The sequence below is a fragment of the Muscardinus avellanarius genome, assembly GCF_963383645.1.
Source record: "Muscardinus avellanarius genome assembly, chromosome: 5".
NCBI classification, from domain to species: domain Eukaryota; kingdom Metazoa; phylum Chordata; class Mammalia; order Rodentia; family Gliridae; genus Muscardinus; species Muscardinus avellanarius.
Window position 1 is genome coordinate 129,858,646 of NC_137790.1, and position 72,089 is coordinate 129,930,734.

Here is a 72,089-nt window from a genome sequence, read left to right on the forward strand (position 1 = left end):
CTGATACAGGAAGATCACATGTTCAAGATCAGTGTGGCAACTTAGGAAAATACTATTTCAAAATAAAAAAATTAAGCCAGGCATGGTGGTCCACACATGTAATTCCAGCATTTGGGAGGCTGAGACAGGAGGATTGTGCAGGTTTGAAGGCAGCCTCAGTTACTTAAGTGAGGCTCTCAGCAACATAGACCCTGTTTCTAAATAAAGTATAAAATAGGTCTGGGAGTGTAGACCAAAGCCTCTGGGTTTCATCCCCAGCACCACACACAAACAAAAATAAATAAATAAATAGCCAGGCGTGGTGACACATGCTTGTAATCCCAGTACTTGGGACACTGAGACAGGAGGATCACGCAGGTTCGAAGCCAGTCTCAGCTAGTGAGGCTCTTGGCTACTTAGTGAGACCATTTCCAAATATTATAGAAAATAGGTCTAGGAGTGTATCCTGAAGGTAGAAAGCCTCTGGGTTCCATCCCCAGCACCAAAAAAAAAAAAAAAAAAAAAAAAGAAAGAAAGAAAAAAAATAAATAAAAAATAGGGCTGGGTGGGTAGCTTAGAAGTAGAACAGCCCTAGGTTCAATTCCCATTACCAAACAAACAAAAATCCCCAAGAGTCCCTGACACAAGAATCCTCTCCATCCACTGTCACACGGGTGCTGGACTCCAATGGCTGGGGACGTAGAGGCTGGCTGTCCCTAGCACTCGGGTCTGCTGGTCAGCCGAGCCCGGCACCCCACGGCACTCCCGAGGGGGCTGGACCCAAGATCAGAACCTGCCTGCTACCAAGACGCGCAGGCGACCGCGTGCACGTCCTGGACCTAGACGAGCCGACTCCCACTGAGCCAGGCTCCCCAGCCTCGGGTCCAACTCTTCTCAAGGCGCTCCTGGCCGCCTGAGTCACACAGCAGTCGGGGCTGAGCCGATCTCCAGTGCTGAACCCGGGAGCAAGGCCAACGTGGCCTCCATCACTCCCACGTACGTCCGGCTCTGTAAAACCCACCTGCCCCCTTGGATGACATTTCTATTATTCTTTCACGTTGGAGACCCAGTCTGCTTTTGTTTAAGCACGTCCATGAAAACAGAAACCCTATCCATATGACATTCCAAAACTACAACATGAATTTAATGAAATGCCGAGTTGTGCAGGGCCAAGGCTGGCTGCGGGGGGGGGGCGGGGGGCTGCTCCCCCAGGGCCAGCGCAGACCAGGCATTCTGCAGGCCCGGCCTTCTTCTTTAGACTCCTACAGGCAGCCTGAGGAAGAAAAACAAAGTCCAGAAGAGGCTCACTTTAAATTTTCTTCAGTTGCAAAGAAGCTGGGTAATCCCAGTACTTGGGAGGCTGAGGCAGGGGGATCGCAGGTTCGCAGCCAACCTCAGCAACCTAATAAGACCCTGTTTCAAAATAAGTATAAACCGGGCGTGGTGGTGCACGCTTGTAATCCCAGGGCTTGGGAGTCTGAGACAGGAGGATCGCAGGTTTGAAGCCAGCCTCAGCAGCTTAGTGAGGCTGTTTCCAAATAAATTATAAAATAGGTCTGGAGGTGAGCACAAAGGTAGAAGGCCCCTGGGTTCCATCCCCAGACAACACACACACACACACACACACACACACACACACACACACACACACACACACACACACACACACAGTATAAAATAGGGCAGGGAGAGGCGTGGTAGCTCACACTTGTACTCCCAGCATTTGGGAAGCTGAGACAGGAGAATCATGGTTCGTGGCCAGCCTTAGCTACTCCCTAGTGAGGCCCTTTGCAACGTAGTGAGACCCTGTCTCAAAACAAAGAATAAAAAATAGGGCCGGAGGTGTAGCTTGGAGGTAGAATGCCCCTGGGTTCTATCCCCAGTACCACAAAGAAAATAAAAATAAAATAAAAATAGCCGGGTGTTGGGGTGCACACTTGTAATCCCAGCATTTGGGAAGCTGAGACAGGAGGACCATGCAGGTTTTCAAAGCCGGCTTCAGGTACTTAGTGAGGCTCTTGGCAACTTATCGAGAATAGAATGGGTCTGGGAGTGTAGCCTGGTGGCAGAAAGCCCCTGGGTTCCATCCCAGTACCACAATAAATTAATTGTGGGCTGAATGCCCCACTGCCAAAGTGTGAGCACGGGCTGGACCCACCAGGCCTGAGGCACCCGCGTCCTCGGGCTCTTCAGACAGCCCGACCCAAGCCAGCTGGGCAGCGTCCCAGCCGTCCGTCCTGGCTTGCAGCAACACAGACCGCCCAGGAATGTTGCTTTGCCATTTTTTCCAACAGGAGAAGAACGAGGCTTTTAAAAACCCACAGATCATGCTGGAAGCACACCTCTCTCCAGAGCCGATCAGTTATGACCTCACACCAAGAACTCACCTAAGGCGAAGACGGATTATTCCATAATAACCAAAGAATGTGCAGTAGAACTCTTAGTTTCAGGCTTTAAATAAGTTCCAAATTTTTATATTTCACAATTTATATCTTTTATTAAGAGTCCACAGTCTGCTAAAATAAAAGCAGTAACAAGATATTTCACAAACTATTGTACAATTTAAGACTTAAGAATTTATTTCCATAAAAAATTAGGTGTATTTCATCCTGGTTAACCTAAAAATGCTATTTCTTTCACCTATGGTCTAAAATACATTAATCTCTAGTAGACTTAGTTCTGGTGCTAATAACAACCCCGTCAGTATTTATACATGGTTTACAACAAAAAGTTTGTGCTCACTCAAAATCCACAGACTAATTCAGCATGTAAAAAAATAATTTTACAAAAAACCCGAGATAAAACTTTCAGAACACTTTTATTTTGTTTCCTCCTCATATACAGAACTTCTCCACACACATTTCTTGCAGTTATAGTCACTCGGTATGGGCCAGGTACCATTTCATCCCCCAAACTTGGTTGGCATCAAAATGAGTTAACCAGTGTTATATCCACAAAATATTTACACAGCACAGCACATGAAGCTTTAGACACTTGGCAATTAAACCACAGAGAGGACGGGACCCCCATTCTGCACGTCGGAGCGGGCGTCCCGGTCCCTGGCTGGCGACGGCGCCCGGTTCAAGGGCAGCAGAGGCAACAGGCAGTGACTTGAGGACACTCGACGCTGCGGCCTGGCAGCTCGCCACGATGTCACCACGTCTTGTACCGCGCCACCTTTCCCGAGGCGGCCTCACAACTCTAGAATGGCAGGTCCAGCTGACACAAATGAGGACAGACAACACAACATTTATTCTGTGGAGAATCTACTCAGACTACGCACGTGCTGTGATCTTGAACACGACTCGCCCCAAGAACTTGTCGCGGTCGTCCTGGTTCTTCAGGTTGGGCGACCCGTCGATCTTGCACTCCACCGTCACCTCTCTCTTGGTGCTGTTGGATGCGAACGTGACCTGCGCGGCCACCAACGGCTGCCGGTACCCCACCTGCGAGAGCGGAACACACGAGCCTCGTCTGTGGCCGCCGCATCCATGGCCACCAGCGCTCACAGCACGGAGATGAGATCTGTTCACCAGACCTGCTACTCACCTCCTCTTTCCTTACTTGAGAAATTAGTGTGGCACCAGGGACTCAACCCAGGAGCCATCTGCCCTCCGAGCTCCGCCCCAATCCCTATTTTACTTTTTTTTTTTTTTTTTTTTGGTGGTACTAAGGTTCCTGGAAACTCTTCTACCTCCGGGCTACACTCCCAGACCTATTTTATATTTTTATTTGGAAACAGGGTCTCTTAAGCCAGCGCAGCTGGCTTCGAACCTGCGCGATCCTCCTGTCTCCGCCTCCCAAGTGCGGGGATTACAAGCGTGCGCCACCACGCCCAGCTATTTTACTTTTGGTTTTGCAACAGGGCCTCACGAAGTTGCTGAGGGCCGGGATCCTTCTTTCTTGGCTTCCAAGTACTGAGATTAGAGTACGGAACCACCACACCTAGCTCCTTGCTTACTCTTCTGAAATTGATGAAAATGTCTGAGACTATACATGTTCCTTTAAGCACTACTTTATTATATATCCCATAGATGACAATTATGTTGTGCTTCCTCATTATTATTTAGATATTCTCTATTTTTTTTTTTTGCTTGCAGGTCTGGGGTTGGAACCCAGGGGCATTCGACCTCCGAGCTACAGCCCCTGCCCTCTTTTTTATTCTTTGTTTTGAAACCGGATCTCAGTGACTTGCAGAGGGCCTAAGTAGCTGAGGCTGTCCGCGAACCAAGATTCTCCGGTCTCAGCCTTCTACTGTGTGTGTGTGTGTGTGTGTGTGTGTGTGTGTGTGTGTGTGTGTGTACTGGGGATGGAACCCAGGGGCTTTCTAGGTCTGGGCTACACTCCCAGACCTATTTTATACTTTATTGGAAAGGGTCTCACTTAGTTGCTGAGAGCCTCACTCAGTAGCTGAGGCTGGCTTCAAATATGCGCAATCCTCCTGTCTCAGCCTCCCAAGTGCGGGGATTACAAGCGTGCACTACCACGCCTAGCTCAGATATTCTATAATCTTGGTTTAAATTTCCTTTCTTTCATTCTTTTTTTTTTGGTGTTACTGGGGATTGAACCCAGGGGCCTTCTACCTCCGAGTTATAACCCCCATCCCTATTTTTTATTCTTTATTTTGAAACAAGGTCTAAGTTGCAGAGGGCCTCACTAAGTAGCCGAGGCTGGCTGCGAACCTGTGATACTCCTGTCTCAGCCTCCCTCCCCTGGGAAACAAGCATGCACCACCATGTCCAGCTTAAATTTCCTTTCTTATTCAAGAGTTGTTTAATAATCCTTTGTCTGCTTGGATTTTAGGTTGTGAATTGTAGACACAAAACTATCCCTACTTGCCTTTTCCATTTGTTTTGAAAAGTCAAGAGGCATCACACAAATGACACAGGGCCTGAGCCCTCCGCCCCCAGCCCTCCGCCCCCTGCCCCCAGCCCCCTGCCCTCTGCCCCCAGACGGGTGACATTCCATACGAATGTTTCAATTTTCCAAAGGAGTCATTAAGTGCCTCGTAAGAACTTCAAAATACTTACATGCAGTTTTTTCCCATAATATGGAAAATATTTTAAGTCTATAATTCCATGATTAGGGTAAGTTTCTACAGTTGCTGTTTTCTCATCCTAGAATTGGAAACAAAAGAGGCTCATTTTAGGTCACAAAAAAGAATTATTTAAATGTGTTTACAATGAAAGTAGTTATCAATTATGAGCCCTTTAGGGAAAGTACAACGCTGCTCCCTTTACATGAATTATAAATGTACTTTTGAGGAGAACTGCTCATCTGGATTGTAAATATATAACACAAAGACCAAAATAACCGCCATGCTAATGTTTTCCTGCAATAACTGCCTTTTGGTACTAAGGATCAGACCCAGGGGCGTTCTACTTCCCAGCTCCTCTCCACGCCCTATTTTCTAAATTTTGAAATAGGGCCTAAATTTGCTGAGGCTGGCTGGAACCTGTGAGTTTGTCTCGGCCTCTCAAGTACGGCTTACATCGACACACCCTGTCACTAAGTGCTTTTCTAGAATCTCTTTCACTCCAATATGTAACGCTGTGTTCACAGATACTCCCCGCATGAGGAAGGTGTTTACTGTGCGTTTCCTGCCAGAAACACACTTAACTTATATATACCTGGTTCAGACCTAACCACCCTGCAGGGGCAGGATCAATTACAGATGGGAACAGGGTTAAGGACAAGTGTTTAAGGTCACCCAGGGGTGACGAGAGCTTTCCTTAAGCTTACGTTATACTTTTGTGAAAATACACCTTTTATGAAATACTCAAATATCTGAATGAACTACTTATGGTGAAGTATAAGTGTTCTAATTTTCTAAGTATTCACTGGAAACAATGAGCAACTAACCAGAATGTTCCACAGTCACTAAATCCCACTGAGACCAGATAAAGCTATAAGAACTAATGTGTTGATTCTTTCGCAGCCAGCACAGTGAAGACCCTGAAGTCTCTGCATGCACCAAACATTCTAAAGCAGCGGCTATTGTGGGATAGTGTTTGCTTTGTTCCCTTCTGCACTTTTTTTTTCTTTTTTTGGAGGTACTGGGGATGGAACCCAGGGCCATTCAACCTCTGAGCTACACCTCCAGCCCTATTTTTTTGTTCTTTATTTTGAAACAGGGCCTCACTGAGTTGCAGAGGGCCTCACTAAGTAGCCGAGGCTGTCTGCAAACCGCGATCCTCCTGTCTCAGCCTCCCGGATGCTGGGATGACAAGTGTGCGCCACCACGCCTGGCTGTCTTCTGCATTTTTCTGAATTTTTTAAAATACAAAATCCTTGAAGAAAGGCCACGTCACATGGCTCATTCTGTCACCAATGATTCTCTATTTTCAGGACCTTTAACTTGTTCAGAAACATTGAAAGTAGATTAGGTTTAAGAAGACAACACAAAAGACAGGCAGTACATAAAAGATCGATACATCAACTAAGGAATTTAAACACTTGAGAGAGACGGGAATTAACAGAAAGCAGCATTCAGAACACACAGCAATGTTTCCACCTGTCCTGGCCGCGCCTCCAAGACGGGCTGCAACAAAGAGGAAAACAAAAGCCCAAAACTAAATAGGAAGCTGGGCGCAGGCGCACGCTTGTCATCCCAGCATCCGGGAGGCTGAGACCCGAGGATCGCGGTTCGCGGCCAGCCTCAGCTACTTAGTGAGGCCCTCTGCAACTCAGTGAGACCCGGTTTCAAAATAAAGAATAAAAAATAGGGCAGGGGGTGTAGCTTGGAGGTCAAATGGCCCTGGGTTCTATTCCGAGACCCGCAAAAAAAAAAAAAAAAAAAAAAAAAAAAAAAAAAAAAAAAAAAAAGGCAAAAACTTGCATATTTCATCATTTTATGTACTACACACATCTCTTCAAAGCAAAAGAACAGAATTCCAATCATTTGCTCCAAAGCAGAAACCTGAAATTCTACTAATTACATCTGGGAATTTCATTACCATCTATTCTAGAAGGAAAGGATACATAAACAGAAAGAAGAAACATGCACTTATTTTATTTTTTCAGTGGGCATCTACCTCTGGGCTACAACCCCAGCCAGTGTGCCACCCAGGCTGGACTAGAAAAATGAATTTAGAGCCTCAAGGGCAGAGCACACAGAATCGTTTATAATGGTCAAAGGTTCACAAAATTAAAACCTTAGAAGCCGGGCATGGTGGTGCACACTTGTACCTGGAAGGCTGAGACAGGAGGATCGCAGGTTCACACAGCCTCAGCAACTGGGGAAGCCCTCCAGGACTTAGGGAGACCCTGTTTCAAAATAAAGAATAAAAATCGGGCTGGGGATGGAGCAGAGAGGTAGAATGAACCCCTGGGCTCAATCTTCAGCACCACAAAAACACACCAAAAAACTAAACCCTAGTGTAAGAGCTTAAAGCCTCTGCCGAGAGCCCCAAGCTTCCTCTCAGCACTCTGGCTGCAGAGGACCCGCCATTCCGCTCAGCCATGGAGTCTGCTCAGGAGCCAAGACAAAGCAGCGTGCGGGAGGAAGCGAGCGCTCCACCTGGCCGGAGCCTTGCACTCAATGTATCCTATACGCCATAATGCTTCTTACTGGGGTGGGGATGGAACCCAGGGGCATTCTACCTCTGAGCTTCACCCCAGCCCTGCTTTTTTATTCTTTATTTTGAAATAGGGTCCCACTGAGTTGCAAAGGGCCTCATTAAGTAGCTGAGGCTGGCTGTGAATCACAATCCTGCTGTCTCAGCCTCCCAAATGCCGGGATTACAGGCGTGCGCCACAATGCCCGGCAGCCATAATGCTTTTTTCTCTTCAGGAAACATTTATCATGAAAAGCTCGGCTTTAGCTATGGCGTGTAGTTATTAAGTGGTATTCTGGCTCTCCTCTTTCTTTCTTGGTGCTGGGGATGGAGCCCAGGGCCTCAGGAATGAGATTCTGGCATTTCCTCCAATGTCCCTGCAGAAGCAACTGGCATATGGAGGTAAAGTGGCGTGCTATGGTCACACAGACATATCTATCCAGATGAGAAGCCACACTGCCCTGTCTTTTAATCTCCTCTAAACAGTGAATAAATACTCTAAAAAACTGCCAAAGGATTCGCTAAGCTGGGCGTGGTGGCTCACGCCTGTTATCCAGTACTCAGGGGGCTGAGACAGGAGGATCACAGGTTCGACAGTCTCAGCAAATAGTAACACTTCCATCAACCTAGCGAAATAAGAATAAAAAAATAGGGTTGGGGGTGTTGCTCAGGCGTAGAATGCCCCTGGGTTCCATCCCCAGCACCAAGAAAAACAAAGATAACTAATGTAGGTGCCTCCAAGTGTTGGCCCTGACCCCCGGCATCAGCACCTGGGATTCCGATGGACGACCAGGGTGGTGAACTAGTGTGCAAGTGGCTACTGACACATAAGAAAACCGAGCCATGATTAAAGGTGGATTTTCCCTCACAACCTTAAAAGTGACTTCAAAGCAGCATTTTAGGTAAAACACTCTGACGACCAACTGGAGGTGAATGCTGATGATGACCACAACGATGGAATTAAGTGTACAACTTAACTTCTCCTCAGAGCTCTTACCCATCCTTTACATATTTGTCTTAGTTGCATTTGCAGCATGGAGAGAAAACAAAATAAGTTATGAGATGAAAACCGCACAGCACTCTAGAAAATAATAAAGTGGGGATGGGGAGAACACGATGTCTCGACCTGCAGGAAAAACGAACTAGAGTTCAGCAACTCTCAGACGGCACAGAGGGTGAGCACACTCATTCATGCATACAGAGCAAGGAAAAGGATTCGGGAGTAAGACGCGGAGTAAGACGCTGCGACTATCCTCCCAAATTCAGTATTAATAAGCCAGACAAACCTTACAACTGATGAAATACAATGTTATTACTATTAGGAAAGAGAAAGAAAAGCTACTTCCAAAGAGTTTGGTGGTATTTTTAAAATGGCATCAGAAAAGGCTTACAGAATACAACAGGGAAGAAAAAGAACCATTACTCTGAGCATTTTATTATCATTATTATTTTGGGGCAGTACTGGGGATGGAACCCAGGGGCACTGTGCCTCCAAGCTACATCCCTAGCTCCAATTTTTGTCTTACTTTATTTTTGAAACATTGTCTCACTGAGTTGGAAGTAGCTGAGGCTGTGAACCTTGATCTCCGATCTCAGCCTCCTGAATGCTGAGATTACAAGCTTGTGCCACCACACCCAGCTTACTCTGAGTGTTTTAAAATATATCTTAGGGTTAGGGTTAAAAAGAAAAAAGAAAACACCAAAACTTTGTAACAGAGGCCAAGTTTCATTTTTTTAATACTAACCTTTGAAGTACAGTCTATCCTTGGTTCTCCTTCAGGCTTTAATCCAATTATCTAGGATTGAGAGACACTGATTAATTTTTGCTTGTAAAAAGAACCATTTTTGACACTGATTAATTTAAACATCGTGTGAAAGTGAGAGGCCTTCTCCTCCTCCTCTGCTGCCGCTGGGGGCAGAGGAGCTGAGATGAGTAACTCAGGAGATGTGTATAAGCCCTTTTACACTTGTCTTAATTTTACTTTAGGACATTAAAATGAACTTCCCAACATGCTAATCTTACCAACTAAATTGTCTTACTGCTGTACTGGAGCAATTGAGAAATAAGTCAATTATCAAAGGGCTGACTAAAACAATCACTCACTCTGCTCCCCAAGAAGCAAGGAACAAAAATCCTTAGTGCAAATAACTGCAGAGGCAGAATATAATAAACTATTCCTTGCTTATTATTTGCTACTATGGAATGAACCCAGGGCATTCTACCTCTGAGCTATACCCCCAGCCCTATTTTTATTTCTTGGTGATACCGGGGATAACGCCCCCAATCCTAATTTTTATTTTTAAATAGGATCTCACTAAGTTGCAGAGGGCCTCACTAAGTTTCTGAGGCTGGCCTTGAACCTGCCTCCTGTCTCATCATCCCAAGTCCAGGAATGACAAGTGTGTGTCACACCCACTCCAGTTTTATTTTGGTGGCACTGGATTGAACCCAGGGGCATTCTATGTCTGAGCTATACCCCAGCTTTACATATAGTCTTTGTTTTGAAAGAGGGCCTCACAGTCTGGCTGTGGACCTGCTATCCTCTTGTCTCAGCCTCCCAAGTACTGAAATTCTAGATGTGCGCCACCATGCTTGGCACAGACTATTCTTTTTGAAGTACGGGGGGGGGGGGGGTTAAACCTAGGGCCTCACACATGCTAAGTAAGCACTTTACCGCTGGGCAGCTGGGCATAGTGGAGCGTAACTATAATCCTGGTACTTGGGAGGCTGAGACGGGGACTGCAGATTGAAGGACAGCTTTGGCAATGTAGTGGGATTCTCAGCAACCTAACGAGCCAGTTTCAAAACTCCCCTCAACAGGCGTGGTGGTGCATGCTTGTAATCCCTGCGCTTGGGAGGCTGAGACACTGGGATCACACAGGTTCCAAGCCAGCCTCAGCAACTTAGTGAGACTGTGTTTCCAAATAAAATATAAAACCGGTCTGGGAGTATAGCCCAGAGGTAGAAAAGCCCCTGGGTTCTACCCCCAGTACCACCAAAACAACAACAAAAAAACCCCAACCAACCAACCAAAACTGCTCCCCTACCCTACATTTTATTTTGAGATAGGGTTTCAATAAATTGCCCAGGTGGCCCAGAACGTGTGATCCTTCTGCCTGAGGCTCTGAGCAGCTGGGCTCACACATGTGCGACTCCACGCCCTAGTAAACTATTCTTTATTAGATTAGGCCACGGTCCCCAAAACGTGTGTCTACAGGGCTCCCAGAACTTCACCATATTTCAGTTATCTGGTTCCACAAAAGCACACACTGGGAAGAACTCTATTGTAAGACCCTCACAGCACTATTGGTTCTGTAAAACGAGGCTACTTTCATTAATGTAGCTGTCATATCTCTGAATGGTAACAGGTATTTCTTTTGTGAGAGGATTTTTAACATTCTAAGTTTACATGAGAATCTTTGGAAAATAAATATTCCTCTCAAAAGACAAGTACTGTTGCAACCTATACAGTAAGTCCAACTAGCCTCGCCCATGCAAACTTTAGAACTATACAACTAAGGCGTGGTGGCGCACACTTGTAATCCCAGCATTTGGGAGGCTGAGACAGGAGGATCGTGGTTCAAGGACAGCCTAGCTACTATTTAGTGAGGTTCTTTGCAAGTCCCCATGTTTAAAAATAAAAGAAAACCGGGTGTGGTGGCGCACGCTTGTAATCCCCACGCTTGGGAGGCAGAGACAGGAGGATCATGCAGGTTTGAAGCCAGCCACATGCGCTGGCTTAGGAGACCCTGTTTCCAAATAAAAATGTAAAAGTAGGTCTGGGAGTGTAGCCTGGAGGTAGAAGGGCTTCCAGGAACCCCAGTACCACCAAAAGAAAAAAAAAATAATAATAATAATAATAAAAAATAAAAAGAATAAAAAATAGGGCTGGGAGTGTAACTCAGAGGTAGAAATGCTCCTGGGTTCCATCCCCAGTACCGCAAAAAAACAAAAACCAAAACCAAAACCCCTGGGAGGCAGAGACAGGAGGATCGCGCAGGTTCGAAGCCAGCCTCACTGGCCTGAGAGACCCTGTTTCCAAATAAAAAAATAGAAAATAGGTCTGGGACTGGAGCCCGGAGGTGGAAGGGCTTCCAGGAACCCCAATACCACCAAATAAAAACCCTATACAACTAAAACGGCTACACTGGAAATGCGCAGTCGGTGCTGATCCTGTGATGCAGTCCTGCCATGCCCTGTCACACGCCAGATTCCCAACATGCAGAAGGGGCATTAAAAAAAAAAACTCGACCTGGGCGTGGGGGCGCACGCTTGTAATCCTTGCGTTTGGGAGGCTGAGACGGGAGGATTGCGCAGGTTCGCGGCCAGTCTCAACTACTCAGTGAGGCTCTCAGCAACTTAGCGAGACCCGGTTTCCAAATAAAATATAAAATGGGTCTGGGAGTGTAGCCCGGATGTAGAAAGCCCCTGGGTTTCATCCCCAGTACTGCAAACAACAACAACAACAACAACAACAACAACAACAAAAAAAAACCTCAAAAAGCTGGTCCTGTGGACAGGGACTCTGCCTCTTGACTTTGTATTGGGAATAGATTTTCAGCTATTCAAATGTTGTAAGGACACTTGTAACAGGCTGGAATTACAAAAATCTCCTAAGATGAATAAAATAGCTTAAGCAGATCATCAAGTTTCACTTTGCGTTTGGTTTACTTTGTTAACCTTAATACTTTGTGTGGTTTGTTTTGTTGCTGGGGATTGAAACCAGAAGCATCCTACCTCTGAGCTACACCACCAGCCTTTTTTTTTTTCCCCCAGTACTGGGGCTAGAACCCAGAGGGATTCTACTTTTATTCTTTATTTTGGAACGGGGTCTCACTGCGTTGCAGAGAGCCTCACTAAGTAGCTGAGGCTGTCCTCGAACCTCAATTCTCCTGTCTCAGCCCCCCACATGCTAGGATTACAAGCATGCGCCACCACGCCCCGCCCAGCTAACATTAATTCTTAATTATGTCCTGCTGAAACATTCCACAAATGACTTATCTACTATGTTGTCAGCATTGTTTCTGGGCTGTCTAGAGTGTGATGGGACAACTGAAAACTGTCATTGTCCGCGGTCTCTCAAAGGGACGCTGGGAGAGGCTGGGGACCTCGAGTCCGTCTGGGCACTATGAAATCCAGCTGGTCCTCCCTGCGGGCATTGTATTACATGGCAAAGACAACTCGAGAAGATACCCAGGTTCTAGCCGGGCATGGTGGCACATGCTTGTAATCCCAGCATCTGGGAGGCTGAGACAGGAGGATGAGTTCTTGGACAGCCTCAGCTACTTAGTGAGACCCTATTTTAAAATGAAGAATAAAAAATAGGAAATAGTGCTGGGGGTACAGCTTGGAGGTAGAATGCCCCTGGGATCCATCCGCAGTACTGCAAAAAAATTTAAAAAAAGAAATAGATACTCACGTTCTACTTTTACTAGCACTGTGCTTACCAGTGGTGACTTCAGTGACACATAAACTCTTTTTTTGAGAAGCCTATACCTACACTTAAGAAACTGCCCTTTCCTGACCAGGGATGATGTTACCCTTCAAGGGAGACTTAGAAAGGCCACCAAAAATAACTCCACAGCCCAACATTCATCCATTCATTCACCTCCAAGCTATACCCGCAGGCCTCTCATTTTATTCTGAAACTGGGTTGTGCTAAATTGCTGAGCTGGCCTCGAACCTGCGCTCCTCCTGTGTCAGATTCCCCAGGTGTGCACCCCCATGCCTAGCTTGCAGCACAGTATTAAAGAGCAGCGAGACACCAGAATAGGCGTCACTTCGCGACACAAGGGCAGTGTCCACACATCTAGCCTTTTAAGCAAGCTGCCCTCGATGAGATAACAGTTACTAAGGAGGTACTGATGCAGACAAAATGACCCACAGCGTCGCCAGCTTCTTAACTGGATGTCAGACATCAGCAGCAGCAGAGGCAACATACGTACGTACTCTGTTCATCTTCACAAGAACACAAGGTTGTCCTTTGGAATAGCCAAACTCAGGGTCATACAGACCACTGCAGTTCTGAAGTAAGAAAAGAGGAAACCGACAAGCAACGTAGACTGGGCCCTTCTGCTCCGTTAATGACCCATCAGGGCAGTCTGTGAGATTCTTCTGTTCTCCTTCAGAATATGCTAAAAAGGAAACATATGTGCTGGATCAGGCCACAAAAGAGTAAACACGACCTGGAACACATCATCCCTGGGACGTAAGACAAACAGCAAAGTTAATTACCAGGTAACATGAGGGAAAGAATGTTAGGTCTGACCTTCTAATAAGAATCTAGTATTTTCTGGTTTACTGCATTCCGTGTCACCCTCAGGTATACTGGAAGCCTTTTATGTGCCTGACTCAAAAAATACAATGGCAGGAATATGAAAAGGCAGCCGGGCGTGGTGGTGGTGGTGCTGGCCTGCAGTCCCAGTTCTTGGGAAGGTGAGACAGAGGATTGCGCAGGTTCAAAGCCAGCCTCAGCTACTGAGTGAGGCTCTCAGCAACTTAGACCTTGTTTCCAAATAAAATAGTTCTGGGTCAGAGAAAGTGGTAAAGACGGCACCATCATATTTATGGTATGAAAATAGTTATGCCACGTCTGACGGTAATATGGGGACCATCCAGAAGGCAAAATAAAAGAACCCTGGAAACTGTAGACAGAAGACTATTAATAGCAGCCCAGGCAGAAGATATTAGCTTAGAAGTGAGTTTTAGCCGGGCGTGGTGGCACACGCTTGTAATCCCCGCGCTTGGGAGGCAGAGACAGGAGGATCGCGCAGGTTCGAAGCCAGCCGCGCGTGCTGGCTTAGGAGACCCTGTTTCCAAATAAAAATGGAAAAATAGGTCTGGGAGTGTAGCCCGGAGGTAGAAGGGCTTCCAGGAACCCCAGTACCACCAAAAAAAAAAAAAAAAAAAAAAAAAAAAAAAAAAAGAAGTGAGTTTTAGTTAAAAAGAAAAATGCTGCCAGATGGATTCTAAAGTAAGCCAAGTGTGGTAGCACACACATCCCAGTACTTGGGAGGCTGAGACAGGAGGATCTCAAGTTCCAGACCAGCTTTAGCAATTAAGTGAAGCATTGTTTCAACACAAAAAATAAAAATGGGGCCAGGGGTACAGCCCAGAGGTAGCATGCCCTGGTTTTAATCCCCAGGCGTGCCCCTTAGACACAAAGTATAAAGAGGAACAATGGTTAGGACTTGGAAATAGGAAGGAAAGGAGGAGAAAGAGAACGCAGGACGGTATCTGCTCTGCCCAGGCACGCGGACAGGCACGGCAAGCCACTCAAAGTCCAAGGTGGCCCAGGCCCTCGTGAGAGAGACTGATCTTTGGTGTGACAGGCCTTACTTCTAACTACTGGTGCGTGGATGTAAGCAGCACATAAGACCACCTTAAAAGACTTCAACTAAACCTAAAGCCAGGATCTTAAAGGAAATGCTTTTTAAAGAAGGTGGAGATCTTTTTACCTCAAAGGTAATTTGCTGTCAAACTTTATTTTTGGTCATATCATATAAAAAATTAAGTTACTGTGAGAACTACTGATTTATCTGGAAGGGGGTGCCAGGATTGAAACCAGGATTTCACACATGCTACGTCTATGTTCTTACCCCCAGTCATATGTACTTTTTTGGTACTAGGGATTGACCCCAGGGGCATTCTACCTCCAAATCATACTCCCAGCCCTATTTTATTTTTGTTTTGCTAGGTTGCTGAGAGTGTCATAAAGTTGCTGCAGCTGGTCTTAAATCTGCAATCCTGTCTCAGCCTCCCAAGTACTGAAATTAGAGGCACGTACCAGCATGCCTGGGTCCATATACTCATCTAAAAGCAAAGAATAATTTGGATATTTGAGGTGTAGGGTAAGTGACTTCCACTACTTTTTTTTTTTTTTTTGCGGGTCTGGGGATGGAACCCAGTGGCATTCTACCTCTGAGCGACACCTCCGCCCCTATTTTTTTTTTTTTTAATTCTTTATTTTTAAACAGGGTCTCACTGAGTTGCAAAGGCCTCACTAAGTAGCTAAGGCTGTCTGTGAACCGCAATCCTCTGGTCTCAGCCTCCCAAATGCTGGGATTACAAGTGTGTGTCACCACACCCAGCTCAACTACTTTCTGTTTGTAACCCCCGTGGTTTCTACTGCATGTGCCCTGCTGGCACAAGCCAGTGCATCACTGCCTGACTCATACTGTGGTGACTTCCACTTCCATACAAAATCAGTAAACCAAGGAGGAGCTGGAAGCCAGGCGTGGTGGCGCACGCTTGTAATCCCCGTGCTTGGGAGGCTGAGACAGGAGGATCGTGCAGGTTCCAGGCCAGCCTCAGCTACTTAGAGAGGCACTCAGCAACTTACTGAGACCCTGTGTCCAAATAAAGTATAAAATAGGTCTGGGAGTGTAGCCCCGGAAGTAGAAAAGCCTCTGGATTACACCCCCAGTACCACAAAATATAGAAAAAAACTAAGTAAATGGGAGTGGTGGCGCCCGTATGTAATCCCAATACTTGGGAGTCTGAGACAGAAGGATCACAGGTTTGAGGACAGACTCTGCAAGTCCGAGACTCCTATCAACCTAGCAAGATCCAATTTCAAAGTAAAAAAAAAAATTGAAGCCAAGCGTGGTGGCACATGCTTGTAATCCCAGCATTTGGGAGGCGGAGACAGGAAGATCGCAGTTGGAGGCCAGCCTCAGCTACTTAGTCAAGCCCTCTGCAACTCAGTGAGACCCTGTTTCAAAAATAAAGAATAAAAAATCGGGCTGGGAGTGTAGTTCTAAGGTAGAATGCCTCTGGTGTCCATCCCCAGTGCGCGCACACACACACACACACCCAAAAAGTGTGTGTGTGTGTGTGTGTGTGTGTGTGTGTGTATTTTGGTGGTACTGGGGTTCCTGAAAACCCTTCTACCTCCGGGCAACACTCCCAGACCTATTTTATACTATTTTATACTTTTTTATTTGGAAACATGGTCTCTTAAGCCAGTGTGGCTGGCTTCGAAACTGCATGATCCTCCTGTGTCCGCCTCCTTAGCGCAGGGATTACAAGCGTGCGCCACCACGCCCGGCAGAAATAAGTATATATTTAACTATCAAGGCAAAGAGAATTAGGGAGATAACATGGACTCAAAAAGAGGTTCTAGTTTAGACAGGAGGAAGCAGGGGGTTTCTGCAAGTTGACAGGAAGAATCCAATACAGAAAGAAGCTATCTATTCATGAAGAGGGAGAGCTAGTCGTATGAGGGACAGGAGCCGAGGCAGGACCCGTACAGTGCAATGTCTCCAAGGAGGGCCGCAGCCACAGGTTTTACTGGTAACAGGGAATCAGAGTTCCCACCTGAGTACTTGTATGGTCTCTTAAATCAAGAAATCAGGTTCTGTAAAGAAACTGAGTCAAAGGAAAAAATGTTCTGAGTACAGGTCAGCAATTACAGCTTCAGAGCATCCCAGACGAGTCATGTGGTCCCAGGCACCCGTATCCCTGTGAGGAAGTGGTCTGGTACCACAGTCACACGCTCTATCCTCAGCAGCACACTGCTGGCAGGTCAGAGGAGCCTCACTCAAGAATTCTGCCCTAAGTGATCGACAGACCAAGACACTACGGATTAGAGCACTGGCAAAAGGAAAAATGAAAAAGCATGAAATTAATGAGAAGGTACATGAGGATTTGGTGAAAGCAGAGGAAAAGCAAAAGAATCAGCAAACTGAAGTTCCAGAGACAGAATAATGCTAGAAGAACACTGAACAAGCAAGAAAGACAGAAGGCGGTGCCAGGAAGCCTTGCCACACGAGTGTTTTTTTTTTTTTGTGTGTGTGTGTGGTACTAGGGATGGAACCCGGGGACATTCTTCCTTGGAGCTACACCCCCAGCCCTATTTTTTTTTATTCTTTATTTTGAAACAGGGTGTCACTGAGTTGCAGAGGGCCTCACTAAGTAGCTGAGGCTGTCCACGAACCGCGATCCTCCCGTCTCAGCCTCCCAGATGCAGGGATTAACAAGTGTGCGCCACCCCGTCCGGCTCATGAGTGATTTTAACAGCAAAACCCTCCCGTGTTCTAGGGAGCAACTCCAAGTGTCTGTGGCCAAGGAGACAGGGTGCTCAAGAGCCAAGAAGCCAGAGCTTTTGATGACTGTTCATGATACTATCATTCACATGAATAATCAGGCCAGGCAAAGGAAAAGTGGGCCGGGATGGCTGCTAATGAGCATCACAAACGAGTGACTCTGACAGACTCTGCATAACTCCCCATTCCCCGCACAAACACTGTATTGGATGCACAAGTTCAAACCCGGGGCTGGGATGCAGGTCACTGTTACATCACTGACATATGGGTTCTTGGCTTCAGTAACAGCACAACAAATATTCACAAGCATTACTTTACATAATATGGGTTTGCTCTATTAATCAGATACTTTTAGCTTTAATACAGACATAAATGCTGTATCTCAACAAACTCATTAGGCTTAGATCCCTATGTTTTCCCAAGGTCTGGAATATTCTTACAACTAACTACAAAATCTACTTGTAAGTGCTCTCCACTATCTGAATTTAAAAGAAGGGCAGAGCTGGAGTGGTGGCACATGCCTGCAGTCCTAGTACTTGGAAGGCTGAGGCAGCACGATTGTAGGTTCATGGCCAGCCTCAGCAACTGTGCAAAACCCTCTACAACTTAGTGAGACCCTGCTTCAAAATTAAAAAAAATAAGATAAAATAGGACTGGGGTTGTAGCTCAGAAGCAGAATGCCCCTGGGTTCAATTCCCAGCACACAAAAAAAAAAAAAAAGAAAAGAAAAGAAAAAGAAAAGAAAAGAAAAGAAAAGTAAATAAAAGGGGAGCCATGCGTGGTGGCGCACGTCTGTAATCCCTGCGCTTGGGAGGCGGAGATAAGAGGATCTCGCAGGTTTGAAGCCAGCTGTGCTGGCTTAAGAGACCCTGTTTCCAAATAAAATATAAAATAGGTCTGGGAATGTAGCCTGAAGGTAAAAGGGTTTCATTCCCAGTACCACAAAAAAGCAATAAAATAAAAGGGGAATGTCAGGTTGCATCCACCTATTATCACAATGCTTGGGAGGCTGTGACAGGAAGAGCACAGGTTTGAGGTCAACCTCAGCAACTTAGTGAGACTGTTTAAAAATAAAAATTAAGCCGGGCATGGTGGCACATGCTTGCAATCCCACCATTGGGGAGGCTGAAACAGGAGGATTGCAGTTTGAGGACAGCCTCAGCTACTACTTAGTGAGGCCCTTTGCAACTCAGTGAGACCCTTTTTCAAAATAAAGAATAAAAAATAGGGCTGGAGCCAGGCGTGGTGGCGCACGCTTGTAATCCCAGCATTCAGGAGGCTTAGACCAGAGGATTGTGGTTCGCGGACAGCCTCAGCTAAAAAAAAAAAAAAAGGGCTGGGGGTGTAGCTAGGAGGTAGAATGCTCCTGGGTTCCACCCCCAGTACCATTTAAAAAAATATAAAAAAAAGGATGGAGGCATAGTTTGGAAAATGTCCCTAGGTTCAATCACCAGTATCACGAGAGGGGGGAGGGGGGGAAGAAAGGTAAAATAAACTTTCAAGAAGAATTATGTTTCTGAGCTGGGCATTGTGACGCTCAACCCTAGCACTTGGGAGGTTGATAGGAGGATCACAGGATTGAGGACAGCCCCAGCAAGTCAAGAGACTCTCATTAACCTCGCGATGACCCTGTTTCAAAATAAAAATAAAATGGGGGTAGGGGTGTAAGCCTGGAGGTAGAATGCCTCTGGGGTCAATACCCAGGATCACACACACATAAAGAATTATGGTTTTAAGACAGGCACAGTGGCACACATCTGTAATCCCAGTACATGGAGAATCACAGGTTCAAGGACAGTCTTAGCAACTTAGGAAGACTCTTAGCAAAACGGTTTAGAATTTTTTTTTTTTTTTTTTTTTGGTGGTACTGGGGTTCCTGGAAGCCCGTCTACCTCTGGGCTACACTCCCAGACCTATTTTCTGTATTTTTGAAACAGGGTCTCTTAAATCAGCGCAGCTGGCCTCGATCCTCCTGCCTCTGCCTCCCAAGCGCAGGGATTACAAGCGTGCGCCACCACGCCCGGCTAGAATTTTTTTTTTTTTTTAAAGAACTGGGGGTGTAGCTCAAGAGGTACAATGACCCTGTGTTCAATCCCTAGTACTACACACACACACACACACACACACACACACACACACACCTCACAAAAGTTTCTAAAAGCAATCATAATTTGGCACTAGATTCTTAAAAATCTTTTCTCTTACTCTAAGAAACATACTTACATTTTAGGAAGTTGTGAAGGTCATTAGTGTACCTTTGATAGGTAGCTGGATCAGATGCACTAAAGGTATATTCCAAAGCAGTCACTGGTTTCGGATAAACCATAAGTCCTAAAATGGTATAACAGAGGAAAACTTAGCAATATTAAATTTCCCTTTCTCCTTCTTACTGATCCCTAAAAAGATCTCGGTAAATCACATGGAAAACTTGTGTCTTAAAATTTCAACAATGAGCTGAACGTGGTGCACATGTTTGTATCTCAGTACTTGGGAAGCAGAGACAGAAGGATCTCAGGTTTTAGAACAGTCTCAGTGCTGGGCGTGGTGGCGCACGCTTGTAATCCCAGCATTCTAGAGGCTGAGACCGGAGGATTGTGGTTTGCGGACGGCCTAAGCTACTTAGTGAGGCCTTCCGCAACTTAGTGAGACGCTGGTTTCAAAAATAAAGAATAAAAAATAGGGCTGAGAGTATAGTTCTAAGGTAGAATGCCCCTGGGTCGTATTCCCAGTACTGGGAAGAAAAAAAAGAAGAAAAAAAGAAGAGTCTCAGCAAGTAGTCAAACTCCCATCAACCTAAAGAGACTGTTTCAAAATAAAATAGGGCTAGGGGTGTGTAACTTGGAGGCAGAATGCCCTTGAGTTCAGTATCTTCAATAACACACACACACACACACACACACACTCTCTCTCTCTCTCTCTCTCTCTCTCTCTCTCTCTCTCTCCCAACAACCACTTATTTATATCAAATTATGAAAGTAACGATATCTGAGACAGGCATGGTGGCACAAGCCTGTAATTCTGGTACGTGGGAGGCTGAGAAAGGAGTACCGTGCAAGTTCAAAGCCAGCCTCAGCTACTTAGTGAGACCTTGTTTCCTAATAAAATATAAAATAGGTCTGGGAGTATAACCCAGAAGTAGAAAGCCCTTGGACTCCAACCCAGTACCACAAAAAGAAAGAAAGAAAAAATCTAAGATTAAAGAAAATTCAAATTTTCAAACCACCTCAGACAGGAGGATTATCCTTTAAATTTGATTATTTTTAGTTAATTATCTCTATTAGTTATTTTTAAAGATTTAATTTAGCCAGAAGCAGTGGCACATGTCTGTTATCCCAAAACTTGGGAGGCAGAAACTGGAGGAGGGCAGGGGTTTGAGTACGGCTTCGACAACTTAGCAAGACCCTGTTTCAAAATAAAAACTAGGGCTGAGGGTGTAGCTCAAAGGTAGATTCCGAGGTGGGTTCAATTCTCAGTACTAACACTACAACAACAAAACAAAAAAAAGAGAGAAAAGATGTGATTTTAGTTTGATTTTCAAATATTTTTAATGCAAAAATCTATTTAGGTTTTGCCAACTTGCCATTCATATACACAGAAATTGTGTGGGTGGGTGGGGAGGGGTATTGGGGGTGGAACCCTGGGGCTTTTCTACCTCTGGACTATACTCCCAAACCTATTTTTTACTTTATTTGGAAATAGGGTCTCAGTAAGTTGCTGAGAGCCTCACTAAGTAGCTGAGGCTGGCTTTGAACCTGTGCAATCCTCCTGTCTCAGCCTCCCAAGCACTGGGATTACAAGTGTGCGCCACCATGCCTGACTTATACACAGAAAATTTTTAGCAAACCAGTCTAAGCCGGGCGTGGTGGCGCACGCTTGTAATCCCAGCATTCAGGAGGCTGAGACAGGAGGATCACGGTTCGCGGACAGCCTCAGCTACTCAGGCCCTCTGCAACTTAGTGAGACCCAGTTTCAAATGAAAGAATAAAAAAATTAGGGCAGGGGGTATAGCTTGGAGGTCAAATGCCCCTGGGTTCCATACCCAGACCCGCAAAAAAAAAAAAAAAAAGTCTTAGCAGTTTTATCATTAAATTATAACTATGGAAGCCTGTCATGGTGGCGGCACAGGCCTGTCATCCCAGTATTGAGGAAGCTGATACAGGAAGACTGCAGGTTCGAGGATGGCCTCTGCAACTTAGCAAGGTCCTCAGCAACTTGGTGATATGTTTCCAAACAAAAAAATAAATAGGGCTGGGATGTAGCTTACAGATATTAGTGACCCTGTGTGCAATCTTTAGTATCACACACAAAATGTGTTTTTCACCTACTGAGTTTGGAGAATAACCATCAAAATTTCATATCAGGAGCTGATACCTGTGTACACAGAACATGCTAATAAATGCAAACGTACTTATCTGTAAGAAGTAATCAGGCTTCCAACTTAAATATAACCATTCTTTATCTGTAATAACTTTATACTACATATATTTATTTATACTATATAAGTACTATAATAATAAATACCTAAGTAACTCAATTTAAAACTTTATTTAAGCCAAGCTTGTGATCCCAGTAGTGGGGAGGCTGATTCCAAGTTCTCCAATTCCTGATCAAATTAACTGAGAGAAAAGATTTATTCAGGATACTTAGACAAATATTACCTATAAACAAAGCAAACTATTAGAAGAAACTGTTCTAGGAGGAGTGAATGGTGGGGAGCTGGTTCAGCTTGGCTACTGATATGGCTGGAGTCAGGCAGTGAGCAGGGATCTGGACTGGGGTTCCTAGGGCCCGGCACAGGAGGGTCTGGGCTGTGATTCCCTGTGGTGGAGGGCTGCCCTGTGGGCCACAGGACGTTTAGTGACATCCCTGGCCTCTACTCACACTGCATCTCTCCTGGAAGACAGATGACTACTGACTATAAGACCAGTAAATGCTCTGGAGAAAGAAGCTTTCTGGCAGACCCTCAGCCTCCTGGCCTGCTGGCCTACCCACTCGCCTGCTATCCAAATCCCACTCTGCTAGGTAGAACCTTGTGATCCACACCACAGATTAAGGGTGTGGTGGCATACGCCCATAATCCCTGTACCTGGAGGCTGATACAGGAGGCTCACAGGTTTGAGGAAAACCTCAGCAAGTAGTGAGACTCTCATCAATCTAGCAAGACCCTGTTTCCAAATAAAAATAAAATAGGGCTGAGGCTGTAGCTCAGAGGTAGAATGACCAAAGGGAGGGGGCAGAGAAAGCGGGGCCTGGTAGTACATGCTTCTAATCTAGTACTTGGGAGTCTGAGACAGGAGAATCATATGCTTGAGGACAGCCTAGTGAGACTCTGTTTCAAAGCAAAAACTAAAGAGGGCTGGGAATAGAGCCTGGAAGTAGAATGCCCTTGGGCTCAATCCCAAGTACTACAAAAAAAAGCATAGAAGAATTAAATGTATAAAGGGTTTGTTTTATTCACTAATGTCATTACTTAATTTTTGGTGGTACTGGGGTTCCTGGAAGCCCTTCTACCTCCGGGCTACACTCCAAACCTATTTTTTATCTATTTATTTTATTTGGAAACAGGGTCTTTCAAGCCAGCGTGGCTGACTTCGAACCTGCGTGATCCTCCTGTCTCTGCCTCCCAAGCGCGGGGATTACAAGTGTGTGCCACCATGGCCAGCGCATTACTTACCATTTTTAACACTCTAATGCAAAACATGTATTCTGTAAGATCAAAGGTCTATACAAGCCAGAGCTGAATGTTCTTTGTATGTAAATTTCCCAAGGCAAAGTGAAACTCCTATACAACATTCATAAAGACCATCCATTATTCTCAATAATATCTGCTCATCCTTGGTAAAGGACTCAAGATTTATCAGTAAATGAATGTGAAGATCTTTAAGTCAATATGTAAATATTAAACATGTAAAATTAAACAATAGCCCTGGGCTCAACCTCTAGCGCCACAAAAATAAATAAGGAAAGATAAGATTACCTATCTTTTATTCTAACACAAAACTGATATATGGTGAACATAAACTAGAACCCAATTTTGTTAAAAGCTAACTGCAACATAATTACCTGGACTAGGAATCTGGTCTCGATATTTTGGTACCTCGTCATTCAGAGTCTGAAGCATTGCCCACATCGTGAGTGAGAAGAGTGCAGCCAAGAATCCATAAAAAACTAGGTAGAAGAGCAAGATCAAACCTGTAAAAGAAACCAAATCTATCAACTGTGGAGATATACATTAAGTGCACACATTTACCATTCGCGGCAGGGCTGTGCACCTAAGCTTTGCCATGCAGTCACATGTCCTCACACTAAAGACACATGAATTTGTCCAAGCAAGGGGCACCTTGGCAGGTACCACCCACTTATCCCATGAGCCCTCCTTTCCTCTGGTATTTTTAGATTAAAGTAGCTTCCAGCTCAGTGGTAAAGTGCTTGGCTAACAGGCAAGAGTTCAATCCCCAGCACTCTGAGGGAAATAAAAGGCTGCTCTGGTTCAAAGTCAGACATAGCATACAGAAGGGAAAAGATAGCTTTAGGTGGGGCAAGCTCCCAATATATTTACATATTGAAGTGGTATACCAGAAAAGAACTAGCACATTAAACCTGTATTGCACAGATAGCAATTATCTGTATACATTTAAGTTTTTAAAAGTGAGATGATGTAAAGAATACCAGGAAATGTACTCATTGAATAACGTTTAGGAAACACTGGTCAAGTGGAAGGGCCCATGCGAAAGTGAAGAGGCGACGGCCACAACAAGCACAGCCTGGGGATTCACAGCACCGCACCAGCAGAGCCAGACCAGGACACATTCCGTCAGTAAGGATTCAGGCCTCCCTTCACACTTGGAAATGCATGGACATATCTCAAGCCAGTCACTTATTTTAGTAACACCTAAAACCAATCATTTCTAAATATCTATATCGAAAGTTCTAACATCAGAAATGATCATCACCGCTGGGCGTGGTGGCGCACGCTTGTAATCCCTGCGCTTGGGAGGCTGAGAGAGAGGGATCGCATGGGTTCGAAGCCAGCCTCAGCTACTTAGTGAGACCCTGTTTCCAAGTAAAATACCTCAGCTACTTAGTAAGGCCTGCCACAATTTAGTGAGACCCTATTTCAAAATAAAGAGTAAAAAATAGGGCAGGGGGTGTAGTTTGGAGGTTGAATGCCTCTAGGTTCCATCCCTAGACCCACCAAGAAAAAAAAAAAAAAAAAAAAAAAACAAAGACATTAAGCCCCTAGATAGTGTAATAGTAAAGAGTTGAAATCATGTCAGCTTTACTTCTCAATTCCCAATCTTAATAATACATTTGTATATTTTGCCCGATTTCATTTCTTTTCTTTTTTCTTTTTTTTTTTTTTTTGGGTAGTACTAGGGTTCCTGGAAGCACTTCTACCTCCGGGCTACACTCTCAGACCTTTTATACTTTTATTTGAAAACAGGGTCTCTTGAAGCCAGCACAACTGGTTTTGAACCCATGCGATACTCCTCTCTCGAGATACTCCTCTCTCCGCCTCCCAAGCGCGGGGATTACAAGCATGCGCCACCACGCCCAGCTACCTGATTGGGTGGACCCCGTTATCCCCACAAGGAGTAACTTCAGAGGGTTTCTAAGATCTGTTTTAAGAAGATCTGAGAATGTTAATAATCTCCCCTGGGGGAGCAGCTGTATAGCTTTCTTCTGATTTTCAATTAACCCATTACCCCAAAATATATCAAGTCAAAACCTAGATTTTCTTAACTGTAGGCCAGGAAGCCATTTCCAGCCCCCTTTTATAAAGTAAAAGCAATTTCATTTTAGACTAGCATTTCAGCCCTCTCCCCATTTACCAGGCAGCCAGGGTAAGGAGCGAGAGATCAGAAGAGAGGACAGGATGTTACCTTCAGCGGCACCACTTCCCTACCACACACTGTGATCCTGCTGCGGAAAAAGAAAAGGAAGAGCAACCTCAACAAGTGACCGGTTCACCTGCTACAGAGGGAAGAGGAACACACCCAGGTCCACACGCTGCTTTAATGAGATCCAGGAGAAAACAATCCTTCACATGTAGACGAGCGCAGGAAACAGGATAAAACCCTCTGTACAGCCGACCAAGGTCGACAGTACACAAGTGTGGCTGTGTGCTAGTACAACTTAATTTTTCCTGTGTGTGCCACCGGGGATTGAACCCAGGGCATTCTACATCCGAGCTGTACCCCCAGCCCTATTTTATTTTTATTTGGAAACAGGGTCTTGCTACATTGAAGAAAATCTCACTACTTGCTGAGACTGTCCTCTACTGAGATCTTCTATCTCAGCCTCCCAAGTACCGGGATTAAAGGCCTGCGCCACCACACCCGGCTCAACTTCAATTATAAAATCAGGCAGATGGGTGCCACAGTGGTTTGTTGACTCCTGCAGTACTGGAGGTTGGACCCAGAGGCATCTTATCTCCAAGCTACACCCAAGACCTATTCTATTTTTTAATTTGAAATGGGGGGGCACTAAATTGCTGAGGCTGGCCACGAACCTCTGATCTTCCTGTCTCAGCCTCCGCAGTACTGGGATTACAAGTGTGCACCACCAAGCCCAGCTCTCCCACTCTACTCTACTCTTCCCTCCCTCCCTCCCTCCCTCCCTCCCTCCCTCCCTCTCTCTCTCTCTCTCTCTCTCTCTCTCTCTCTCTCTCTCTTTCTACGGGTCTGGGGATAGAACCCAGGGGCATTCAATCTCCGAGCTGCAGCCCCTGCCCTATTTTTTTTTTTTTATTATTTATTTTGAAACCAGGTCTCACTGAGTTGCAAGGGCCTCACTAAGTAGCTGAGGCTGTCCGCGAACCGAGATCCTCTGGTCTCAGCCTCCCGAATGCTGGGATTACAAGCGTGTGCCACCATGCCTGGCTCCACTCTTATTTCTGATGAGGGACAGGGACAGGAGCTAAGATGCTGCTAGGGTGCAGCAAGGTGGTGGGTTAGTGAAGAAGCTCATTGGGACAGCACTTGCTCATATAAGGCCCAGGGTTTGATCCCCAGCAACACGCACATGGACACAAAAGGTGGTGGTGGTGGTGCCAGCATTAGACATGGCCCAAGTCCTGCCCTGACCACTGCCTGCAGCACCACCTTGGACAAGACCCCCATCTCTGCCTAAAGGAATATCAGAAGTGTCTAGCTAATTATTCACATTAGAGAAAAGCAGAGATCTGACAACATAAAATACAACTTCTGAGGAAGGAAAATGGCCAACAATTTAGAACCATTTTTGGAATGGTGCCACAACTAGGCCTTATAACCAAATTTAAGGTTTAAAGTTTAGCCTAATTAACTGCATTTTACTTCTCAAAAAATTGTCTTGAACAGCCAGGCGTGGTGGTGCACACTTGTAATCCCTGCGCTTGGGAGGCGGAGACAGGAGGATCGCGCTGGTTCGAAGCCAGCCTCGCTGGCTTGAGACCCTGTTTCCAAATAAAAATATAAAAAATAGGTCTGGGAGTATAGCCCGGAGGTAGAAGGGTTTCCAGGAACCCCAGCACCACACACACACACAAAAAGTCATAACAAATGACGTCTGATTCATGTGGATTCTACAGACACCAAGCAGCAAGGAATCTTGGGACAGTCTACCCTGTGTCAACCAGAGAAAGGAGCAGGGGCCCTGACCTGTCACTCTGTTCCTACCCACTGGAGTGGGTGAGTCAACTCTGGCACTAACCACCAGGAGCCAAGGGCTGGGTCAGGCAGAGGAAGCCACCAATTTGGAGGTTTCCTACTGTGCCCTCAGGAACTATCACTTAATGGAAAATCCCAATGGACTTCAGAAAAGAGCTGTATTCAGGATTCTACTTTGACTGTAAAGGAAACTCAGGGTAGGGTCCAGGATGTTGTGCAGTCAGGGCCAGCCTTCCTCCTAGCATGTGCCTCTTAACCTGAGAGCTTCAGTGTCCAGTTTTCACTGGGATCTCACTAAGTAATGAGACTGATTGGATCACAGGCCCCACCAGAGCTCAATTGCCAGCCCCCTCCTTTCTTCCCTGGAGGTCAGGCTGGTTCAAAGACCCAACCCTACTGGGACTTGGTTGGTTCTGGGGACCAGCCTCCCGTCTTAAAGTTACCGAGGGATCCATGATGAGCCACCTGGTTAGTCTAAGACAACATTCCTATGACTCAGGAAATTCCAACTGTTTTTAGCAACTCTGTTCTAGGAACCTGGGAAAAAGACTGAATTCTTTATTATTTGGCACCAGAAAAACCAAAAGACTTACTTCACAACAGTCTATGTAACCACTCTACACACTTCCTTGACCTGATTCACTACCTAGCAAATTTTCTAGTTACATGAAGGCACTTAGATTTCAGAAAAATTATGCCTCTCTTCAGATGGTTCTGCTAATTAAAAACGTCTACTTAGTAAATAAGTTAACATTCTGCTTATGGTTTTAAAATACTTTAAAAGCACAAGCAGGTATAATTTTAAAATAATTTATGAAGCCGGGTGTGGTGGCTCACACCTGTAATCCCAGTACTTGGGAGGCTCAGACAAGAGGATCTCAGGTTTAAGGACAGCCTCAGTGAAGTGAGACTCATTAACCTAGTGAGACACTGTTTTCAAATAAAAATAAAATAGGGTTGGCAGTATAGCTTGGAGGTAGAATGTCCCTGGCCTTGCAAGTACTGGGATTGGGATTACTAGCATGCACCACCACACCTGACTATCTTTGCATATTTGAATTTTTTTTAAATATTGAGGAACAGCTAGGCGTGGTGGCTTTAGTTTGTAATCCCAGCACTTGAGAGGCTAAAAAAGGAGGATCGCAGGTTCACGGCCAGCCTCAGCTACTTAGTGAGCCCCCCATCCCCTGCAACTTAGTGAAACCCTGTTTCAAAATAGAGTAGCCAGGCATGGTGGTGCACACTTGTAATACCCAAGCTTAGGAGGCTGAGACAGGAGGATTGCAGTTCACAAAAAGCCTTAGTTACTTAGACCCTTTGCAACTCAGTAAGACCCCATTTCAAAATAAAGAATAAAAAATAAGGCTGGGGGTGTCACTCAAGAGGTAGAATACCCCTGGGGTCCATTCCCAGTACCACAAAATAAATAAATTAAATGAAATAGGGCTAGGGATATAGCTTGGAGGTAGAATACCTCTAGTTTCAATCCAGAGGCATTCTACCATCTGAGCGATACCTCCCAGCCCTATTTTATTTTTATTTTGAAACAGGGTCTCACTAGGTTGATAAGAGTCTAAGTATTTGCTGAGGCTGTCCTCGAACCTGGGATTCTCCTGTCTTAGCCTCCCAAGTACTGGGATTACAAGCATACACCACTATACACAGCTAAAAAAACAAAACAAAACAAAAAACACCTATTTCTTAAAAAATAGGCAAAAGAGTTCATCAGAAACTGTTCAAAGAAACAAGGACTACAAAACCAAGTTCCTAAAAAGGTGCTTAACATCATTACAGCAAATCAAAACTACAGCGAAGTTCTACTACACACCTACCAGAATACTAGTAATTTTCAAAGCTGACCATACCAGGTAAAGGCCCTGAGGTAGAGCAATTGGAGCTCTCAGACCCTGCTGGTGTGAATGTAAAAACAAAACAAAGTACTGAAAAGTCTGACCATCTTCTGAAAAGTCAGCGCCACAGCAGCCTTTCACAGGGTCTACGATGCAGTCAATCTACTCTGACACATGTTCACAGTGGGAGGGAGGGCACATAAACACCCAGAGGCTTTCTGTGCAATCACTAAAAACTGCAAACAGCCTGAATGCCCACCAACAGATGAATGAATGAGTAAAGCGAGGTTATCCACACAATAAAGTACTCAGTAATAAAAAGAACAGAGGATGCACATAAAAACCTAGCTCAGGCTGGGCGTGGTGGCATCCGGGAGGCTGAGACAGGAGGATCGCGGTTCGCGGACAGCCTCAGCTCCTTAGTGAGGCCTTCTGCAACTCAGTGACACCCCGTTTCAAGATAAAGAATAAAAAAATAGGGCTGGGGGTGTAGCTCGGAGGTAGACTGTCCCTGGGGTGGGTTCTATCCCCAGCAACACAGACACACACACACACACACACACACACACACACACACACACACACACACGTCCCTGGGTTCCATCCCCAGTACAGAAAAAAAGAAAGAGAAAGGAAGGACAGACCGGCACCCCCCCACACACACCATCTCTATACTATGGAATATTACACAATTACTCAAAGGAATTAGCCAAATCTGTACCAACGTGAAAGACTAAGTGAAAAAAAAGTTCCAGAACATGTTCTTTTCTTATGATTCATGCAAAAATGGAAAAAATTATTCCTACATATTCCATATATACCCATTTATAAACATATTTACATAAATTTACAAAAAAGGATTAGTGGGAAAGTTAACAAACATCTGTAGGAAAGACGAGTGGTGAGGATAAGAGAAACACAGGAATCTGTTCACACATTCTTTTTTCTCGTGCAAACAGTAATATTTACAAATGCAGCTGAGCGTGGTGGTGCACAATTATAATCCCAGCACTTGGGAGGCTGAGACAGGAGGATCGCAGTTCGCATCCGGCCTCAGCTACTTAGGTCCTGTGTAGCTCAGTGAGACCCTGTTTCAAAATAAACAATTAAAAAATAGGGCTGGGCGTATAGCTCGGAGGTAGAATGCCCCTGGGTTCCACCCCAGTACCATAAAAAAAATTACAAATGCACAGAAATGTAATGAAATTTAACAGTGAACACCCTGAAACCCACTTAGACTCCATAATTAACATTTTACTCTATTGGTCTCATTTTTTGCAATGCACTTCAAGTTGCACATGTCAGTGCACTTTACCCCCAAGCCTCAGGATGCAGGTGTTGAGGGGTTTACATTCAGCAAAATACACATAGCTCCAATGCACCATTCAATGGGTTTTGACAAATGCATTCATGTGTATGATCCAAACCCCTATTCAAAATATAGAATCCTCACATGTAACCTCCCTCACACCCTCTCCCAGTCAGTCCCCAGGCCTAGGAATAATCCCAGTTCCAGACTTTTTCCCAACACTGGTATGTGGGAGGCTATGACGCTAGAGAAAGTTTTCTAGAATTATTAGCAATAGTGCCCAGTAGGGGAGAACATAATACTACATAAACCTCTTTTAAATTTGAGAGCAGGGAACTTAAGGGGGGAAAACACTTTCTCATAAAAAAGTTTCCCATAAGAGCAGAAGCAGGCAGAATGGTGCACACTCAGTAATTGTAATCGTAGTACTTGGGAGGTGGAGACAGGCAGGTCACAGGATCAAATCCAGCCTCAGCAATTTAACAAGATCTCGTTTCCAGATTAAAATAAACAAAAAACAGGGCTGGGGGACAGACTGGTGGTACAATGAGAGAGAGAGAGAGAGAGAGAGAGAGAGAGAGAGAGAGAGAGAAAGAAACACACAGAGCAATAAAAGCTGAAAAGTACAATCAAGCAGAAAGCAGGAGTCTTGGATAGCCCTGGTTCTGTTACTCTGATCAGATGCACAACCCAGACACCACCAAGTCAATTTAATCAGTTAAGTGGCATAACCTCTACACTCACCGGGACCCCCCTAATCTGGGTTCTGGTGACTGAGGCCCATTCTGTGTTAAGAGCCAGGCTTCCCCAGGGCTCTTAAACACTGACCTATGAAAAGCCGTCAGTACGATAGCAAAATAAATAAATAAAAGAATGATTATGCTATGGCATATCAACACCATCAAACACTGAGGGTATTAAAAATATTGCAGAAGACAACGGAATGTTTCATAATAATGTTCATTCATTTAACCAGCTTTGAATACATTCCTATTAAGTGCCAGGACAGGCTATGTTTAGAGAATCAAAGAGGAGCAAGATGTGTATAAGATTATAGCGGCTGGGCTGTAGCCCAATGGTAAAGCTCTTGCCTGGCAGGCACGAGGCTCTGGGTTTGATCCCCAGCACTTAAAGAAAAAGAAAAAAAGAAAGAAAATCTTAAGTCTAGTAACTGGCAGCAAAGTGACAAGCGTGTTAAGGAATACACAGGAACACTTGACCCAGTCTTAAGGCAAAAGAGAAATTAGAGATTATGCTATCAAAGCTGACACTGAAGTAGTCAGCCCCAAGTAGAGATAGCCAAAGATAAGCTCAGAAGGGGTAGAAAAAACAAAAACATAACAATCTAAAGAGAGGAGAGAAATAAACCAGCAAGATCATGAAGAATTTGTGTTAGGTGAAGATGAAACAGAAGGATCAAGGACTACAGGTTCAGGGCCAGCCTCAGCTACTTAGTAAGGCCCTCTGCAACTTAGTGAGACTCTGTTTCAAAATAATAAAAAATCTGGCTGGGAGTGTAGCTCTGAGAGAGAATGCCTCAGGGTTCAATTGTGATCCCGGTACTTGGGAGGCTGAGACAGGAGGATCACAGGTTCAAAGCCAGCTTCAGCAACTTAGTGAGACCGTTTCCAAATAAAATATAAAAATAGATCTGGGCCGGGCATGGTGGCACATGCTTGTAATCCCAGCGCTTGGGAGGCTGAGACAGGAGGATCGCACAGGTTCAAAGCCAGCCTCAGCTACTTAGTGAGACTCTCAGTAACTTAGTGAGACCCTGTTTCCAAATAAAGTATAAAACAGATATGGAGCGTAGCCCGGAGGTAGAAAGCCTCTGGGTTCCACCCCAGTACCACAAAAAAAAAAAAAAAAAAAAAAAGAAAAGAAAATCATGTTGTTGGGCCGTGTGGCATATGCCCATAAGAGATAGGAGGATTTTGCGTTCCAGGCCAGTCTCAACAATTTAGTGAGTGAGACCCTGTGTCAAAATAAAACAAACAAAAGGTCCAGGTATGTAGCCTGAAGGTAGAATGTTGCTGGGTCTATCCCCAGTACAGTCCGTCAGTCAGTCAGTCAGTGGGTTTGTATGTCATGCTAAGGAATCCTTGAGGGCAGCAGAGATTTATTTGAAGAGGTATCTACGCAACATCCACTAAAGATTTCTGATAGGCAGCCGGTTAACAAAATACAAAAAAGCATCAAGTAGGCACACAGATTCAAGAGTCCCAACAGAGAGTAACCAAAGCCACCAGAAAATAGGTTAACTTCAAGCAGGAAATGTGAGTTACTACAGAGGTCATGAAAACAGCCAACAATATCAACACATCAACCTCCACTCGGCTACTTAGCCCTTTGCAACTCTACTGCAAAGACCCTGTTCCAAAATAAAAAATAGGGCAGTGAAGCCGGGCGTGGTGGCACATGCTTGTAATCCCAGCATTTGGGAGGCTGAGACATAGAGGATCACGGTTCACGGACAGCCTCAGCTACTACTTAGTGAGGCCCTTTGCAATTCAGTGAGACCTGTTCCAAAACAAAGAATAAAAAGTAGGGCTGGGTGTGTAGCTTGGAGGTAGAATGCCCCTGGGTTCCATCCCTAGTACTGCAATAAATAAATAGCAAGATAAGAATAGCTTTGATACTGATGAAGGCATGATACCATGATATACCTGGTATATCGTGGTATCTGATAAACTTACATTTTCAGGAAAACAGTATGACAACATGTATCCAAAATGTGAAAATTATATACATAAATGGCCTAAAAATGTCAACAGTACAAACATATCCCAAGGCAACAAATGTATAAAAATGTGCATATAAGGGGGAAGGTAATGAGTGGAAGACCAGTACATACAATAAGGAAAAAAAAAAATCATGGCATATCTAACTATATTACAGCACACTAGTCAGCTAAATGTTAAAAAAAAAATGATCAAAGCCAGGCGTGGTGGTGAATGCTTGTAATCCCAGCATTCTGGAGGCTGGGATCACATTTTCACGGAAGGCCTCAGCTACTTAGCGAGGCCCTCCGCAACTTACTGAGACCCTGTTTAAAAATAAAGAATAAAAAAAAGGGCAGAGGGGTGTAGCTTGGAGGTCGAATGCCCCCGGGTTCCATCCCCAGACCCACAATAAATTAAGCCAGTGCGGCTGGCTTCAAACCTGTCTGATCCTCCTGTCTCTGCCTCCCAAGCGCAGGGGTTACAAGCATGCGCCACCACGCTCGGCAATGATGTTTTTATTAACATGGGAAGATGCTCCTAATAAACTCAAGAGACCCTACTGCATCTCTTTAAAAAGTGTAATGTGACAGACATTTCAGGAAGGTATATACCAGAATGTTGAGAGATGAATCAGGCAGCTGGCCCATGCAGTGCCTCTACCAGAATCAGAAAAAGGTTATCATTCCTGGCCCAGGGCCTTCAAGTACATAGCTCTCCAAAATGGCCTTGTCTTCATGATAATCAGAACAGGGACCCACCTCTTCTCCAGGCTGACCCAGGTGTGTTCACACAGCCTGGAGGGCCCAACCTCTTCACCATTGGCCCTCATGTGCTTAAGAGGGAAGCCCTTGTGTTGGGAGAGAACTAAATGTTCACCTACAGCCCAGCGCAGTGGCGCACGCTTGTAATACCAGCATTCTGGAGGCTGAGACCTAGAGGATCACGGTTCGCGGACAGCCTCAGCCACTTAGTGAGGCCCTCTGCAACTCAGTGAGACCCGGTTTCAAAATAAAGAATAAAAAATAGGGCAGGGGGTGTAGCTCGGAGGTCAAATGCCCCTGGGTTCCATCCCCAGACCCGCAGGGGAAAAAAAATGTTCACCTACCTAGCCCATTCTACACTGGCTTATTATTATTACTAAAATAAACAGATCTACTATTTGTTGATAAGAGTGATTTCGATTCTGGACAGTGCACACCTGCAATCCCAGCTACTAAGAAGGCTGAGGCAGCAGGATCACAAGTTCAAGGCCAACCTAGGCCATTTAGCAGACCCTGTCTCGAAATCAAAGCATTCTCGGTAGAATGCCCCTGGGTTCAATCCCTAGTATCATAAATAAATAAAATCAATCTCAACTTTACCTGAATGTACTACTACAACCCTTATACTTTGCCCCTATATTTTGATAATTTGTGTTATCTATTTAAATGTATATTCTCAATAAAATCCCTATCCAAAGATCATGTAATATAAAGGTTATAAAGAATACTATCTAGCCAGGTGTGGTCATACACTCCAGTAATCCCAGTACTTCGAAGACAGAGGCAGAAGGATCACAGGTGTGAGGACAGCTTGAGCAAACAGTGAGGCTCTCATCAACCTAGTGAGATCCTGTTTCAAGATAAAAAAATAAAATAAGGCTGGGGACGTATTTCAGATGTAGAATGCCCCTTACTTAGCTCAATTCCCAACAGGAAACAAAACAAAACAAAAACACGCCAGGCGTGGTGGAGTACACTTGTAATCTCAGCACTTGGGAGGGTAAGCCAGAGGTTCAAGGACAACCTCAGCAGGCAGTGAGACTCTCATCAACCCAGCAACTGTTCAAAATAAAAATGAAAAATAGGACTGGGGGTAGAATGACCTTGGGTTCAAACCCCAGTCCCGCTTAAAAAAAACAATTATCTGTATAAAAAGGTCATTCTAGCCAAGTGCTAGAAGCAAGATGCTCAAAAAGGAAGACAGCCTATAAACTTAATCTCTCCACCCCTCCAGAACTTTTTCAGCAAAAAGTTAGTACACTCTAGAAACAAGCAATTAGGGTTAGGAGTGTTCATTTTCCTCTCATTTAACTCTGGATGCAAGATTTATTTCTTCGTTACACTAACACTAGCAATTTAAATAAAAATCATGCGTGATTACCGTGCAGTTAGGCAAGCCATCTGTAAAATAATACAACCACTGGAGTGCGATTAAAGGCCAACTGGGTTCTTTTCTTGGCTCTCTGGAATATGTAATTTTACGCAGACAAAATCACAACCTCTCTGGGTCTCATTTTTCTCATGTCTAAAGCAAAGGTTGGGCTAAAAACCCTCCACGACCCTTTCCAGCTTCTGATAGGCCTTCAAGTCGCCTTTCCTTCCTGGAGGGGCTCATTTCAGTCAGCAGCAAGTTTATTTTCTGAGTCATAGCTCATTTACTCTCTTCATACATCTCTTAAAAATGTCGTGTCCCAACAGTTCCGAACTCTAGCAATGTATTCCCACTCGGGGAGAGAGAGAGAGAGAAAAAAGATCTGTCAAGACCCGCTAGTAAAATATTTTTCAAAAGGGTAAGATCAAGTTTACCTAAGTGTAAACACAAAAAAAGCACTTATCCATCTTCACACGATAATATAATTTTCTAAACACAAAGCAGCACTGCGCTAGTAGATGGATAATAATAATAATAATTTTTATTATTACTATTTGTGGTACTGGGGGTCGAACCCAGGGGCGTTCTACCCCGGAGCTACACCTCCAGCCTTTTTCATTTTGAAACCAGGTCTCGTTAAGTTACTGAGGACCTAAACTGCTGAGGCTGGCCTCTTACCTACAGTCCTCCCGTCTCGGTCTCCCAAGTACTGGGATTGATTTTTTTTTTTTTTTAAACAAAGAACTCACGCAGAGCAACCTTGCAAACATCACAATGGTTTGAAGGCACAGAAGGGAAAGAAAAGAAAATGCTGTTCAGACAGGACTGACCTCTCTCTTTTTCCCCGCCTCCCCTCCCCCCCCAAAAAAAATACACAGTAAATTTGTAAGAAAACCGCTGGGATGAAGGGAAAAAAATTAAAAAAAAAAAAAAAAAAAGAAGAGGAGGAGGAACCAGCTTGTTCCGGGCTGCTCTCGCGCCGGGCCGGCTGCGTTTTCGGGCACAGTGTCCTTCTGCGGTCAGCCCGCCGCCGCGTGTGCCTGCAGCCCACTCGCGCGCCCTCGACCCGCGGGGCGGCGGCGTGGCCGGGTCACGGGACCGCGGCGGCGGGAGTGGAAATTTCCTCTCGGCGGGCGCGGGGCGCGCGGCCTCCCGAGCCCGGCCTCCGCGGCGGGCGGGCGGCGGGCTACAAAGGAGGCCGGGCCCGCGGAGGCCGCGCACGTGCGCCGGCCCGGGGCGCCGCGGAATGAATGGGCCGCCGCCGCCGCGCTCACCCCAGCTCTGGGCCGTGCGCCCCAGGAACTCGCCGCTGCTCGGGTTGTACAGGAAGAGCTTCCACTCGGCCAGGCTCTGGTGGAACGACTTCTTCTCCGTCTTCGTCATGGCGGGCGTCCCGGCGGTGGCGTCCCGGCGGCGGCGGCGGGCGGCGGCGGGGCGGGCGGCGGCGGCTCCTCCTCACCGGGAGCACTCGGGCCGACTGCGCCGCGCCGGGCCGGGCGGCCGCTCCGGCCGCGGGAGCCTGACGTCCCCGCGCGCCGCAGCCAATGGGCGCGCCGCTCGCCGGCCACGCCCCGGCCACGCCCCCGGTCACGCCCCCGGCGCCGCCGAGGAGGAAGCGGCCGGGCCGCGGCTCGGTGACCAGCGCGTTCCGCTCCGGCGAGCAGGGGCGGCCGGCCCGCGGGGTCTCCGGCGGGCGCCTCGCCGGGCCGCCCCGAACCCAGGCGCCCGAGGTGGCGCGGGGCCCGGAGAGCGAGGGCGGCGAGGACGCCAGCCCGCCTTCGCCCAGCCGGCCCCAGGCACGGCCGCGGGCTCTGTGACGTCACCGCAAGACGCCCTGCGGGAGACCCCGGGAGGGGGTCCGCGAGGGCGGCGGGCGCTGCGGCTGCTGCCCAGACCCGGTCCTCGCTTGGCGGTGTTTGAGGATTTAACCAGGGATCTCGGGCCAACTGGAGTTTCATTCTGAATATGCCAGTGTTGGTGAAACGGGATGCAATATCAATCCTCCCCCCCCGCTTCCAGATTCAGTTGAATGTATCAGTGAAATCAATATACATGCTTTTCCAAGGTTGCTGTCGACGAAAAGAGCCTCTGCTTTTGCTCGGACGCCTCAGTTCTTAAACTACAAGGAATCAATCCATACTCGGTTTTAGCTCAACTCCTAAAAGACGCTAGCAATGGACGCGGCCCTGGGGCGAGCGGAGGGTGCAGTCCGCCTGGCCTGCGGGAGATGGGGCTGAAGAGTGCAATGCTCTCGCTGTAGCAATCGAGAAATGAAGTCGAAGTTTAGGCACAAGGTGTGCAGGTTCGGGACAAAAGAATTTGCGGCACTTCCTTAGTTTTATCAAATAAAATTCATGAATGAAGAAATATAAAGCCAGTACTTGGGAGGCTGAGACAGGGGGATCGCAGTTTCAAGGCTCATCTCAGCCACTTAGACCCTGTTTCAAAATAAAAAGTTAAATAGGGCTGGGATGTAGCTCAGAGGTAGAATGCCCCTGGGTGCAATTCCCAGTGTCAAAAAGGAAGAAAGAAACTCATTGCTTGGGATGATTTTTTTTTTTCATTTAAGAAAACTAAATTTCTAATTATGAATGACCTTGGAAACAACAACCAAAATCTAGTTACCTTAGGAACTAATAACGTCAAATTTGCCAAAGCATTTTGTAGAGTTTAGAACGAGATCGTTATTAGAAATAACAAAATACCATGCAAAGCCGACTGGAATACATTTCTTTTATAGACAAAGTTGAAACAGAACTAAGGAATGGAACTAGTGAACTATTTTATCTAAAAAAAATCGAACTACAAATCAGAAGAGAGCTAACATACTAGCAGAGGTGATTGTAGGCCTTTTAGCTTAGGGAAGAGGGAAGATAGTCTGAAATGAAATATAAAACCCATGTGTGTGTGTGTGTGTGTGTGTGTGTGTGTGTGTGTGTGTGTGTGTGTTAAAAGTAAATAGGCTTTGAGAAATAATTACCTGGTAAACACAAAGTAAAAGATGGCAAATAACATTATGAAATAGTGTTTCAAAGCCGGGGCGTGGTGCACGCTTGTAATCCCAGCATTTGGGAGGCTGAGAGGAGTTTCAGTACAGCCTCAGCTACTTAGGCCCTTGGCAACTTAGACCCTGTTTCAAAATAAAGAATAAAAAATAGGGCAGGGGGTATAGCTCAGTGGTCGACCCTGGGTTCCATACCCAGACCCGCAAAAAATAAATTTAAAAAAAATAGTGTTTCAGCCGCGAGTGGTGGCGCACGCTCGTAATCCCCGCTCTTGGGAGGCAGGGACAGGAGGATCGCGCAGGTTAGAAGCCAGCCTCGCTGGTTTAAGAGACCCTGTTTCCAAATAAAAAATATAAAAATAGGTCTGGGAGTGTAGCTTAGAGGTAGAAGGGCTTCCAGGAACCCCAGAACCACCAAAAAAAAAAAAAAAAAAGTGTTTCAAAGATCAATTGGCTACTGTCTGAAACTTGGAGTTTTCATGTTTTGTTTTGGTCGTCATTGATAGGACTTTCACACTTCATGCTTTGTGGTTTTCCAAATTAGGATTTAAATACAAATAAAATTCAGTAAGCAGTTTTAAACCCATAACTAGTTCAGTACAGTAACAAGGTCCAACAGATTGCAAGTTGGCAAAACTTTTTCATTCAGACAACATGGAAACTATGTGTTTCTCTGATATGCTGATATGTGATATTTGAACATTACCTCAACAAGGCTAACTGTATTGGGGGATATTGGCCTACCAAATATGAGCAGATGAAATGTCAAATTTAATCAGAGTTGTATTCCCTGTAAATTTATTTTACTAAACCTGAGTTTCTCTTTTAAAGAAGTTACTTTGCCAGGTAAAACACGGGATTGGCCACTTAAATTTGAATTTCAGGCTGGGCCTAGCTGGGCCTAGCTGGGCCTTCCAGAAAACAAACAATACTCAATGACAACAAAGTCTTACAGGACCGATCTTTATATCACTAGCACCCAGGGCCAGAAGACAGCAGAGCACTGCATTCAGAGCTGAGAGTCAAGCTGGACAGAGTGGCACACACTTGTACGCCCAGTACTTGGAAGGCTGAGACAGGAGGATCACACATTTGCAGCCAGCCTCTAAGCAACCTAGGCCCTCTGCAACTTAGTGAGACCCTGTTTCAAAATAAAAATAAAATTGGGCTGGGGATGTAGCTTAGAGGTAGAATGCCCCTGTTAACACACACACACACACACACACACACACACACACACACACACACACACACACACACTCAGAATATCATACCCAGCCAAACTATCACTCTGCTGCTATTCTACTCTGAGGTACAATGCTCAGGCTGTCCCAACTCAGAAAGTCTGCCTCTCAAGTCCTTTACAAGTGTGCACCACCACACCCAGCTAATATTCCCATTCTAAACTTCACAATTTATTTCATATGTGTGTGGAGGGGTGTTTGGTACTAGGGCTTGAACTCACCACACTTGGCTTTTATTTTATTTTATTTTATTTTTTGTGGTACTGGGGATTGAACCCAGAGGCTTTCTACCTCCAGGTTATACTCCCAGACCTTTTTTTTTTTTAATATTTTATTTGGAAACAGGGTCTCACTAAGTTGCTGAGGCTGGCTTCGAACCTGTGCGATCCTCCTGTCTCAGCCTCTCAAGCACGGGCATTACAAGCGTGCGCCACCACGCCCGGCTTACACTTGGCTTTTCTTTTGAAACAGGGTCTCACTAGATTGATGAGAGTCTCATTACTTGCTGAGGCTGTCCTTAAACTGTGAAATTCTTTTCTCAGCCTCCCAAGTACTGGGATTACAAGTGTACACCCCCATGCCTGGTTTACTTTTTATTTTGAAACAGGATTTCACTAGGTTGCTGAGAGCCTTGTTTAGTTTCTCGGACTGGTCTTGAACCTGTGATCCTCCTGACTCAACTTCCCAAATACTGGGATTACAGGGATGGATGCATCACCACACCCAGCCCTAGGCCTTTTTTTTTTTTTTTTTTTTTTTTTTTTTTTTTTTTTTTGGTGGTACTGGGGTTCCTGGAAGCCCTTGTACCTCCGGGCTACACTCCCAGACCTTTTTTACATTTTTATTTGGAAACAGGGTCTCCTAAGCCAGCATGATCCTCCTGTCTCTGCCTCCCAAGCGCGGGGATTACAAGCGTGTGCCACCACGCCCGGCTAGCCCTAGGCCTTTTAAAAAAATTATTATTAATATTAGCTGGGAGGATGTGGTGTCTCCTTCCTGCAATCCTAGTATTAGGAAGGCTGAGACAGGAGAATCACAGGTTTGAGAACAGCCTCAATAACTCAACAATCTCGGATCTAGAAAGACCCTGTTAAAAAAAAATTAAAAAATAAGGCCGGGCGTGGTGGCGCACGCTTGTAATCCCCGCGCTTGGGAGGCAGAGACAGGAGGATCGCGCAGGTTCGAAGCCAGCCACGCGTGCTGGCTTAGGAGACCCTGTTTCCAAATAAAAATGTAAAGGTCTGGGAGTGTAGCCCGGAGGTAGAAGGGCTTCCAGGAACCCCAGTACCACCAAAAAAAAAAAAAAAAAATTAAAAAATTAAAAAATAAGAAGGCTAGAGATGTAGCTCAGAGGCAGAGCTCCCCTGGGTTCAAACCTCAATACCAAACAAACAGGCAAGTAGCTCGGAGGTAGAATGCCCCTGTACCAAAAATTAAATAGATAAACAAATAAATGAAAAGAATCCTACGTGAAGCCTGGTGTGGTGGTGCTCTCCTATGATCCTAGTGCGTGTAGGGGGCTGAGACAGGAGGATCACAAGTTTCAAGCCAGTCTTAGCAACTTAGATCCTGTAGTGGGGTGTGGTGGCACATGCTTGTAATCCCAGTACTTGGGAGGCTGAAACGGGGATCACAGGCTCAAAGCCAGTCTTGGCAATTTTATTTATTTATTTATTTATTTGCTTTTTTTTTTTTTTTTTTTTTTTTTTTTGCCAGTCTGGGGATGGAACCCAGAAGCATTTGACCTCCGAGCTACACCCCTTGCCCAATTTTTTACTCTTTATTCTGAAACAGGGTCTCACTGAGTTGCAGAGGGCCTCTGGTTTCAGCCTCCCAAATGCTAGGATTATAAGTGTGCGCCACCACTCCCGGCTTATTTATTTATTTTGCAGTACTGGGGATGGAACCCAAGGACATTGTATCTCCGAGCTACACCTCCAGCCCTATTTTTTAGTCTGTTTTTGAAACAGGATCTCACTGAACTGCGGAGGGACTTACTAAGTAGCTGAGGCTGTCTGCGAACCGCGATCCTCAGGTCTCAACCTCCCAAATGCTGGGATTACAAGCCTGTGCCGCCACGCCCAGCAGTCTTGGCAATTTAGAGGAGCTCTCAGCAACCTAGTGAGACTCTGTTTCCAAATAAAATATAAAATAGGTCTGGGAGTGTACCCGGAGGTAGAAGGCCCCTGGGTTCCATTCCCAGTACCACAAAAAAAATTATATATACTGTTTTTGTTTGTTTTTGTGGTGCTGGGGATTTAACCCAGGGGTAGTCTACCTCTAAGCTAAACCCTCAGACCTATTTTACTTTTTTTATTTTTATTTTTTGGTGGTACTGGGAGTGGAACTTAGGGGCTTTCTACCTCCGGGCTATACTCCAGACCTATTTTCTATTTTATTTGGAAACAGGGTTTCACTAAGTTGCTGAGAGCCTCACTAAGTAGCTGAGGCTGGCTTTGAACCTGTGTGATCCTCCTGTCTCAGCCTCCCAAGTGCGGGGATTACAGGCGTGCGCCACATTTTATTTTTAATTTGAAACAGGGTCTTGCTAGATTGATGAGAGTCTGTCCCTGAACCTGCGATCCTCCTGTCCCAGCCTCCCAAATACTGAGATACAAGTGTGAGCCACCACACCTGACTAATATTCCAATTCTGCAGTTGACAATTGTGTGTGTGTGTGTGTGTGTGTGTGTGTGTGTGTGTGTGTGTAGTACTGGGGCTTGAACTTGGGGAATTCTACCTCTGAGCTACACCCGCAGCACTATTTTATTTTTTATTTTGAAACAGGGTCTCACTAAGTTGCAAATGGCCTGGCTAAATTGCCAAGGCTGGCTGCAAACCTGCAGTCATTTCAATTGTGAGCCACCACGCCCAGCTGACAATTTATTTGATTGTTGCCATGGAGATTGAAGCTGCACAGGATGTGTGGTTACAAAGTCACGCCTGTAATACAGTGCTTGAAAGGCTGAGGCAAGAGGATAGTAGGTTCGCGATAGCCTTAGCATGTAGTGAGGCTCAGCAGCCTAGTGAGACCCTGTTTCAGAATAATAAAAGCTGAACACAGTGGTACACACCTGTAATTCCAGTAGTTGGGAGGCTGAGACTGGAGGATCGCAGGTTTGCAGATGGTCTCAGCAACCTTGTAAGACGCTCTGCAACTTAGACCCTGTCGCCAAATTTCCCAAATAAAAAAAACAGGGCTTAGGGTATAGCTTGGAGGTAGAATGCCTCTGGATTCATATCTCTCTCTTTCTCTTTCCCTCTCTCTCTCTCTCTCTCTCTCTCTCTCTCTCTCTCTCTCTCTCTCTCTCTCTCACACACACACACACACACACACAATAATAATAAAAATAATAAAAATAATTCAAAGAGGGAGCTGGGCCTAGTGATGCATGTTTGTAATCCCAGCATTCGGGAGGCTGAGACAGGAGCATCACGGTTCGCGGCCAGCCTCAGCTACTTAGCAAGGCCCTTTGCAACTCAGTGAGACCCTGTTTCAAAATAAAGAATAAGCCGGGCGTGGTGGCGCACGCTTGTAATCCCCGCGCTTGGGAGGTGGAGACAGGAGGATCGCGCAGGTTCGAAGCCAGCCTCACTGGCTAAGAGACGCTGTTTCCAAAAATATATATATAAAAGAGGTCTGGGAGTGTAGCCCGGAGGTAGAAGGGTTTCCAGGAACCCCAGTACCACCAAAAAAATAAAATAAGCCAGGTGTGGTGGCGCACCCTTGCATGGGAGGCTGAGATGGGATGGTCACACATTTTTGAAGCCAGCCTCAGCTACTAGTGAGGCTCTTAGCATCTTATTGAGACCCTGTTTCCAAATAATGTATAAAATAGGTCTGGGACTATAGCCCGGAAGAAGAAAGCCCCTGGGTTCCACCCTCAGTACCACAATAAATAAAATAAAATAAAATAAAATAAAATAAAATAAAATAAAATAAATAATAAATACATAATAGGGCTGGAGGTATAGTTTGGAGGTAGAATGACCCTGGGTTCCATCCCTACCAGTTCCACCAAAAAAAAAAAAAAAAAAAAAAAAGACATCTAATCAGGTTGGGGGTTTAGCTCAGAGATAGAATGCCTCTGAATGCCACAACAATAAATAAATAAATAAATAAATAAATAAATAATAAAAAATAGGACTGGGGATGTAACTCGGAGGTAGACTGCCCCTGGGCGCTCAATCCCCAGTACTGCAAATAAATAAATAAATAAATAAAACAAATAAATAAAAAATAAAAAGAGGGATGAGGGGGTGTAGCTTGGAGGTAGAATGTCTCTGAGAAACCTTCTCTACAAATAAAGCAAAATCCCAGTACAATACCCCTGGGTCCAACCTCCAGCATCACAAAATAAATAAAAATTAAATAAAGAATAAAGTAAACTAGACCTGGTGGCACACAATTGTAATCCCAATACTTGGGAGGCTGAGACAGGAGGATTGCAGGTTCATGGCCAGCCTCAGCTACTTAGGCTCTCTGCAACTTAATGAGACTCTGTTTCAAAATAAAGAATTTAAAAAAATAAGGCTGGGGTATATCTCAGAGGTAGAATGTCCCTGGGTTCAATCCCCAGTACTGCCAGAAAAAAAAGAATAAAGTATAAATGAATAAATAAAAATATTAATAAGAGCCAAGTGTGGTGGTACATGCTTGTAATCCCAGTACTTGGGAGGCTGAGATGGGAGGATTGAGGTTCTCAGCCAGCCTCAGCTGCTTAGTGAGGCCCTCTGTAACTTAGATCTTGTTTCAAAATAAAGAATAAAAAATAGGGCTGGGGTTGTAGCTTGGAAGTAGAATGTCCCTAGGTTCCACCCCCAGCACTGCAATAAAATAAAATAAAATAAAGCCAGGCATGGTGGCACACACTTGTAATCACAGCATTCGGGAGGCTGAGACCTGGAGGATCGCGGTTCGCAGACAGCCTCAGCTACTTAGTGAGGCCCTCTGCAACTCAGTGAGACCCGGTTTCAAAATAAAGAATAAAAAGCCGGGTGTGGTGGCGCACGCTTGTAATCCCCATGCTTTGGAGGCAGAGAAAGGAGAATCGCGCAGGTTCGAAGCCAGCCACGCGCGCTGGCTTAGGAGACCCTGTTTCCAAATAAAAATGTAAAAATAGGTCTGGGAGTGTAGCCCGGAGGTAGAAGGGCTTCCAGGAACCCAGTACCACCAAAAAAGAAAGAAAGAAAGAAAGAAAGAAAGAAAGAAAGAAAGAAAGAAAGAAAGAAAGAAAGAAGAAAGAAGGAAAGAAAGAAATAAATTAAGAAAGAAAGAAAGGAAGGAAGAAAATAGGGCAGGGGGTGTATCTTGGAGGTCAAATGCCCCTGGGTTCCATCCCCAGACCCACAATAAATAAATAAATAAGTAAATGAAATAAATGAAATAAAATAAAATAGAGCCAGGTGTGGTGGCACACGTTTGTAATCTCAGCATCTGGGAGGCTGAGACAGGAGGATGATGCTTCATGGACAGCCACAGCTGCTTAGTGAGGTCCTTTGCAACTCTGTGAGACCCTGTTTCTTTTTCCTTTTTATTGTTTCTTTGTTGCAGTACTGGGCATAGTATTCTACCTTTGAGCTAGACCCACTGCCCTAGTTTTTACTCTTTATTTTGAAACAGGGTCTCACTAAGTTGCAAAAGGCCTAAGTAGCTGAGTCTGTTCAGGAGCCTGTGATCCTCCTGTGTCAGCCTCCCAAATGCTGGGATTACAAGCGTGCGCCACCACGCCCAGATCATCCTGTTTCAAAATAAAGAATAATAATAATAAAAAATAGGGCTGGTGATATATCTCGGAGATAGAATGTCCCTGGGTTCCATCCCCAGGACCACAAAAAATAAAACAAACAAACAAACAAATATTACCTTTTCCTTTCAGTTTGATGTTTTGTTTAGTGAAATATAGTCATTTAAGAGAAGTCACTGTGTCCTTTTAAGCAGTAACTATCTGTCACTGTCTTATTAAGAAGAACAGGAGGGAGACTTTAAATGTCACTTTATGCAATTTCTCAACATTATTTCCTAAGAGACTGGCTAATGTCTCAGGGGCGTGGGAATTCAAGTTCCTTGATTCTGATTATTGTGTCACAACCAACTCCCTACAAGACAATAGCTTAATTACTTTTACACAAATTTATTATCTCCAAGCCAAGCTTGGTGGCGCACATTTGTAATCCCAGTACTTGGGAGGCTGAGACAGGAGGATGGCTGGTTCACGGCTGGCCTCAACTACCTACTGAAGCCCTCCACAACTTAGCAAGACCTTGTTTCAAAATAAAGACTTAAAAAAAAATGTAGCTCAGATGTACAATGCCCCTGGGTTCAATCCCCGGCACCAAGAAAAAAAAAAAAAATCTCCAATGCACTGTATACACTGTATACAAGTACATTCATTGGCTTATTTTACTGGGAATATTATGAGTTGGTTAAATGTTGGTTGGCAGTTAGGAAATCTCCATAAATACATATTGTGATTCACATTTCTGCAAAGCACATAACCTTGTATTAGTTAATGATTTTTTTTCCCCAGCAAGAAACAGGAAGCAAAATTAAGCTGACCTGAACCACAAGGGGCTGTGTGGGGTGGCCGGGCCTGTAATGCCAGCGACTTGGAAGGCTGGGGCTGAGGGAGCAGAAGTTCAGGGTCAACCCGGGCAATTTAGGAAACGAGGCCTCTAAATCAAAAAATTAAGCCAGGCCTGGTGGCGCACGCTTGTAATCACGGTGGTGCACGCTTGTAATCCCAGTACTTGCAAGGCTGAGAGAGAAGGATCACGGGTTTGAGAACAGCTTCAGCAAATGATGAAACTCTCCTCAACCTAGCAAGACACCGTTTCCAAATAAAAAATAAAATATCGCCGGGGCCTGTAGCTCAGAGGTAGAATGTCCCTGGCTTCAATCCCCACTATTGAAAAAAAAAAAAAATTGAAAAGCAGGGAAAGAGCAACAGGCCTTGGGACGCAACCTGGCAAAACGGTAGGAAGTAAAATATCTGGAGATTTACCAGGATTCAACTACAGTAAGTAATAATAATATTAAGAATAATAAAAAGAATACTTTTTTGGCAATCCTGGTCCTGGGTGCTCTATCATTGAACTACGTCTTCACCCCCTTTGTTTGTATATGTGGTATTGGGGATAAACCCTGGGGTATTCTACCCCTGCGCTACACTCCCCAGTTCAATTTTATTTTCTGTTTTTGAAACAGGGTCTTGCTAGGTTTCTGGGAGCCTCATTACTTGCTAAAGCTGTCCTAGAACCTACAATCCTCCTGTCTCAGCCTCTCAAATACTGGGATTACGGGCCTGTGCCACCAGGCCCTGCTATATTCAGCCCTTTGAATGGAATCTTATTTTGAGGCAAGATTTTGCTGAGTTACCCAGGCTGGCCTTGAATTACAATCCTCAAACTGGAGTCACGGTATTGTAAGTGTGTGGCACAGTGCCTGGCTAAAATCGTTTTTTGCCTTTTGTGTGTGTGTGTGTGTGTGTGTGTGTGTGTGTGGTACTGGGGATGGAACCCGGAGGCATTCTACCTCCGAGCTATTTATTCTTAACCGGATTTTTATTCTTTATTTTGAAACAGGGTCTCACTGAGTTGCAAAGGGCCTTGCTAAGTAGCTGAGGCTGTCCGTGAATCAAAATCCTCCTGTCTTAGCTTCCCAAATGCTGGGATTACAAGTGTGCACCACCACGCCTGGCCCTATTTTCCATTCTTTATTCTTATTTTTTGTGGTACTCAGGGTAGAACCCAGGGCATTCTACCTGAGTGACATCCCCCAGTCCTATTTTTTTATTCTTTATTTTTATTTTTATTTATTTTTATTTTATTTATTTATTTATTTATTTAGGTGGTCCTGGGGGTGGAACCCAGAGGCTTTCTACCTCCAGGCTATACTCCCAGACCTTTTTAATATTTTATTAGAAACAGGGTCTCACTAAGTTGCTGACAGCCTCACTAGTAGCTGAGGCTGGCTTTGAACCCGCGCGATCCTCCTGTCTCCGCCTCCCAAGCGCGGGGATTACAAGCGTGCGCCACCACGCCCGGCTCATTCTTTATTTTTAAACAGGTCTCCCTCAGTTGCTGAGGAGCTTGACAAATTGCTGGGCCTGGCCTTGAACCTGTGATTCTCTTGTCTCAGACTCCCAAGTATTGGGATTACAGACAGGGGCCACCAGGCCTGGCTTGACTTGCTTTTTTCCTGCTTTAGACACCCCACTTCCCCCAGGGCTGACCCAGGAAATAAAGCAGATCTTCGTTTTCATAGTAAGAGTTTGTTAGCACCCTCTGACAGTAATTCAGACTTGGAGGAGGCGTCTTGAGTCAGGTGTCCTCAACTGTCTTTAGGCCTTTGCTGGGCTCAGCCGGGACCTCTCCTACCTCTAGGACCCGCGCTTCCGCCACCCATTAAGAGGGCACCGACTTCGCCCCCAGCCGCTAGGCCTGGCCCTGACGCCTTCCCTTCCTGTCCCAGCTGGTTCCTGCTCGGTTCCTAAGTCCCCAGTAATTACAGCCCCTCCCTGTTCCTCAGTGCGGTTGGAGGCTTCTGATCCCTCCTGTCATGAGGTTGGCCTGACCTTGAGTCCTAATCTCCTGCATCTGCTCCCCATATCTTTTTTCTTTCCTCCTCTTCTCTCTTCCTTCTTCCTCTTTTCCTTCTCTTCCTCTCTCTTATCTTCTCCCTCCTTCCCTTTCTCCTCTCTCTCCTTCCTTCTCTCTCATCTCTTTCTTCTTTCTTGGTACTGAGGGTTGAACTTGTGAGTTATTCCACCTCTGAGTTACACCGCCCCCAGCCCTTTTAATTTTTTAGTTTGAAACAGGGTTCCGCGAAGTCGCTGCAGCTGGTCTTGAACCTGTAAACGTCTGTCTCAGTCTCCCACATACTAGGATTACAGGTGTGCGCCACCACGCCTGGCCATAGCACTTGGCCACTCACCGAACCAAGGCCTAAAAGTGTTCATATTTCCATTTGGGGCATATATGTTTGGCTTAACCTTAATTTAAAAAATGTTGCAATACTCCTCTGGGTGCATTATAGTCTCATAACATAACGCACATCGTGTTGCTGGTGATGCCCATGTGCACGGCACCTGGCAGGCTTCCCCTCCCTCCCTCCCCTTCCCCATCAAGGGTACTGAGATTGACATTGACATACTCCCGTATGGACATAAGGTCCATCTAAGCGTTTCCTTCATTGATTCCCCCACCACGCCTTCCCCCAGACCACCTCCCTGGCTCCACGGTGGTTTCTCCTCCTTTATCTGGAATCCCTCAGGTATCCCCATACTCCCTAGCTTGCACATATTAGAGAAAATATATGACCCTTCGCTTTCCGTGACTGGCTAATCTCACTTAACATAATGTTCTCCAGGTCCACCCATTTCCCTGCAAAATGACATTATTTTGTTCTTCGTTATTGCTGAGTAGAATCCCATTTGTATAATTTAAAATTTTTTAGTAAGAGCTGGGTGTGGTGGTGCACGTCATGGCCTTGTAACTCTAGTCCTTGAGAGGCTGAGACTGGAGGATTGCAGGGTTGAAGCCAGTTTCAGCAACTTAGTGAGGTCCTCAGCCACTTAGTGTGACCTTGTTTCCAAATAAAATAGGGGAAGGTAGAATGACTCTGGGTCCAATCCCCAGCACCTCCAAAAAAAAGCCAGGCATGGTGGCACATGCTTGTAATCCTAGTACTTGGGAGGCTGAGACAGGAGGATTGTGGTTTGCGGACAGCCTCAGCTACTTGGTGAGGCCCTTCGAAACTCAGTGAAACCCTGTTTCAAAATAAAGATTAGCCAGGCGTGGTGGCACACGCTTGTAATCCCCGTGCTTGGGAGGCTGAGACAGGAGGATCGCACAGGTTCAAAGCCAGCCTCAGTTGCTTAGTGAGGCTCTCAGCAACTTAGTGAGACCCTGTTTCCAAATAAAATATAAAATAGGTCTGGGAGTGTGGCCTAGAGGTAGAAAGGCCCTGGGTTCCATCCTCAGTACCACAAAAAAGAAAATGAATAAAAATAGGGCTGGGGGTAAAGCTTGGAGGTAGAATGCTCCTGGGCTCATTCCCCAGTACCATACACACACACACACACACAAAAAAAAAAAAAAAAAAAATTGTGTTTTTAGTAAGCAGAAAAATGTACACCTAGCTGGGCGTGGTGGCACACGCTTATAATTCCAACATTCAGGAGGTTGAGACAGGAGGATTGCGGTTTGCGGTCAACTTCAGCTACTTAGTGAGGCCCTTTGTAACTCAGTGAGACCCTGTTTCAAAACAAAGAATAAAAAATAGGTTTGGGGTGTAACTCATAGGTAAGAATACCCCTGGGTTCCATCCCCAGTACCAGAAAAAAGAAAAAGAAAAAAGAAAAGAAAAGAAACCGCACACCCGAGTTAGTCATTTATTGAAGGCCCCTGAAAGCAGCTTGCCAACTTGCTAAGATCAAATTGCACCCTGGGACAGGAGCGCAGTGTGGCCCAAGCAAAACGCACCGTCAGCTAATGGCTCCTTAGCAGGAGGAAGCTTAGCTCTGGCTGTGATCTGGGCAACAACCGGTATGGGCTGCTGCAACCACCGCATGGTCAGGAACCCAGGGCAGTTTTTATGAGCTCAACAGCTGAAGAGTTAAGATCCAGGTGTGGTGCAGTGAGCCTGGACTCCCGGTAACTGGGGAGGTGGAGGAAAGAGGATACAAGATGTTCCAGGAGCCCGGGAGTATGAGGCCTGCCTGGGCAATACCCAGAGACCAGCCCTTAACATAGGAAAAAGAAATGCGGAACCTCGCCGGGGCGTGGTGGTGCACGCCCTCATACCAGTACTTGGGATGCTGAGGCGGGAGGATCCGGTTTGAGGCCAGCCACAGGTAAGTAGTGAGGCCCTCTGCAAATTAGCGAGACCCTGTCTCAAAATAAAGAATATATTAGGGCAGGGGATATAGCTTGGAGGTTGAATGCCCCTGAGTTCAATCCCCAGACCTGCCAAAAAAAAAAAAAAAAAATAGTGTTGAGGTGTAGCTCAAAGGTAGAAAAAAAAAGTATAAAGCAGACAGGCACATACTTGGAATTCCAGTACTAGGGAGGCTGAGCCAGGACGATTGTAGGTTCAAGATCAGCCTGAGCAATTCAAAGCTAGTGAGGCCGGTTTCAAAACCAAACACTTAAAAAGGGCTAGGGGTATAGTGCAGAGGTAGAATGTCTCAATCCCCAGTAACACACACACACACACACACACACACACACACACACACACACACACAGTTTAAGAATCAAGCCAGGTATGGTGGTACATGCTTGTAATCCCAGCATTTGGGAGGCTGAGAAAGAAAGATCCTGGTTCACAGCCAGCCTCACCTACTTAGTGAGGTCCTTTGCAAAGGAGTGAGGCCCTGTTTCAAAAAGACTAAAATATTACAGCCAGGGGAGTAGCTCGGAGGTAGAATTCCTGGGTTCCATTCCCAATACCACAAAGACAAAAAAAAAAAAAAAAAAAAAAGTCAGTAGACTGCTTCCAGTAAAGGATTTATTTATTTACTTACTTATTTACTTACCTGGTGCTGGGATTGAATCCAGAGGCATTCTACCTCCGAGCCACATCCCTAGCCCAATTTCACTTCTTATTTGGAAATCTCACTAGGTTGCTAAGTGTCTCACTAAATTGCCAAGGCTGGCTTTACACCCAAGATCCTTCTTTCTCAGCCTCCCTGCCAGACGTATGTTCCGTCTCTTAACTGGGAACTCTTTCAGGATGAGTTGTAGGCGAGTTGTAATCTTAGAGTCGGGGTTATGCAAGGCTGACACACGCAAAACGAGCTGGCACGCTCTGGAACTCTTTCTGGGCTCTGAAACCATTCTATTATCTGGGGGTAGTTATGCCATAAAAGTTTGGTAGCATGCACATACATCAGTTTATGCTTTCGGCTGCCAGTATCAGAAAACCAGAGTGAAGTGGTTCATGTTGTAAAACTAGATTTTGCTCATGTCGGAGGCCCCAGGGTTGGGTCAGCTCTGAGCAGCATGGTGGAGAAGCCGGGTCCTTCCCGTCTCATCCTCAGAGTCTGGGCTTGTGTCCCCTCTGGGGCACAAAATGGCTGTAGCAGATGTACAGGCGACATCCCACCAGAGGGAGAAAGCTACAGGGGCCCCTCCCCATCACCCCCTTTTAATTTACTTCTTAACTTTTTTTTTTCTTGCGGTACTGAGGATGGAACCCAGGGGCATTCTACCTCCGAGCTACACCCCCAGCCGTATTATTTTTTTTTATTCTCTTTTTTGAAACAGAGTCTCACTGGCTTGCAAGGAGCCTCACTAAGTAGCTAAAGCTGTCCTTCAACCGTGATCCTCCTGTGTCAGCCTCCCAAGTGCTGGGAATACAAGTGTGTGCCACCACGCCCAGCTACTTTTTTTTTTTTTTTAATTGGGTCAGGGGATGGAACTCAGGGGCATTTGACCTTCAAGCTACACCCCCAGCCCTATTTTGTATTTATTTATATTTTTATTTTAATATATATATTTTATTGGTGCATTGTAGTCATACATGACAAGGGAATACAAGACTTGTGAGGATATATAAGCACACATCATCCAATTAGCCCTTGTCCAATCCCCATCCCATTCCCTCCCCCTCCCTCCATCCCATGCTTTATTGGTGATTAACTGATACATTTGTTTACGTACATCATGAGTTTTAAAGAGATTCCATCCTCCCCCATCCCATCCCCTCTGATTGGTCACCTTAATTGCTCCTCTATAGGGCCCTTTCTTCAACTAGATCTCCTATTACCTATTTCTTCCAAGTTTTTGCATATTAGGGAAAGCTTCTGGTTTTTTGTTTTCTGTGATATTTCTCTGTGTATGCTGCATTGCAAGTTCCGATTCCACTCTTGAAGGCCCCGACACTGGACTGGCCACTCAGCAGACTCTGATGCCGGCCTCGCTGGCTCCAGCACCGGCCTTGCCTCATGACAGGCTCCAATCCCGGCCTCACTGGCCCCAGCACCAGCCTCTCCGCTCAGCAGGCTCCGATCCCAGCCTCAGAGGCCCCAGCACTGGCCTGGCCTCACAGAAGGCTCTGATTGCAGCCTTGCTGGCCCTGGCACCGGCCTAACCCCTTGGCAAGCTCCAATCCCGGCCTCGCTGGCCCTGGCAAGGGCCTCGCCCCTCGGCAGTTTCCAATCCCGGCCTTGGAGGCCCCAATACTGGCCTTGCCTCACGGCAGGCTCTGATCCCGGCCTCACTAGCCCCAGCACTGGCCTCACCCCTCAACAGGCTCTGATCTCAGCCTCACTAGCCCTAGCACACGGGCCTAGCCCCTCGGCAGGCTCCGATCCAGGCCTCGGAGGCCCCAGCACCAGCCTAGCCTTACGGCAAGCTGCAATCCCAGCCTCGCTGGTCACAGCACAGGCCTCACCCCTTGGCAGGCCCCAATTCCAGCCTTGGAGGCCCTAGCACCGGCCTTGCCTCACAGCAGGCTCCAGTCCCGGCCTCGCTGGCCCTGGCACTGGCCTAACCCCTCAGCAGGCGCCATTCCCGGTCTCGGAGGCCCCCACACCAGCCTTGCCTCATGGCAGGCTCCGATCCCAGCCTCACTGCCCCCGTCACCAGCCTTACCCCTCGCCAGGCTCTGATCCTGGCCTTGGAGGCCCCAACACCAGCCTTGCCTCACGGCAGGCTCCAATCCCAGCCTCGCTGGTTCCGGCTCCAGCCTAACCCCTCAGCAGGCTCCGATCCCAGCCTTGGAGGGCCAGCACTGGCCTAGCCTCACGGCAGGCTCCAATCCCGGCCTCACTGGTCATGGCACAGGCCTAACCCCTTGGCAGGGTCCGATGCTGTCCTCGGAAGCCCCAGCCCCGGCCTTGCCTCATGGCAGGCTCCGATCCCGGCCTCGCTGGCTCCGGCACCAGCCTAACCCCTCAGCAGGCTCTGATCCTGAACTCAGAGGCCCCAGCCCCAGCCTTGCCTCATGGTAGGCCCCGATCCTGGCCTCGCTGGTCACAGCACCAGCCAAACCCCTCCACAGGCTTCAATCCTGGCCTCGGAGGCCCCTGCACTGGCCTTGCCTCATGGAAGGATCCGATCCCGGCCTAGCTGTCCCCGGCACCGGCCTCATCCCTCAGTAAGCTTCGATCCGAGCACCCTCCTCACACAGCATGTTGCCCCAAGTTCCCAAGTGTGCGCGGTGGTAGTGTTCTGCCTGTGGGCTCAGGCACTCGGTAGCAATGAATTTTTCCTCCCTTCCAAGAGCAAAGTCCCACAGCCTCACCGCGCAGAGCAGGATCTGCTAAGTGCTTCACAGCCCGGCGCAGCCCGGCAGTGCTGAGTTCCTCAGTACCCGCGGCTTGGCCTCCTGCCTGGCACCAGGCCTTCCTGGGAGTGGACCGGGCTGCCCGCCCCCAGCCCAGCACCCGGCCTTCCAGGGAGTGGGCCAGGCCGCCCGCCCCCAGCCCAGCTCCGGGCCTTCCCGGGGTATTTTGTATTTATTTTGAAACATGGTCTCACTAAGTTGCGGAGGGCCTCACTACATAGCTGAGGCTGTCAGCAAATGGAGATCCTTCCATCTCAGCCTCTGGAATGCTGGGATTATAAAGTTGCACCACCACGCCTGGCTTGCCCAACTACCTTTTTTTTAGGTCTGGGGATGGAACCCAGGGGCATTCGACCTCCGAGCTATAGCCCCTGCCCTATTTTTTATTCTTTATTTTGAAACTGGGTCTCACTTAGTTGCAGAGGGCCTCACTAAGTAGCTGAGGCTGGCCGCGAACCGTGATCCTCCGGTCTCAGCCTCCCAAATGCTGGGATTACAAGCGTGTGCCACCATGCCCGGCTTGCCCGGCTACTTTTTTACATTTCATTTGAAAAGAAAATCTTTGCCAGAAACACATACTATTCCTTTTCATCTCAATGACCAGATCTCAGAAAGCTATCATTTGCTGTGAGTAAGCTTTCCAACTTTTACAAAACCAGGAGACTTTTCCTATCGAGGTCTATGACCGGGTGTGGCGGTGCACCTTTGTAATTTCAGGACTTGGAGGTGGAGACAGGAGGATTGCTAGTATGAGGCTATCCTCAGCAATTTAGTGAGACTTTCAGTAACCTAGTGAGACTCTGCTTAAAAATTAATAATAATAAAGCTGGGCGTGGTGGCGCACGCTTGTAATCCCAGCATTCAGGAGGCTGAGACCAGAGGATCGGGGTTCGCGGACAGCCTCAGCTGCTTAGTGAGGCCCTCTGCAACTCAGTGAGACCCGGTTTCAAAATAAAGAATAAAAAATAGGGCAGAGGGTATAGCTTGGAGGTCCAATACCCCTGGGTTCCATCCCCAAACCCACAAAAAATTAATAATAGTAATAATAATAATAATAATAATAAATAATAATGGCTAGGGTGTAGCTTGGTGTAGCTTGGAGGTAGATGCCACTGTGTTCAATCCCCATCACATGTGTGTGCGCGCGCGCGCACACACACACACACACACACACACACACACACACACACACAAAATGTCCTTCTTGAAATCTTGGAGGAACTATCTTATGAACCACATGGCTTTTTTTCTTTTTTGAAGGTAAATCTTTGTTTTGTTTCGTTTTTGTGATACTGGGATTGGACCCAGGAACATTGTACTTCTGAGCTATACCCCCAGCCCCATTTTCTTAATTTTTATTTTGAAACAAAGTCTTGCTAGAGAGTCTTACTATTTCTGGAGGCTGTCTTTGAACCTACGATCCTCCCGTCTCGGCCTCCCAAGCACTGAGATTACAAGCATGAGCTACCACACCCGGCTGAAGGTGAATCTTGGCTTCTTTCTCCATTATCACATGTAAGCTCAGGCTTTCTGCTTCTTGAGTTTACGTTGATAATTTAGCTATTCCTCAATAGTCTGGATTTTCAAAGTCACTGGAACAAAGTTGTACACAGTGTTTAGAAGTTAAAATCTCTGCATCCTGTTTTTATTGCTGATGTTATTGTATCTTTTTTTCTGTCTTTTCTGGCTCATACACGCCAAAGGCTTTCCGTGTTCTGATCTTGTCCAAACATAGAACTTATGTCTATTGTTTTTGGTTTTCTACTTCATGTTATCTATTTGATCTTGATTAATTCCTTCCTTCTACCTTCTTCTGTTTATTTGTTATTCTCTTTTTAGTTGTTGGCGTTGAAAGCCAAGTTCACTAATTTTCAACCTTTCTTGGTTTCTAACATCTGGATTTAACCTAATTTTCTCCCTAAGAAACAATTTTATTATGTCTTGGAGTTGAAGATGTTTTGTTCTCATTGTCATTGAATTTTAAATAATTCTCCACCCTGTGGGAAAATCCTACCTCCTTCCCCATTGGCGCAAGGCTTGTCCATGTGACTTTCTTCAGCCAATGAAATGAGGGGAAGCCAGGGTCACAGTGTGGTGCCATTATCTTTCTTCTCCTCCTGCTAGGAGACCAGGGAGGTACTAGACAGGACTTCTCAGCCTGCATAGGAGGCCAAAGAGGACAGAGAGAGCAGCATCCTGTGATATCGATGTCATGAGGAAGACAAACCACTTTGTGGCTGGACATGGTGGCCCATGTCTGTAATCCCAGTACTTGGGAGGCCGAGACAGGAGGATCTCAGGTCTGAGGCCAGACTTGACAACTTGTGAGAACTTAGCAAACTAGCAAGACCCTGTTTCTTATTTTCTTTTTCTTTTTCTTCCTTCCTTCATTCCTTCCTTCCTTTCTTTCTTCCTTCCTTTCTTTTTTTTTTTTTTTTTTTTTTGAGGTACTGGGGATGGAACCGATGGGCATTCTACCTGCGAGCTACTTCTTCAGCCCTCTTTTATATTCTTTATTTTGAAACAGGGTCTCACTGAGTTGCAAAGGGCCTCACTAAGTAGTAGTTGAGGCTGTCCACAAACTGTGATCCCCCTGTCTCGGCCTCCCAAATGCTGGGATTACAAGGGTGCGCCATCATACCTGGCTCAGCAAGACCCTGTTTCTTAAAAAAAAAAAAATTAAGAAAGGGCTGGGGGAGCTGGGAGTGGTGGTACATGCCTGTTAGCCCTGTACTTGGGAGACTGAGACAGGAGGATCCAGATTTGAGGCCAGCCTCAGGAATATTTAGGGGCAACTCAGTGAGACCCTGTTTCAAAACAAAATATAAGGTGGCTGTGGTGGTCCATGCTTATAATCTGGGAGACTGAGACAAGAGGATTGTGGTTCACAGATAGCCTGAGCTACTTAGTGGGGCCTTTTGCAACTCCATGAGACTTTAAAAAAAAAAAAATAGGGCTGGGGTGTCGCTTGGAGGTAGAATGCTCCTGGGTCCCATCCCCAGTACCGAAAAAAAAAAAAAGACTCGGGGTGTAGCTCAGTGGTAGAACAGACTTGGGTGCAGTCCCCAATATCTCCCCCTCCATGCACAATCGCGCGTGCGCGCACACACACACACACACACACACACACACACACACAGAGAAAACCAAACTAGTTACATACCTCCAGTGATTTACAATCCATTCGGGAACAGCCATTCAGTTAACAAATATTTACTGTGGCCCTGATGGGGCAGTAAATGTTAACTGTGAGACCATCTGTCCTGCTGAGATTGGCGAGGAGGCGCCTGTTCTAGCTCTGGGGCCTTTGGGACTTACAGCGGAACAGACGGGTGGGAGTGGGGCTCCGAAGACCGGGCGGAGCTCATTGTTAGAGGGTGAGCATGAGGGTGGCCCCAACTCACCACGAAGCACTTGTGGCTCAGACCAGAGAGATTTATTCAGGAGACAGGGGAAAATTCAAGTAGGTGGTGTGGGCCCTTGAATTGCTGGCGTGGCTTCTTTTCTTTTATTTTTTTTTGTGGTACTAGGGATGGAACCCAGGGGCATTCGACCTCTGAGCTACACCCCCCCGCCTTATTTTTTACTTTTTATTTTGAAACAGGGTCTCGCTGAGTTGCAGAGGGCCTCACTAAGTAGCTGAGGCTGTCCGCGAACCGCGATCCTCCAGTCTCAGCCTCCCGAATGCTGGGATTACAAGCGTGCGCCACCACGCCCGGCTCGCCCAGTTTTTTTTTTTTTTTTTAATACTTATTTTGCTTTGAAACAGGGTCTAAGTTGCTGAGAGTGTCACTAAGTTGCTGAGGCTGTCCTCGAACCTGCCATCCTCCTGTCTCAGCCTCCCAAGTGCTGGAATTACAGGTATGCACTACACTGGGACATGCAGCCGGGTGACATGGCGCACACCTGTAATGCCAGTACTTGGGAGGCTGAGACAGGAGGATCGCAGGTTCGAAGTCAGTCTCAGCAACTTAGTGAGGCTCTCAGCAACTTAGCAAGACTTTGTTTCTAAATGAAAAATTAAATAGGACTGGGAATATGGCCTGGAGGTAGAAGACCCCCTGGGTTCTACTTCCAGTACCACAAAAAAAAAAAAAAAAAACCATAAATAAAGGGGGACATGCAGAGCTGACCAGGGTGAACAGGAGACATCCCACAAGCTCCCAGCCGCTTGGCAGAGCTCCTCAGCGTGACAGACTTTGTAGGCTGAAGCTCATAAAACTCATCTCAAAGGGTCAGGCTCCCCTCTTTGTGGCCAAGTCACTGATAAGTGTGTTGTTGTTGTTTTTTTAATGATGCACAAGCCGGGCATGGTGGTCCATGCTTGTAGTCCTAGCATTCGGGAGGCTGAGACAAGAGGATCTTGGTTCGCGGACAGCTTCAGCTACTACTTAGTGAGGCCCTTTGCAACTGAGACCCTGTTCAAAATAAAGAATAATAGTAAAAAAAATTAGGGCTGGTGGTATATAGCTCAGAGGTCGGATGCCTCTGGGTTCCATCCCCAGTATCGCAAAAAATAAAAATAAAAATAAAAATAAAAATAAAAATAAAAATAAAAAAAGCACAGATGTGCTTACAGGCATGTGTTAGCACATACCTGTATTCCTAGTACTTGGGAGGCTGACACAGGAGGATCGCAGGTTCAAGACCAGCCTCAGCAGTTTGTGAGACCGAGCAAGCAAGTGAGATCCTTTCTCTTTTTCTTCTTCTTTTTTTTGAAGATTTAAAGAAGTTTATTAGAAAGATATAAATACAGAAAATAGAAATACAGCCCCATGCCAGAGTGGCATGGAGGGGTGACTCGAAATGAGTACACCATGAGATCCTTTTTCTAAACAAAATACAAAAAAGGGCTGTGGGTGTGACTCAGAGGTAGAATACCTCTGGTTCAATCCCAGTAACACACACACACACACACACACACACACACACACACACACACACTGAAGCTTTCTAACTGCTTTTGTTTTGTTTGTTAAGGTTATGCTGGGAGTCAAATCTTGGGCACGCTAGGCCTCCACTTCACCTCTAAGCTACAAGCCCAGCCCTAGCTGGGTTTTTTATTTTATTTTATTTTATTTTATTTATTTTTTTTTTTTGTGGTACTGGGGGTGGAACCTAGGAGCTTTTCTACCTCCGGGCTACACTCCCAGACCTATTTTATGTTTATTTGGAAACAGGATCTCACTAAGTTGCTGAGAGCCTCACTAAGTAGCTGAGGCTGGCTTCGAACCTGTGCGATCCTCCTGTCTCAGCCTCCCAAGCGCCACCACGCCCGGCTCTAGCTGTACTTTTCCGACTCTGGGGGACAGAGGAATCCTCTCCCTCGGCTCCTACCCTGGACCGCACCAGTCGCTGTCTGCCTAGCACAATCCCATTTCAGAGGACGTCCTGATGGGCCCTGAGTTTGGGGCGTGAGACTTAAAGAGTGATGGGCGGCTGTCGTCTGGAAAGTGAGCCGCAAGAGAGTACACTAACTGAACCGCTGCACCGGAGGTTCTCGGTATCCTGCTGAAGGTAGCATCCAGCGAAGCCCTTGCTTCTCAGGCCTCTGTGCTGGGGACAGTGTAAAAGAACAGAAGCCCCGAGAGGCTGCCCGGCCTCCCTCCTCCTGTGGCCATTCACACACAGGCCTGTATTAGGCAATAGGAAAAAAAATGTCTTTGCAGTTTCCAGGACTAATCCGGACAGTGGCCACACCCTCCTCCCAGGACTTCCCTTACTCACACGAAGCTTTTTCCTTTTGCAAATGAGACTTTTATTCTATTTATAGAAGAAGCGTGTGCTCCTTTCTCAAATGACTGTTGAAAATTCAACCAGTTCCACGCCGTGTCAGAGTTGACCCTGCGTTCTGAGTGGCCGCGGGAGGGTACTTGGGGCTTGGGGACTGTTTTGTGGTTTTCTTTTTTCTTTCCTTTATTTCTATTTTTCTTTTTTTTAAATTTTTTTTCTTTTTTCTTTTTTGAGATACTGGGGATGGAACCCAGGGGCATTTTACTTTGAGCTACACTTGCCAGCCTTATTCTTTATTTATTTTGAAACAGGGTCTCACTGAGTTGCAAAGGGCCTCACTAAATAGCTGAGGCTGCTTACCCGTGATCCTCTGTCTAAGCCTCCTAAATGCTGGGTTTACAAGTGTGTGCCACCACGCCCGGCTTTTATTTTTTATTTTGAAACAGGGTCTAAGTTGCTAGGCTGGCCTTGAACCTGTGAGCCTTCTGTGAGCCTTGGGTCTAGCTTCTCAAGTACTGGGATTTCAGGTGTGCGCTGCCATGCTCGGCAAAAAGTAAATAAAATAAGCCAGGCGTGGTGGCCCACGCTTGTAATCTCAGCATTTGGGAGGCTGAGATTGGAGGATTGCAGTTCGCAGACAGCCTCAGCTACTTAGTCCTCTGCAGCTCAGTGAGACCCAGTTTCAAAATAAAAAATAAAAAATAGGGCGGAGGGGTAGCTTGGAGGTCGAATGCCCCTGGGTTCCATCCCCAGACCTGCAAAATAAAAATAAAAAAGTAAATAAAATAAAAGGGCTGAGGGTGGTAGAGTGCCCCTGGGTTTAATACCACAAGAAAATAAAAAATAGGCTGGTGCGGTGGTGCAGGTTTGTAATCCCAGCATTTGGGAGGCTGAGACAGGAGGATCTGGGTTCGAGGCAGCCTCAGCTACTTAGTGAGGTCCTTTGCAACTCAGTGAGACCCTGTTTCAAAATAAGAAAATAGCCGGGCGTGGTGGCGCACGCTTGTCATCCCCGCGCTTGGGAGGCAGAGACAGGAGGATCGCGCAGGTTCGAAGCCAGCCCCGCGCGCTGGCTTAGGAGACCCTGTTTCCAAATAAAAATGTAAAAATAGGTCTGGGAGTGTAGCCCGGAGGTAGAAGGGCTTCCAGGAACCCCAGTACCACAAAAAAAAAAAAAAAAAAAAAAGAAAAGAAAAATAGGGCTGGGGGTGTAGCTCAGAGGTTAAATGCCCCTGAGCTCCATCCCCAGACCTGCAAAAAACAGAATAAAAAAGGGCTGGGGGTGTAGCTTGGAAATAGAATGTTCCTAGGTTCCATCATCAGTACCTCAATAAATAAATAAATGAAATAAAAATAGAAAAGATCATTATCCCTCTCTCCCCAAAGCTCTCTGCTTTGAAGCTCATGTCATTTGCCTTTGTTTACTAAATGCCCCTCATTGTTGGAAAACTGTAGACTCTGGCGCCACTTTCGGTCCAGTGAGTCTCTGCAGATTCACAGGAATCTCAGCGCCCAAGGCAGCCTTGCCAACCCCTGCCCGCCGTGCCCCGGGGCCTCTCCCCAGGGCCCTGACTTTCCGCACCACCCGGCCAAGGCCGGCGCGCTGCCCACCACGGGTCTCCTCTCCTTCCTGGGCAGCCTGAGTTTCCCCTCCCGGCTGCAGTTAGGTGCGGCTCCAAGACTGGGTTCTGAACAAACCATAGGGAAACAGCTTGGGAAGCCTCTGCCCGCTCTTAACATCTGCCAGTCAGAGGCAAAGCGCCCACAGGAGGGGCCTGAGACCCTAGAGCACCTTGGAAGTGTCATTCAAGCCACACGTGTGATTTATTCATTTATTTACTTATTTATTTTTTTATGGTACTGGGCATTGAGTCTCAGGATATTCTATCTTCAAGCTACACTCCCAGTACTACTTTATTATTTATTTATTTATTTATTTATTTATTTTGGTGGTACTGGGGGTGGAACCCAGAGGCTTTCTACCTCCGGGCTATACTCCCAGACCTTTTTTATATTTTACTTGGAAACAGGGTCTTACTAGGTTGCTGAGAGCCTCACTAAGTAGCTGAGGCTGGCTTCGAACCTGTGCAATCCTCCTGTCTCAGCCTCCCAAGCGCGGGGATTACAGGAGTGCGCCACCACGCCTGGCAGTACTATTTTATTTTGAAACAGGGTCTCACTAGGTTGATGAGAGTCTCACTACTTGCTGAGGCTGTCCTTGAACCTGCGATCCTCCTGTCTTAGCATCCCATGTACTGGGATTATAGGTATGTGTCGCCACACCTGGCTCTTTTTTATTTTTTAATTAGTTAATTAATTTATTTATTTTGAGGTACTGGGGATTGAACCCAGGGGCATTCTACTTGCGAGCTATCCTCCCAGCCATATTTATTTATTTATTTTTATTTATTTATTTATTTATTTATTTTGGTGGTACTGGGGGTGAAACCCAAAGGCTTTCTACCTCTGGGCTATACTCCCAGACCTATTTTATATTTTATTTGGAAACAGGGTCTCACTAAATTGCTGAGAGCCTCGCTGAGTAGCTGAGGCTGGCTTCGAACCCATGCGATCCTCCTGTCTCAGCCTCCCAAGCACGGGGATTACAAGCGTGCACCACCACACTCAGCTCCAGCCCTATTTATTTTATTTATTTATTATTATTTTTCCCAGTACTGGGGATTGAACCCAGGGGCATTCTGCTTGCAAGCTAAAAGTGTGCGCCACCCACCATTCCTGGACTTTGTTTTTCTTTAATTTTTAGAAACTGATATCTGTTTTCCATTGACCTTATTTCCATTTTGATCCTGCAGAAGAATAGTTTATGAGCTGGGCATGGTGGCCCAAGTTTGTAATCCAGCATTTGGGAGGCTGAGACAGGAGCTCCACCCCCAGCCCTGTTTTTTAAATTCTTTATTTTGAAACAGGGTCTCACTGAGTTGCAAAGGGCCTCACTAAGTAGCTAAGGCTGTCCTCGAACCTGTGATCCTGCGGTCTCAGCCTCCCAAGTACTGGAATTACAAGCGTGTGCCACCATGCCCAGCTTAATCTGCAGTGGCTCTAATGAAACAGTTGTGCGAGCTGCCAGCAGCAGCGTCTCCCAAACCCTTTTTCAGTTTACGATGTAGACGCCATCGCTCTTCCTTTGGTACATATACTGATCCCTCTGGAAGTCGAGCCTGGCACCATCTAAGTGTGTTCGGGCGGCAAGGAGTTTGAGGATATCCGCCTCCTTCATTTGCAGGTCGTAAAGGGCTCCGGACGTCGTGATAATCTCTCTAATTCAAATCAAGAACAACGCGGCCACACGGATCCTTCCCTGGGCAGCGTGGGAAGCAGATGTTTTGCTTTAAGTCAGAATTTAAACTGGACGCCCTCAGATGTCATGTTCTCTCATTGTCTCACTTGTACAAGGAACGTCACTTGGAATTTCCTACAAGTCTTGCCAGATTACCAATTTAGGACGTCAAATCTCACTTGGTTACTACAATTGAGCTTGTGTTTATGTGTGTGTCTGCATGGAGGGTCGGAAGGAAAGTTTGGGGCTCACTGTATAACATTCACTCTATCATTTGCCATAATCTATTTATAATTTTTAAATATTTATTTTTTATTATTATTTTTTTTACTTTTGGTGGTACTGGGGTTCCTGGAAGCCCTTCTACGTCCGGGCTACACTCCCAGACCTATTTTTATATTTTTATTTGGAAACAGGGTCTCTTAAACCAGCGAGGCTGGCTTCAAACCAGCGCGATCCTCCTGTCTCTGCCTCCCAAGCGTGGGGATTACAAGCGTGCGCCACCATGCCCGGCTATAAATATTTATAATTCCAGTAAATCGGAGGAAGCACAAGGGTGTCCAACCCAAGCAAGACTTGGAGGTCAACCACCTGCCTCGTTAAAGAGTTTTTGCTTTCCTTGGGAGCAAAGGCCATCCAGCCACAGACAGCAGGGAGGTTTATGGTCTGCCATGTAGCCAGCACAGTGCTTTCCCTGTGCTCCAGAGAGACAGGGGCTATTTATTCATGCATTCATCTATTCATTTATTTGTGGTACTGGGGATTGAACTCAGGGGCATTCTACCTCTGAGCTAAGCCTCCAGCCCTATTTTTAAAATTTTTATTTGGAAACAGGGTCTTGCTAGGTTGCTGAGAATCTCACTACTTGGTGAGGCTGTCCTTGAATCTGTGATCCTCCTGTCTCAACCTCCCAGGTACAGGCATTTGCTATTACACTGGGCAATTTAGGGCCTTTTTTTTAAATTTATTTTTATTGGTGCATTGTAATCATATATCACATTGGAATATAAGACTTGAGAGGATATACAAGCACACATCATCCAATTAGCCCTCATCCAGTCCCCATCCCATTCCCTCCCCCTCCCTCGATCCCATGCTTGTTTGGTGAATAACTTTGATACATGTGTTTATGTACCTCCTGCTCCATCCTCCCCTATTCCATACCCTCTGATTGGTCACCTTAATTGCTTCACTATAGGGCCCTTTCTATAGCTCGACCACTTCCTGTTGCCTGTTTCCTCCTAGTTATTGCTGATTAGGGGAAGCATCTGGTTTTAATTTTCTGCGCTATTTCTCTGTGCATGCCGCATTGCAAATACCGATCCCACACTTGACGGCCCCAGTTGTGGCCTGGCTACCCGGTGGACTGATCCAGACCTTGCTGGCTCAAGCAGCGGCCTTGCCTCACGGAAGGCCCTGGTTCTGGCCTCGCTGGCCCCGACACTGGCCTAACCCCTCAGCTGGCTCCGATCCCGGCCTCGGAGGCCCCAGCACCGGCCTTCCTCACAGCAGGCTCTGATGTTAGCCGATGGCCCCGGATTCGGCCTAACCCCTCGGCAGGCTCCAATCCAGGCCTCGGAGGCCTCAGTAGCGGCCTTGCCTCACGGAAGGCTCTGATGCTGGCCAGTGGCCCCGGCACCGGCCTAACCCCTCAGCTGGCTCCGATCCTGGCCTTGGAGGCCCCAGCACCGGCCTTGACTCACGGCAGGCTCCGATCCCAGCCTTGCTGGCCCCAGCACCGGCCTAACCCCTCGGCAGGCTCCGATCCCGGCCTCGGAGGCCTCAATAGCAGCCTTGCCTCACGGAAGGCTCCGATGCCGGCCAGTGGAATTTGGGGGCTTTTTAATGAAATGCTTAATACAATACAACTAAGGAATAATAATACAACAGACGCCATGAGCCTGCTGTCTCTTACTGATAGAGGTGAATAGTGTTGGTGCCTCACTCCAACGGCCAAAGTTCAGGATAGAAGTTTTCCCTTTATACCTTTATTGGTGCAATATAATTACACACCGGAATGAGATTAGAAGTGATAGCATCACACAAGCACACATGGCTTGGTGCACTGCCCACCGTACACCTGTCCCTCTTGGCCCTCCCCCTCCCCTTACACGTTAGTGAGCTTGGTAGTGAAACTGTGGATGGAATGACTTTATTTGAACTATTCCCTCCCTCAGTCCTGGTTTTCCCTCTCCCCTGCCTCCCCCAAACCCTTCCACTATTCTCCTGGTCTCTCTCCTCATTTGACTGAAGTCTCTTTGTGTTTTTTTGTTTGTTTGTTTGCTTGTTTGTTTGTTTGTTTGTTTTTGGTGGTACTGGGGTTCCTGGAAGCCCTTCTACCTCCGGGCTACACTCCCAGACCTATTTTATATTTTTATTTGGAAACAGGGTCTCTTAAGCCAGTGCGGCTGGCTTCGAACCTGCATGATCCTCCTGTCTGTGCCTCCTAAGCACAGGGATTACAAGTGTGTGCCACCACGCCCGGTGCTTTTTTATTTTTATTTTTGCTCTAGCTTCAACCTATGAGAGGAAATGTATGACCCTTGACTTTCTGAGAGGATAGAATATTTTTTTCTAGTCATCGGTGAACGTGGTTAATTAAAGCTTAATTAATAAAGACAAGATTCAATGTCCCTTGTATCAAAAAATAATAACTGAGCCGGGTGTGGTGGTGCCTGCCTGTAATTCCAGTACTTGGGAGGCTCAGTCAGGAGGTAGGTTCAAGGTCAGTCTCAGCAGCTTAGCAAGACCAAGTTTTAAAGCAAGAAAATAAAATAGGGCTGGGGGTGTGGCTCAGAGGTAGAACGCTGCTGACTTCTATCCCCAGTACAGAAAGAAAGAAAGATTAACTGAGCTGGATGTCTATAATCCCAGTACTTGGGAGGCTGAAACAAGAGGATCGCAGGTTCAAGGCCAGCCTCAGCAATTTAGTAAGCCCCTCAGCAAGGGGTTGGTGAGACCCTGTTTCAAAATAAAAATTAAAAAGGGCTGGAGGTTTAGCTCAGAGGTAGAATGTCCCTGGGTTCAATTCCCAGTAACAACAGATGAAGGAAGGAAGGAAGGAAGGAAGGAACTGGCTAACTGGGCGGAGGATGTAGCTCTGTGGTAGAGTACTTGTCTAGCATTCAGGAAGCCCTGGGTTCAATCTCTAGCACTACACACACACACACACTCTCTCTCTCTCTCTCTCTCTCTCTCTCTCTCTCTCTAGCGGATTGATAAATGACATCCGGTCTTTGAGTAGATGTTTAGAGGATTAAGGTTGAGCCCTGCCGGGGTGCACGTATTTGGCAGTGGTCTTATCTGGAAGAGTAGGTGGGTTTCTACAGGACTCCTAACTGCCTAGCCCAACTCTGTGGGACTAGATGTTGGATGGCCAGTATGTTAGTCTTTACCCTAACATACCAGCCTCTTAAGAACTGCTTTATTATTTTTAAAGATGTTTCAAGCCAAGCTGGGCATGGTGACACACGCTTGTAATCCCAGTACTTGGGAGGTTAGGACACGAGGATCACAGGTTCTCAGCCAGCCTTAGCTACTTAGTGAGGCCCTTTTTCAAAATAAAGAATAAAAAAAGGGTTGGGGTGTAGATCAGAGGTAGAATGCCACTGGATTCAATCCCCAGCATCCTCACCTGCAAAATAAAAAGCAGGTGCGGTGGTCCACGCCTCTAATCCCAGTACTTGAGAGGTTCCGGTAGGAGGATGACAAGTTTGAGGCCAGTCTCAGCAAATTACTGAGTTCTTTGCAATTTAGCAAGACCCTGTTTCAAAATAAAAAATAAAAGCCAGGCGTGGTGGTGCTCGCTTTTAATCCCAGTACTTGGGAGGCTGAAACAGGAGAATCATGCAGGTTTGAAGCCAGCCTCATCTACTTAGTGAAGCTCTCAGCAATTTTGTGAGACCCTGTTTACAAATAAAATATAAAATAGGCTTGGAAGTGTAGCCTAGAGGTAGAATAACTTGGCAAGTTTCATTCCCAGGACCACAAAGAGAGAGAGAGAGAGAGAGAGAGAGAGAGAGAGAGAGAGAGGGAGAGAGAGAGAGAGAGAGGGCGCTGGGGTGTGGCTCAGAGGTAGAATGCCCCTGAGTTCATTCAATATCCAATAACACACACACACACACACACACACACACACACACACGGGCTCACAATGGCGAAGAGAGAATTTTTTCTTCCTTAGGAAAAGAGGGCTTAAAGGCCATCTCTCACCTGGAATCTTCTTCCACATCTAGTCTCCTAAGGGACCAAGAAGTAACAGGGCCCGCCAAGGATCAGTTTTATGAGGACAAGCCACTTTGAATTTCAGAAAATAGGGGTTGCGTGCCTCACCTAGTCATTGGGAGCCAGTGTCTCTAGCTGTAAAAATCAATGAAGTAAAAACACAATGTCATCAGGGTTATTGTGAGAATAAGACAAGTTTGTTTTGTAAAGTGGAAAGCACTCGAGAATTTAAATAGGTCTGGAAGAAAATCCACCAAATTGTAAATAGTGGTTATCTTGAAGAAGTGGTCTTGGATAGCTGGGCAAGGTAGCCCACGCCTGTAATTCCAGTACTTGGGAGGCTGAGATGGGAAGATTGCAGGTTTGTGGCCTTAGCACCTTAGCAAGGCCCTCAATAATTTAGCAAGACTTTTTTTGAAAATTTAAAATAAATAGGGCTGGGAGTGTAGCCCAGAGGTATAATGCCCCTGAGTTCAATTTCCAGTAACACACACACACACACACACACACACACACACACACACACACACACCATAAATGCTGATTTTATAATTATGTATGGAACTATAAATATATTCCTATAAGGATATATATCCTTTCAGTCTTTTCCCCCCTTGGGAATCATATTGTTATATATTATTTTGTAACACGTTTTTATTTCTTATTGTAAATACTGCTTCATGCCCTTAAACATTGTTCAATAACATTCCTATAAAGATGTTCAGGGATTTATTTAACTAGTCCCTTCTTATGGCTGGGTGTCTCCTATTTTTCCATCTTATAAACAATGCTGTGGTGAACATTCTTGTGTCTATTGTTCGATTATTTCCTTAGGACAGCTTGCTAGAGGTGGAGTTGCTGGGTCAGAGAGAAAGCACATTTTCCAGGCTTCTGATTCTTATTACCAAATTGCTTTCCAGAAAGATGGTACCAATTAGGCCCTTGCCCATCGTGGATTGCTGAAAAGATTGAAGTCCAACACACTGAAGCAATAGAAATCCAAAGTAAACCATAGAAGCTCGATGGTTTCACCACAGATCATCTGGGGAACCTTGAATTGAGGGGGGATCATGGGTTGACGTAAGCCCTGTAGGGAAGTCTTGCCCTACCCAGGCTCTCCTCCATCATCATCATCACCACCACTATCATCATCACCATCACCATCACTATCATTATCACCATCATCATCATAACCATCACCATCATCACCAGCATCACCAGCATCATCACTATCATTATCACCATCATCAACATAACCATCACCATCATCACCACCATCACTATCATCATCACCAGCATCACCACTATCATCACCACTATCACCATCATTATCATCACCATCACCATCATCACCACTATCACCATCACCATCATCATCATCACCATCGTCCAATACACTGAAGGAATAGAAATCCAAAGTAAACCATAGAAGCTCGATGGTTTCACCACAGATCATCTGGGGAACCTTGAATTGAGGGGGGATCATGGGTTGACGTAAGCCCTGTAGGGAAGTCTTACCCTACCCAGGCTCTCCTCCATCATCATCACCACCACCACCATCATCATCACCATCACCATCACCATCACTATCATCACCATCATCACTATCATTATCACCATCATCACCATAACCATCACCATCATCACAATCATCATCATCATCATCATCACCAGCATCATCATCACCATCACAATCATCACCATCATCACCAGCATCATCATCACCATCACAATCATCACCATCATCACCAGCATCATCACTATCATCACCATCATCAACATAACCATCACCATCATCACCACCATCACTATCATCATCATCATCACCAGCATCACCACTATCATCACCACCATCATCACCACCATCACCATCATCACCATCATTATCATCACCACCATCACCATCATCATCGTGTGTGTGTGTGTGTGTGTGTGTGTGTGTGTGTGTGTGTGTGTATGGATGCTCTACCTTCAAGCTATACCTCTAGACTATTTTTGTGTGTGTGTGGTACTCACAGTGGAACCCAGGGGCTTTCCTACCTCTGGGCTATACTCCCAGAGCAATTTTACACTTTATTTGGAAACAGGGTCTCACTAAGTAGCCAAGGCTGGCTTTGAACCTGCGCGATCCTCTTGTCTCATCCTCCCAAGCGCGGGGATTGCAAGCGTGCGCCACCATGCCCAGCTCCAGACCTATCTTGAGGCTGCCAAGGCTCTTTCTAAGTAGTTGAGGCTGGCCTCAGAATCTTTGATTCTCTGATCCTCCTATCTCAACCTCCCAAGTACTAGGATTACAGGCGTGCACCACCTCGCCCAGCTCCAAGCTCTTCATTATGAGGTCCACTGGGAGGAGCCATCAGGGGATGGGTCGTCTCTGCTGTGGCACTTGGGTACCTTTTGGCATAAGCAGAGGGAGGTCAGCCCTCCAACTTACCAAGGTTGGCTTTGTCCGAGCGGGCTGGTGGAGCAGGCTCATGGCCTGGTCACATCTTCTGGCTTCTTGCATGACCTACAGCTAGAATGAGCCCCTTTGTGGCTGGCCTCACGGTCCTCTTCAAATTGTCCTGAAAACTGGCCCTAAATATGAGCAGAAGCCCAGATCGCAGGGGGCACTACCTTCTACTTCTCCTTTCCCTCCTCTGGGTAGAAGAGGAGCCCCTTGCCTTGCTTAAGGGTTATTTTTTCCCCCTCTTTGGTGCTGGGGATTAAACCCAGGGACATTCTATCTTCTAGCTATACCCCAAACCCTTTTCATTTATTTTTATTTTTTTAATTTATTTTTGCAGTACTAAGGATGAAACCCAGGGACACTCTACCTTCGAGTTATACTCTCAGCCCTATTTTTTATTCTTTATTTTGAAACAGGGTCTCACTGAGTTGCAAAGGGCCTCACTCAGTAGTAGCTGAGGCTGTCCACAAACCACGATCCTCCACAAACCATGATCCTCCTGTCTCAGCCTCCCAAATGCTGGGATTACAATTGTGAGCCACCAAGCCTGGTTCCCAACCCCTTTTTAAATTTTTTTTTTCTTTGCAATACTGGGGATGGAACCCAGGGGCATTCTACCTCTGAGCTACACCCCCAGCCCTACTTTTTACTCTTTATTTTGAAACAGGGTCTCACTGAGATGCAAAGGGCCTCGCTAAGTAGCTGAGACTAGCCATGAACCCAGATTCTCCTGTCTCAGTCTCCCAAATACTGGGATTGCCAGCGTGCGTCACTACGCCTGGCTATCCTTTTTAAATTTTGAAACAGAGTCTTGCTAAGTTGCTGAGGCTAGCCTTGAACCTGCGATCCTCCTGTCTTGGCCTCCCACATCCTTGGGTTCCAGGACTGTGTGACCATGCCTACCTTGCTTCAGGTTTTTGAGAACCTGGGCCCAGCCTTAAGGGCAATACCAGCGAGCTCTGCACTGCCTTCCCCATCCTCCCCTGCCCCAAGACCTCAAGGAAATGAATAAGAATTCTTCTCATGCTTTTAAGTATTTTTTGTTATTGTTGCTATTGTTATCAGAAGTTGGATCTGAGGCAGAAAGGAAGAAAGGCCTCTGGAAAGCCTGTGACCTCCTGTCTTCAGTAGCTCCTGGTTTCCAGCTGGTAGGGTGATGTTTTAACATTCCCAGGCTGAACAACCAGCAAGGAGGTAGGGGTGGGGCTGGGCGTGTATGTCCTGAAAGCATTGTTTCTGAGCACAGAGAATGACACCCAGGGAGCTGTAGAAACGACCATTGGCTCAGTGTACCGGGGGTCCTCACAGCCCCAAATTGGAGCCATTCTCGAATTCATCAACAGGGAACAGAGAAATACATCCTAAAATGGATGTGCAGTGGAATATTAGACGGCGGCGAAACCCAAACTACACTGGAAGCGAGGACAGGAGGCTCTCGCGAGTAGAATGTGGAGTGAAAGAAGGCGGACGCAGACCGCAGGTGCGAGTGGCCCCGTCACCCAGGCGGGAGTCGGCCCTTAGGTGGTGAGCCATTCAGAGGCAGAGAGTGACATGTATAAGACATGGGAAGAGAGGGTAGGGTGGCTGGGAGGGGGCCTGGGGGCCTTCTGGGTGCTACCCCTTCTCTCTCTCTCTCTCTCTCTCTTCTCTCTCTCTCTCTCTCTCTCTCTCTCTCCCTCCCTCCCTCCCTCCCTCCCTCTCTCTCTCTCTCTCTCTGGCACTGGGGATTGAACCAAGGGACCATCTACCTCCGGGATATACTCTCGACCTATTTTATATTTTATTTGGAAACAGGGTCTCACTAAGTAGTAGCTGAGGCTGGCTTCGCACCTGCGCAATACTCTTAGCCTCCAAAGTACTGGGATTACAAGCGTGCACCACCACGCCCGGCCCCTCCCCCCCTCCCTCCCTTCTTTCCTTCCTTCCTTGCTTCTCTTTCCTTTTTTCTTCTCATTTTTCTTTGGGTTTATTTTAAAATATTTATTTATTTATTTATTTATTTATTTATTTATTTATTTATTTATTACGGTATTGGGGATGGAACCCAGGGCGTTGCACCTCTGAGCTACACTCTCAGCCCTAGTCTTGAGTCTTTTTATTTTTCAAACAAGAGTCTCACGGAGTTGCAAAGGGCCTCGCTAAGCAGCCGAGGCTGTCCAAGGACTGCGATCCTCAAGTCTCCGCCTTCCGAATGCCTGGGTTACAAGTGTGCGCCACCACGCAGGGCTTCTTTCGGTTTATTTTGACTCACGTGATGAGCTATTTCTTGACCCGAGAGGTAATTACATGGATTTATGCTAAAATTTACATGGAGCCGCGCGTGGTGATGTACGCTTGTAATCCCAGCATGTGGGAGGCTGAGACAGGAGGATCACGGTTCACCAACAGCCTCAGCTACTCTGTGAAGCCCTGTTTCAAAATAAAGAATAAAAAATAGGGCTGGAGGTGTAGTTCAGAGGTAGAATGCTCTGGGTTCCATCCCCAGGACAGCAAAAAAAAGAAAAGAAAAGAAAAAAGAAAAAAAATTACATGGATTTCTTTCTACCTCTTGAGGTACAGCTCCCCTTTTATCTGTATGTGGTACTGGGGATTGAACA

General features: G+C 46.2%; 1 protein-coding gene across 1 annotated transcript; it reads right to left on the minus strand.

Moving 5' to 3' along the window:
- Positions 1-3,254: 3,254 nt before the first annotated feature.
- On the minus strand, positions 3,255-36,630 carry ATP1B3 (ATPase Na+/K+ transporting subunit beta 3; the record flags this gene model as incomplete). Its single annotated transcript, XM_080696237.1, has 7 exons — positions 3,255-3,425; positions 5,010-5,096; positions 9,281-9,331; positions 13,486-13,670; positions 19,806-19,913; positions 23,646-23,774; positions 36,522-36,630. The coding sequence occupies 7 exons, from the start codon at positions 36,628-36,630 to the stop codon at positions 3,255-3,257; spliced, it is 840 nt and encodes a 279-aa protein (XP_080552363.1).
- Between the last annotated feature and the right edge of the window lie 35,459 nt (positions 36,631-72,089).